The sequence below is a fragment of the Lycium barbarum genome, chromosome 7 (genome assembly GCF_019175385.1).
Source record: "Lycium barbarum isolate Lr01 chromosome 7, ASM1917538v2, whole genome shotgun sequence".
Lineage (NCBI taxonomy): Eukaryota > Viridiplantae > Streptophyta > Magnoliopsida > Solanales > Solanaceae > Lycium > Lycium barbarum.
Window position 1 is genome coordinate 11,437,719 of NC_083343.1, and position 60,948 is coordinate 11,498,666.

Sequence of the window (60,948 nt, forward strand, 5' to 3'; positions counted from 1 at the left end):
CTACGCAGTGTTCGGTAAAATGGTCCTAACTTCTTGTACAGAGATTTTTTTGGGCTCCACGATATATCGTTGGAAAGCTATTTCAAAGGGCTACAACTTTCATGTTTTAAGTTTCCTTCAATTCCCAATGGATTTTCACGAAATTTGACTGGAAGGCAGACGTATCGAAAACTTAGCCGATTCTATAGAATTTTAAGTGCCTTACTATTAGCCATATTGAGACGATCATATATCCTTGCTCCGATCTCTGCTTGGCTTGGTCCTTATATCGTTAGAAAGGTATTTCTACGTACTACAACTTTCATTAAGGGTACTTTCCCAAATTCCCAACTAATCAAGGATTTACGGCTGCCCGAAATAGGCCTATCAACCATTTTCGCAAAACCTTCAAATCTTCAGTTTTTCTACTAAAACTCTAATGTTATGAGTCTAAACTTAGTTCCAAGATACGGGGTGTTACACTCGCCCCACTATGGCGGACTCGCTACAGCGGTCTTACACCCGCTGCAGCGGTCGCATCTGACCAGTGAGCTCTGGTTTTTCACCCAAAATCCCAACATCAATCCGAGGCCCTACAAACACAAACCAAACATGCACATCAATGTAAAAACATGCTACGGACTCACCCGTGGCCTCAGAATTCCCATTGGAGGTCAAATTTACCAAGTCACCCCCCAACGAAAATGAAATAAGTTTTTAAACAATGCATAACATACACACAAGATAAAATCGAGGCCTCAATTTTTAGACTTCTAACTCTTTGAGTTTCCATTAAGCTCATTCTTAGTCTCGAAAGGGTACATGTAGGGGTAAAATGGTCAAAGCTCCCATAATGACCTAGCGGGTCGTTACATAACTAAAGTTTGTCATATATGCACCTCATTTTTAAAAATTTGTCAAAATAGAAGTTTGTCAATTCTATTTGATCTACCATCGTCAACATGTCATTTGTCCGGAGCATCAAATTGAGGACATAATACTTGGATGAATATTTTAACCAAAAACTTTATTAAAATATTTGGAAAAAATATCTATTGCTGGCGTGGATGAGGTAGAACAAATCTTTGTTTTTGATAACTTGAGTACATGAGCATATTCGGATCACTCGCAAATGGATAATCAACTTGTCCACCTAATGTGAACAATAAAAAACAAATATAGTTGAGATATTAGTATAATTATATATAGCCTTTTCTACTTGGAAAAGGTCGCAATGATAAGACTATCCTACTTGCTTAAGGTAACAATGATTACTTGCTTAAGGTAGCAATGATAACTATGCTATTTGTTTAAGCTACCACACACATTACGGAAGGTTGTCTGACATGGCTCATGCAAGAATTTAAAAAAAGAAGAGAAGATGAAAAGTTTTATTATGTGTCTCACACAACCAACATTAGTTGTGTGAGAATCCCTTTTGTGAGATAAAAAATTAGACCCACATCTTATACTTATGGGTCCACAAATTTTAGCTTCATTTTTTTCTCTCACAAAATGAAGTCTCACACGGCTAATTAGTTGTGTGAGGCACATATTAAAAATTTTCAGAGAAGATTATCTGTCAAATATAAATATTACTTGGACCAACCTATACTAAAAATAATTATACAAAAATATTACTAGGTGATTTGTTCCATTAGTTCAAGTCTTGAGTGACAGTTCTGAGTTACTCGGTACTTTGTGAAAAATAGGTCAGGTATGCGTAAGTTGGCCCTAGCACCATAGTTAAAATAATAATAGTAATAATAATAATATATGAGTCCGTTGTTGTTTTTTTTTTTTTTTTGCACCCCTAATGTATGCCATCTTTTGTGATTTGCACCCTATCCTTTTTTTTTTTTTTTTTTTTTATGATTTACACCCTAACCTCTTTATTTTCTTGCAAAATAGTGAAACTACTCTTTTTTTAAAATTTATACGAGGGTAAAATTGGAATACTAATACTAATAATAATAATAATAATAATAATAATAATAATAATAATAATAATAAATGACACAAAATTAAAAAAGAGCTCAATAAAAATATGATGGTCTCTTTCCAATATATATAACTTAAACTCATTTTTTATCTAAAATTTTGACATATTTATAGGAAATTTCCAATAATTACAATAATTTGAGAATGGTAGATAATTCTCCATCTAATAGAGTTTTTTTTTTCAATCAAATAGTAAAACTATTGCTATATTTCGACAACCAACTCGCAAAATTGATATAGTCCAATACTAGTATATTAGACACAATTGCCTACACTAATTTAGTGAAATTCGAAAATATCAACATCTCCACCTTAACTAAAGTTTGTCACATATGCACCTCATTTTCAGACGTTTGTCAATGTAGAAGTTTGTCAATTCTGTTTGATTTACCATCGTCAACATGTCATTCGTCCGGAGCATCAAATTGAGGACATAATACTTAGACAAATATTTTAACCAAAAACTTTATTAAAATATTTGGAAAAAATATCTATTGCTGGCGTGGATGAGGTAGAACAAATCTTTGCTTTTGATAACTTGAGTACATGAGCATATTTGGATCACTCGCAAGTGGATAATCAACTTGTCTACCCAATGTGAACAATAAAAAACAAATATAGTTGAGATATTAGTATAATTATTTATATATAGCCTTTTCTACTTGGAAAAGGCAGCAATGATATGATTATCGTACTTGCTTAAGGTAGCAATGACAACTATGCTATTTGTTTAAGATACCACACACAGTACGAAAGGTTGCCTGACATGGCTCATGCAAGAATTTAAAAAAAGAAGAGAAGATTATCTGTCAAACATAAATATTACTTGGACCAACCTATACTAAAAATAATAATACAAAAATATGACTAGGTGATTTGTTCCATTAGTTCAAGTCTTGAGTGACAGTTCTGAGTTACTCAATACTTTGTGAAAAATAGGTCAGGTGTAAATTGACCCTAGCACTATAGTTAAAATAATAATAGTAATAACAATAATATCTTTATTAATAATTTTTATTTATAAAACTACTTCTTATCATCATACACCCAGTGGCAGAGCCAGAAATTTTGGTAAGGTTATTCAAATGTTGACGAGTATATAATTTTTTTTCCAATAAATGAGTGCAACGAATTTTTTTTAACATCATCACTGCACACCCCCCCCCCCCCCCTAAAAATTTATGGTCCATTTGATTTCGCAAGTTATTCTTGATAAACTTCATTGCTAGAAAACTCTTACAGTGATTACAGTATCAAATGACAGCAACAACAAACAACAAGATACCTAGTGTATCTCACAAGTGGAGAACAGCAAGGGACATTCCGAGAATGTTACAAAGCGAGAGATAACGATTAATTAATTTTCTTTGAAAAAAAAAAAAAAAAAGAGAACAAAGTTGGATAATTAAAATGTTCACATAAGCAATTAAAAAAAAAAAGAACAAAATAAGTGGTAGCTAACTTGCTATTAGATCTCGTTGTCTTCTTTTTAACAATACGTCTTCTTCTTTTCTAGGAAATAGGAAGGAAAGAAGAAAGACTAAAGGAGCTTCAACAAATGAGTCCAACGTAACTCCAAACCAACATAGGAATAAACCAAATACAAATCATAAACTCAACTACAAATAAATTTAGTCGGAGCATGGAAGAAAAGAAGTGCAAATACAAATCAACCAAGTAGCTTCAGACGTTGTTGGTATGTTTTCTTTTAAAGAAAGAAGATGACCAGCGTTTGACGTAAGCTTTAAACCGTGACTTTTAGGTAAAATTGAACACCCTTTACCTCTAAGCTATCTATCTCAATTATTTTAAAGGCGTTCAAAATTTAATTTATATCCAGTTAATTATAATATCTAATTCATCTAATAGTATAATTTTTCAGTCAAGGTTGTGCAGGTGACCACCCTTGGCCATGAGTGGCTCCGCCACTGCATACACCATTGCCTTAACGCCTTTAGGTTTTAACTAACACTACTTAACACTAGCCATAGATTCAAATAATGCCTAAATCTTGACTTCATCATGATATGTACCACAACAAATAGGTCCAAATTGCTTATTAATTCAAAAAAGGAAATCAACCACTAGAACGTTATCCTTTCTTTTCTTTATCATAATTTTTCTCCATTATGTCCCCAAAATATATCATATATATACCTCAAATCAAAGGTGGAGACAAGATATGAAGCTTATGGGTTAGGAATTCTAGTTCTTTTAAGTTATTGAAGCCTAAATTAATAATTTATACATATTCAACAAATTTCTTAAGACAAATAAAAAGGTTGGATCAAAGTTATTGGATTAGCTAAACCCTAACCAAGACATTAGCTCCACCCGCCGCAAACAAAATAAAATTTCTCGTATTAATTTATTAGTCTTTGATACAAATGACCATTGGTGTTGAGAAGAAAAACCTAGATGGTCATATGATGAATATCAAATTTATAAAGCTGATTGTGACCATCATAATTTTAAATTTGAGAAGGCAAAATCTGCTTGCTGTACCATATATAATGGACAAGTTGATTTGTCATTTGAAGTTTACTTTGTTAACAATTAATAGAAAAATATAAAAGTTGACTGGATTATAGTGATCAAGCTAAGAAATTTTATTGAGTTCTTACGCGTGACATTAAAAATTTAAATTGTAGCTTCTTGGCTTTATGTTATTTCCTTGTGACTCAGTGAAGTTATTGAACTTATCTTTTTTGACAACTTCTAACTCCCTTTATATAATTTTTTTCCACATGAAATTAAAATATAAATAAGTTTGGGATGGAAGCTGGTAGGGGACCAAAATCACTGTCGGTTTCGGGATTAGCTAACCTTGTCTCCTTTCAAAGACCCAAAAGAAAAAAAAAAAAAAAGATGGGCAAAGAGAAGAAGAATTATGTCTTGTACCAATGTTTTTATTTAGGGTTAATAACATTTTGGTCCCTCAATTATTACTAAATTTTAATTTTAATCCTTGTAATATCCAGCTAAATATATTTAATCTTTAATTAATTAAAATGTGAACTTTTGATTCTTTTGCTCGTAAACATTCACAAATTTATCATAATTATTGACCATTCGCCACTTAATTACCCGTATTTTGTGTTAAGTTTGTATTGTTACTCCATATATATCGGTAATATAGCTTTAAAAAAATGTCTAAATATAATATACTTCCTACATAAACGGACTTAAAACACATTGTTTCAAGTAATTGAAGATTAAATAAGCTTTGTTGAATATTAAAATGACTAAAATAAGAATTATCAATAATTGAGGGACTAAAAAGGCTATTCCCTTTTATTTAACTACATCCGTTAATTTACTTACCCAATTAACTCAGTTTCATAATTTTTAAGGGAAAGCGCAAAATTTTTCATTTTTCAGAATAGAAACCTTAGACTTCAAGTTAAGGGTAAGAGACATCTCATAATGATGTCTTGTCCCAATGATTGTTTATTATTTAATAGATATTATTATGCAAAAGAAATGGCCATATGTGACTCTGAAACAACAACACACAGAAAGCGAAGTAGACTTCATTCTAATAAAAAAATTGAACTAGAGGCTGAATTAGTCAATAATACACAAAGTAAGTCCACCAAGGAGTTACCACTATTCTCTCTTTTTTTTCTTAAAGAAATAAATTGTATTTTAAGATATTCATACATATCTAGTGTTTAATTAGATATCTATCTGCTGATCATATGGAGTGCAGTCGTAAATGTTGACATTATTATACCTTTTTATTAGTAATGCAAAGACGAAAAATTCCTTATGGGTTTCTTTTTTCACCAATTTCTTTGTTTTATATGAAAGAAAAGTCCCATATAAAAGATTGAGATATTTTGAACACTTTATTTACAAATTTCTTCCTCTTATGAGATTAGTTGAGTTCCCTTCTTACTTGTTGAGTTAAGATTTGTCAACCACGCGCGCCGCTATTCGTCTGGCTCAGCTCATGACACGTGCCTGTTGTCACAAATAAAATCTATAACAGCTCCAGAATAACTTTGGTAACAGCTCTTCCATTTTTTTTTTCAAATTTTGTAATGGCTTATTAAATCCTCTTTGTAATTGCTCCAGCTTGGCGTATATAAGAAACTCTCATTGTTCTTCTCATTCTTTTTTGGGAAGTTATATTCCTGCAAATGCCAAACTTTCAATTTTAAGTGTATGTCTTTGAAAATGTTGTGAAATCTTGGGGAGCGATCGGTCTATACGATTTGCATATTAGTCGGACCAAAATCGTTTTCAAAATAATGACTCACCACGACACGATGCGTTAATTGGTAAGTTCTTTTCAGCTATTCAATTTGTTCATTATCAATAGTATAGTAGTATTTTCCCAACAGTAAACTAGGACGTGACGGGCAATACATAACACAAATTAGAAGAGAGTAAACTAATCCAAAGAAAAGCAAAAAAGAATAAAGGCTTAATGCATATGCAGTCCCCTGAACTTGTCATTTTTTTTCATTTTAGCACCTCACTAAGTGTTGTTCCTATTGAACCCCTAAACTTGGTCTTAATTGTGTTTATCAAACACAATCCAATTTACATAGTAACATATATGGTGAGTTTCATTTTCTTTAGCCTTGCTCGTGAATGTCAATCGCATCCTAGCACCCATTTTAATTATACACATCAGATAGGAAGAAGTGTTCTACTGTGTGAAACAAGTGAAGAAGCACCACTTAAACCAATCAAATAACAAAACTAAAAAAATTAGAAATCAAAATTGGAAACTAAGACTGAAAACTAAAAACTGAAAAATAAGAAACCAAAACTGGAAAATAAGAAGCCAAAAATATTAAGCAACACCAGATCCTATTATGTTATTCCAGAATCCCAAAAAAAGCTTCAAAATCAATCTCAAAAGGCTGGTCTTTAATTCTTGGTTGGCTGAATTGCTTGGTTCTTGAAAAAAAGGTCGTTATACACATATTTTAATGATGGAATTTTTCACATAGGATAAGATTTACGTTCACGCGCAAGGCTAAAGAAAATAAAACTCACCATATATGTTATGTAAGTTGGATTGTGTTTGATCGGCACACTTGAGGCCAAGTTTAAAAGTTCAATGGGAATAACACTTAGTTAAGGTATCAAAATGAAAAAAAGAGACAAATTTAGGGGGCTGCATATGCATTAAGCCAAGAATAAATAAAGAAACCCATCATGATGTAGCAATTATCATTTGTGGGAGTCCCACAAACTTTTCTTTTCACCCTTTGACGATTCTAAGGATCATACCGAATATTCAATCAAAAGGAAAAATCTTTAGTGAAGCTAATTTATACATTTGATTTTCCTTGTCATTGTCAAGTAATGTTAGAATTGAAATTATTTCATCGAATTTGTAATCTCCTTAATAAAGATACTTGGCTAAAGAATATTACAACCTCACCTTGCTTTGGTTAAAAAAAGAAAGAGAAAATAAAAGCTGACTTTGATGGAGTATCTTTTTGGATACGCAAAGTCCAGTATCCAGACAATAATAACAAATAAATTACTACTCCATCTCTCCCATAATAAGTGTCACTTTAACCAAATTTTTTTATCCCATAATAAGTGTCACCTTAGGATACCAATGCATATATTAACTAGTTTTTTCCATCTTTGCCCTTGGAAAAAAATGGCAAGTTTCTTTATTCAAGGCCAAAAGTTGGATTCACAATGTCAAATTTTGGGTTTCACGTGAAAATAAAAGTTTTGGCCTATGGAAGATAGAATTAGTAAGAGACAAAAGAAGTAGAATTAGTAAGAGACAAAAGAAGTAGTAGTACTCTAAATGATGATGGTTGGATTTCCAATGTCAAAAGATGAACTGCTTGTGCATACTCTAATCATTAAGAGGAATTTGTTTTTATATAAGGGTAATTTGGTAAACTTTACACTTCATCATTGATTTCTTAATATGCGTGTTTCTAGCTGAGGTGACACTTATTACGGACGGAGGGAGTAATGTATTAAATTATTAAATAAGGGTAACCTTGTAACTTGTGTTGTATGATTGAGTAATTTGTACAAAAAAAAAAAAAAAAAAAAGGAAAGTATGATTGAGTAATGATGCCTCGAGCGACGACCACACGTGGTTGTAAACTTGTAATAAGAGTGTATATGCGTTATGTATTTTAATTTGATATAAATACAGTGTGAGAGTAATTATGTTAAAGCATATCTTCGATGGATTTAGCTGAATCCTACATCTTCATCACCGAACAAAAATATGTTTATAAAAAATTATATTAAAATTTTAATAAATACTTGCTCTGTCCCAAATTTTGAAGACACTCAAGAGTAAAAGTGTCAAAACACGCAATTTTAACTAGGAATCTAGATATAGATTCTTTAAATATTCAAAATAAAATTTATCTATTCGAAAACTTCACGAGAAGTACAATAAGTCAGCATAACTAATTATTCAAAATGTTAAAGAACTTTTGAGAAAATCATAGTTAAAGAAAAATCTATTTCACTCTCCAAATAGTATTACATACCTTCACATAAAATGGAACATAAGAAATAAGAAAGTTGAACTTATAACTTTAATAATACAATGAGTTTAGTTATAAAAGTATTCGAAGTTCGAAATAAATCTTAATTGTGCTCTGACGTTGAAAAACATTTAAACCATCAACTCATAGTCCAATTGTCTCCATAGTCCATCTTAATCAATCATAGTTCACCGGCTAATGATCTTTTGTCACGCCCCGAACCATGGCCTGAGCGTAACACGACACTCGGTGCCTTGCTGCATGTGATCGAGCGAACCACATGACTTGCTGAGTCTACCTGGGACATGAACTGATGCGGAATATAAAGTAAACATGCATGAATTGTGAAAACATGGAATTCAATAATCATAAGTCTGAAAATATTATTATTATTATTATTATTATTATTATTATTATTATTATTATTATTATTATTATTATTATTATTATTATTATTATTATTATTATTATATCATGAATGCGGAATTATAGTAATGTAGCCATTAAGGCCAACTCAACTGAACATGACAACTGACTAGTCTATGAAACCTCTGACACGAATCTGTCTGCTAAACTGTTCATCGGGACAAGGCCCTCGGCATACCTTAAATGCATAACTGATATAAATAGAAGTAAAGACACAACCCCGAATGAGATGGGGCTCACCAAAAGCTGATACGAGCAATGTCCTAACGAGCAAATCTGCTGTCCTGTCAATCAATACCTGCATGGTGAAATGCAGGCCCCCGGGAAATAGAAAGGGGACGTCAGCACATTGAATGTACTGGTATGTAAAGCAACCGAAAGAAATAACATGGGACTTGGAATAACATGATAAGAACTGAAACTGAAAACCTGGACATGAACATGAGCATGATCATGAGTACATATATATATATAACATAAGTAAAACATGATAAGTAGGGAGAGCATTTCATAAACCGACATGTGATATCCCCACGTGGGTACGTGGAGTCTAGTACCTCGCCGGACCAGCAGAGCCCCCATACCTTGCCAGGGTATGAGGTGGTATCGTGCCTGATGGATCCATTCAGTGTAAAATTAAGGTATCGTCCTAACTGGGCGGAGCGATCCTTGTCCTATGGTGGCCACATAGTTTCAAGCTATCTGAGCCTTCTCGGTAATTCGTGCAACTCCTAAAAACATGAACATAATATAGTTGGCTAAGAAGCCCATGATTTTCGTGAATTAACTTGTACTTGTCTTGTAATCATGATTTCATGAAATAACTTGTAAACATGGTTTCATGAAATAACTTGTAAACATGGTTTCATGAAATAACTTGCATTTAGTATGTATGTATCTTGTATCATAGCATGAAAGTAATTATATAATATAGTTACATGAAAACTTGTAAACATGTAGGATATTCATGAAATAATCATTTTTATTTAAAAACATGCATGCTAGAACCCATGAAATACGAGATATGGGTTTTTCATGGATTACGGACTGATTCTCAATAATCATATGGAGTTATTAAGAACACAATGATATAATCATAGCAATACATACATAATATAATCATGGACATGGACCTAGGGTTATCATGAGCATAGTATAGAATAGAAACCCTAGTTTTGTAAAGTTTCATACTTTATTGGTTAGGAGGCGTGGGGAAGAACAATGATGTTCCCACACATATATAGTAACTCTACATAACTTAATCGCTCCAAAACTTGAACAAAAGTCTGAATCGTTGAAGAAGAATTCCAGAAGCTTTGAATTTGGAAACCTTGAGAGGATTTTCACTGATTTTCGAAGCTACTGTTCGTGGCTCAAAGGGTACTGCTTCAGACCTCCGAATCCAATCTCCACCATTCATATTTTAGACTTATGTGTTAGGAATACTAGGTTAAAATTTGGGCTTGATCCAACGGTTAGATTATCGGAAAACACTACATTAATATGGCTGGTCGGAATAAAACTCAACAGAAAAATACTAGAGTTTTCTCCAATTTTTTACAACTCTTGATTTTTATAGGGTAACGGGATGGATGGATTTATTCTAGTCTTTATAAATGATAAATATTGTAGAATACAAAGGTTCTTGATTAAAATATTTACCTTGGAGGAAACCTTAGGAAATTAGATTGCCAAACCAAATTCTTGAAGGTTTCTTGATTTTTCTTGATTGCAAGAATGAGTTTCTTGCAAGATTGAAGTGTCTAGGTTCTTTAGGGATGGAGGTAGAGAGAAAAAGAATAGTCTATTAGGGTTTAGAATAGTGTTAGGGACGTTTTTACTTCATACAATAATAAAATAAGGAGTCCCAATTCGAGTAGGAAAAGGCTAAAAACGTAACCCAAAACCTGAAAATTCTGCTTCAACCAGTGATGTAAAACAGGCATAATTCTTAGCACAGATCTCCGTTTGAGCTCCATAAGATAGCGTTGGAAAGATATTCCAAAGGGCTACAACTTTCATGTTTGACGTTTTCCCAAATTATCAACTAATCAAGGATTACGGGTGCCCGAAGTAGGATGGTCAACCACTTTCGTAATACGTACAAACTTTCAAATTTTTCTCTAAAACCCTAACGTTACGAGTCTAACATGAGTTCTAAGACACGAGGCGTTACAATATCTCCCCTTGGGATCATTCGTCCTCAAATGATGGGTCTTTGTTAGGTATGGGATTGGACATGGCATGAATACATGAACGTGATGAAAATGACATGAAACATAAGAGCCTGACATGATTACATGAAAATATGGTCATGGATCATGAGAACTGAATACGTGATTACATATAAACATGTACATGGGAACATGAAACTGAGTAGCACCTACATAAACTAGAATCATGAAACCATTGTCCTCGGTTGATAAATAATGATTAAGAGTTACTACTAACTCTGGAATTTATGAAAATTATGGCAGGACTTCCTTCGTAATTCAGACTCTCATGATATTTCTCAAACGCTTGTCAGCTAACTAAAGTATCAACATAAACCTCACAGGGTATCTTAATACGTATGATGTGGCATAATCTTAATTACTGAATCTTGAATGTAGCTAACATGAATACTGAGCTGGCCTGAACACATGATTATTGGCTGAATGATTACATGATTACTATACATGGGGTTTGGAAGAGAATTTGCAGGCATGAATGACATGAGTACTGGAAAATAGGCACGAACATGACATGATTACCTGGTCGTGAGGAGCGTGATGTGGGACATAAATACAAGAAGACTGGCTGGCATGAGAACATGAGTGCTAAACTTTTATAAGATGCAAACACGTGTAAACATGGACATCAACATGAAATATGAATGTCGAAAACATGATTGTTACAACATGAGGGTTGAATACTGAGCGCAGGTAGGATCTGAACACTTAGAGACTTGATCATAGATGTTCATGTGTTACCAGGATAGACATACGAGATAAGAGTACGACTTAGGCTCTGAATGTAAGTGCAACTCCGTGCGAATGAGATAGAGTTGAGTCATATACTAGGAATATGATTCTAACATAGGTATTCATAAAGCTCTAACGTAGGCATGACATAATACATCAAATCTGAGTAGAATATTTTTGAGATAATTAGTACCATAGAATACCTGAAGAGATCTCACTATGAACTTGGAACATACCTTAATTCGAACCTTACCTTGTTCGCTCTGAAATATAGATATGAATATCTTGGCTTACCTTGCTTATTATTGTAAGTGGATCATTAAGGAGTGAGAGAAAGGGATCATTCATACGAATCAGACACTTCATCTTCGAAGATAGACGTGGCATGGTTACATCAGACTGAAGAACATAACATGGAACATGTATACATGGAAATGGGACTAATATGGCATAAGAAATGAATACATGAGTAGCATGGCATGGGGCATGAGAGACACGACGTTTACATAAGTACTTCGGAGCTACATACCCTGACATTTTGACATAGGTCATGAATATTGAAGTGTGAATAAGACATAAGTGTGACTCAAAGGGAGTATAAGTCGTAGGTTTCACTCTTGAGTACTTAGAGACAAAGGGATGGATAAGATATCACTTTTGGAACTTAGCTATACTTACAGAATGGGACATGGTTCAACATAGTTTACTCTTATTACTGTAAGTCGACACCCTTATTATAAAATAAGACTCGTGAAGGAAAGGATCATAGGCATGAATACTTCATTCGTCAAGCACCTAAGGCATAAGTAAAAAGTCACCTTGAACTTAAACAGAGCATAGGCACTTCGAAAAAGAAAATGGCATCCTTTGTGCCAAGCTACGAGCTCCTTTAAAATAGTAGCCAGAGGAGCATAAGCATGAGTTACGTAGAATCGTGGGTAGGACATCCATCTTGACTTACTCTTATCATTACCTACCAACCCCACTGTTATGCTATTTCTATATGTGGATGCTCAAAGAAGTCGATCGTGTGCACGAGTACGTGAGAACGTAGGTAGCATATCTTTGGAGTTGAAATAAATCATTTACCTAAGGCATTTTTCCCTTGTTCAAGGACCAGGTGGGCATTCCATATGATTCTCAGTCTTTAAAATATTGTGTTACCTTCTCCTCAATCATTATCAAAATCAACATCATATTCGAAAAGCACTTAGAAGCTAGAACGTGGTCATGGGTATAAAAGCACGATAGATACGTGAGACATGAATGCGGTCTTTAACCTTAGACATGAGTACAACCTGATGTGAGAAACATGAAAGAACATTTCCTTGCATAGCTTACTATCGTATGGAGTCTTAATTCTTGTATCTTAAACATGGAGTGTAAAGCTTTAACAATGGCATAAGATAGGTATGCTATGCATGTGTAGAGTACATTTGGGCATTGGTACTACATAGTGCATGAATTATTCTGGAATTGGAAACGTTACACACTTAAAACCCGCTATTCTATCTAGAACTTTATCTCATAACATAAGTACCTAGTACTTGATCTCAACGGGCATAACAAAAATCGTCTTCTACGCACCTTATCTTGGCTACATGAAACTGTGATCTTCTGACATTATCCTCTGATGCCTATCAACTTACGAAACACAACATCTATATTGACACCTTATCATATTATCTCCCCCTTAGTGCCTGTGGATCCCTTAAGTTAGCGATAAGTGGTCATCTAGTGGTTCCGCTAATTTCCTCTAAAATACTGACGACTCATTTATTTTGCTTACTTCAAGCAAGTCTTACTTAGTGGGAAAATTGTATTACTTAAATATATGGGTTTCTAATGTACATAACTGGCATAACCTGGCTTTGTCAGTCTTGGGGAAAACGCTTTTTTGATAATTCTTAAAGGTTCTTCTTCGGTAGCTTGCTCTCTTACTGCTTAGATGGTTTTCTTCTTTCACCCATGTCTATACCTCAAATTTAACTTAAAACCTTTGGGTTCTAACGTGCCTTCGGTGTATTTAGACGATTACCCACTCACTAGTATTAATTTCACTAAGTAACTCAAATCTTACTTCTACTAACTCTGCTGAAATTTTCTAATTCACCGTATCTACTCAAACTTAATTACTAAGCTTCTGTTACCACTTGCTAGTATCATATTCTCTAATTCTTCTCTGAGTACTAAAGTGAAACATAAGGTTATTTCTAACTTTTCCTTCTCATCTGACTCTATTCTTGGATTGTATACTATCTTTCTGAACTATAGATATAGATTACACTTAGGGAAATTTCATCTGTCTCAAACGAGAAATTGGAACAACTAACCCCACTTTCAAAATTATACCATACTATACACATCAGGGATAAAATACTTAATAACATAACCCTAAGAGGGAATTGTCATATCTTTTTATCTCATAGAATATTTTCTTCTTGTAGTAACTTACTAACGTCATACTCTCTAGGTCTGATTTGAATAAGCTTAAATAATCTAAAACTATCCCTAGAAATTTAATATCATCTGCTCGTGGTTAACTTCATAACATGTTACCTTGTAGGGTCTTAAATCTGAACTATCATCCTTATACTATAGCTCCATGTTCAAAGAACCCAAATAAACTTACTATGTAAGGTAAATAGCCTACATATACTACCATACTGAAACTTGTCAAAAAAAAAATGGTGTTACCATCTGTTAAACACACCAGGCCCATTTGGCGAGTCTTGGTCTTAAATTTCCTTCTCATCGCTTACACATTCGATACGCCTAGAATTCAATAGAAAAAGAATGTCACTTATTGCTCTAAGTTTCATGGCACGAGTTAGAATAATTCCCGATGACTTCATCTAAAATCAACATACCGATAATGATTAGATTTACATCTTCCTCATTCGTTGAGACAAGGCGTATTCGGTAGAATGGGGAACAATGCATGAGTTCAATTGATTTCTGATAACATAGCTCTATTGCACGATCTAGAGTTGAAAGAAGTGAGACAATCTTAAATGTCTTGGTGGTCAACTGTTTATATGTGTGGCGCACACACACATATAAAAGTGACCCCACTGGACACGATTTCATAGACTCCTTAAGACACTTGAACCTAGGCTCTGATACCAAGCTTTGTAACGCCCCGAACCATGGCCTGAGCGTAACACGGCACTCGGTGCCTTGCTGCATGTGACCGAGCGAACCACATGACTTGCTGAGTCTACTTGGGACATGAACTGATGCGGAATATAAAGTAAACATGCATGAATTGTGAAAACATGGAATTCAATAATCATAAGTCTGAAAATATTATTATTATTATTATTATTATTATCGTCTCTATGAAACCTCTGACACGAATCTGTCTGCTAAACTGTTCACCGGGACAAGGCCCTCGGCATACCTTAAATGCATAACTGACATAAATAGAAGTAAAGACACAACCCCGAATGAGATGGGGCTCACCAAAAGCTGATACGAGCAGTGTCCTAACGAGCAAATCTGCTGTCCTGTCAATCAATACCTGCATCGTGAAATGCAGGCCCCCGGGCAATAGAAAGGGGACGTCAACACATTGAATGTACTGGTACGTAAAGAAACCGAAAGAAATAACATTAGACCTGGAATAACATGATAAGAACTGAAACTGAAAACCTGGACATGAACATGAGCATGATCATGAGTACATATATATATATAACATAAGTAAAACATGATAAGTAGGGAGATCATTTCATAAACCGACATGTGATATCACCACATGGGTACGTGGAGTCTGGTACCTCGCCGGACCAGCAGAGCCCCCATACCTTGCCAGGGTATGAGGTGGTATCGTGCCTGATGGATCCATTCAGTGTAAAATTAAGGTATCGTCCTAACTAGGCGGAGCGATCCTTGTCCTATGGTGGCTACATAGTTTCAGGCTATCTGAGCCTTTTCGGTAATTCGTGCAACTCCCAAAAACATGAGCATAATATAGTTGGCTAAGAAGCCCATGATTTTCGTGAATTAACTTGTACTTGTCTTGTAATCATGATTTCACGAAATAACTTGTAAACATGGTTTCATGAAATAACTTGTAAACATGGTTTCATGAAATAACTTGTATTTAGTATGTATGTATCTTGTATCATAGCATGAAAGTAATTATATAATATAGTTGCATGAAAACTTGTAGACATGTAGGATAGTCATGAAATAATCATTTTTATTTAAAAACATGCATGCTAGAACCCATGGAATACGAGATATGGATTTTTCATGGATTACGGACTGATTCTCAATAATCATATGGAGTTATTAAGAACACAATGATATAATCATAGCAATACATACATAATATAATCATGGACATGGACCTAGGGTTATCATGAGCATAGTATAGAATAGAAACCCTAGTGTTGTAAAGTTTCATACTTTATTGGTTAGGAGGCGTGGGGAAGAACAATGATGTTCCCACACATAGATAGTAACTCTACATACCTTAATCGCTCCAAAACTTGAACAAAAGTCTGAATCTTTGAAGAAGAATTCCAGAAGCTTTGAATTTGGAAACCTTGAGAGGATTTTCACTGATTTTCGAAGCTACTGTTCGTGGCTCAAAGGGTACTGCTTCAGACCTCCGAATCCAATCTCCACCATTCATATTTTAGACTTATGTGTTAGGAATACTAGGTTAAAATTTGGGCTTGATCCAACGGTTAGATTATCGGAAAACACTAAATTAATATGGCTGGTCGGAATGAAACTCAACAGAAAAATACTAGAGTTTTCTCCATTTTTTTACAACTCTTGATTTTTATAGGGTAACGGGATGGATGGATTTATTCTAGTCTTTATAAATGATAAATATTGTAGAATACAAAGGTTCTTGATTAAAATATTTACCTTGGAGGAAACCTTAGGAAATTAGATTGCCAAACCAAATTCTTGAAGGTTTCTTGATTTTTCTTGATTGCAAGAATGAGTTTCTTGCAAGATTGAAGTGTCTAGGTTCTTTAGGGATGGAGGTAGAGAGAAAAAGAATAGTCTCTTAGGGTTTAGAATAGTGTTAGAGACGTTTTTACTTCATACAATAATAAAATAAGGAGTCCCAATTCGAGTAGGAAAAGGCTAAAAACGTAACCCAAAACCTGAAAATTCTGCTCCAACCAGTGATAGTAAAACAGGAATAATTATTAGCACAGAGTTCCGTTTGAGCTCCATAAGATACCGTTGGAAAGCTATTCCAAAGGGCTACAACTTTCATGTTTGACGTTTACCCAAATTATCAACTAATCAAGGAGTTACGGGTGCCCGAAGTAGGCTGGTCAACCACTTTCGTAATATGTACAAACTTTCAAATTTTTCTCTAAAACTCTAACGTTACGAGTCTAACATGAGTTCTAAGACACGAGGCGTTACATCTTCCCTTTAAATACATGAATATATATCATATACACTTTTTCTTTTGGATTGCATTGTTTATAGTAGGGGTTTGACCACGGGCGGATTTAGAGGGTGGGGAGGTGTTCACCCGAACACCCTCGGCAACAAATTACATTGTATATATAGGGTAGATTTTCTGTGTTTATGTACATATATTAACTTTTGAATATCTTGAACAAATGCAAAAGGTTAGCTCAAGCAGTCTAGGGTATTCAAAATTGTCTCTAGCGTCCTAGGTTTGATTCCAGTGGTAACATAATTTTTTATATTTAGCTTTTGTTGTTTTTCGGGAAACTCCTTGAGTGAAAATCCTGAATCCGCCACTGTACTTGACAATTATTGGATCAACAACAACATACCTAGTATAATTCTATCATGTGGGGTCTGGGAGTTTACGCAGATTCTACCCTTACCTTTTATACTTATTGGATCATATAACACTAAAATATCAAAACATTAAGGGGTTGTTTTGTATGCTGCACAAGCATTAACGGTCTTGGGATAAAAATTTAGTATTGTATTATCCCTTGTTTGGTTATTAATCCTGGGATAAGTTATACCAGAATTAGAAATAGTACTATTGGGATAAGTTATCCCTGCCAGATGGTGGAATAATGGTTTTAGGATTAATTAGCACCGGGTAAAATAATGAAAATAACAAAAAATACCCCTGAGGTCCCTCAAACCCTTTTTATACTAAATAAGGTGGAGGATATTCTTGTAAATAAGCAATCTCTTCTTAGAAATTATGCAACGCATATTGTTTTTAATAAAACAAACCAAACAATTAATAAGAAATAATACCAAGATAACTAATCCAATATAAATAATCCCAACATAACTTGTTTTCAAACCAAATGACCCCTAACGTTATTAGTGAACTAGTGAACTTTTCTTCTCTTCGCACAGTTATAACGACCTAACTAATCTTTTACTAATATAATTAAAAATATTTAACTATTCAAATTCTAACACGTTAAATTTCAAATTTGATTTTTTAATTATTATTAACACACTTAATTTTGATATTTTTCTTCATCACTTGAGCATTTTTTTTTTTCGTCTTCTAAGATACTTGACCTTTTTTTTATAACCTTACGGGGTGAAACAATATCTTGATCGATCTCTTTTACCTTTTCTGTTTCACTTCCTTTTCTCTTTAAATTTGATTCGTACTTGCCGATTTGTTCATTTTTAAACATGTGTTTTGCTTCTTTTTCTCTAATATCAAAGTTATGATATATAGGTAAATAACTAAAAAGACGCAAAGGCATATAGGTAGGTAAGCAAAGAGGCCGGATTAAATCTACTTCATCCGTCCCCAAATAACATTAGCGACAGATTGCTAACTTTTCTTTTATTTCTTGTTATGGATATACAAAAAGCAATTTATATGAGCTAAAAATAGTGCAATGCAAAAATTACAGGATCCTTTGTCCCTTCACCAACTACATTATAATTTTTCAGTAAACGAAAAACACACACTTCAAATATTCCAAAAAAGAAGGCTTCAATGACTCTCAGTTATCACAATTCAATTACACACAAATATAAGAACTGAAAATTAGTGAATAAGAATCTTACTGTTGGCTTTAAAGCTTTAGGACACTGATACAATATAATCTGTTGCTATAAACAATATCACAGTACTTGGGAAATCATTTGCAAATCTCTGGAGAGATTTCAATTGGGACTTCATGCACTCCATTTCTGTGGAGCACAAGAAAGGATGGGAAGAAAATCTAACATGTAGAGACATTTTATAATCAGATTGCTCCAAAATACACATCAAAGGTAGTATTTTAAAAACCCATGCACGTTTTCCCTTAATAGATACACAGTGAACACGTCTCTTAAGCATGATCTATGCATTATGATGGTGACAACAAATGGTTAAGACGTCTTTTGTAACTGAAGTAATTATAATGAGACCCAATAAATAGGATGGGGGAAACAGCTTTAGGCTTTAATCCAAATAGAATCGATTTACCAGTAGTCTTATTTGCTACTACCGTGGTATATGGGCTGAGTAGACAAACAGTTACTACAGTTACTGGGCTTAATTTCAAGGAAAATTTACATGTCATAACTACTTCTAAGAGCTATTTATGGATTATAACTATCTTTTGCAATAATTACATTTCGTAGGTACATTTTACATTTTGTAGCTACTATACATGAGGCGCGCTGTAGTTGGAGTGGTCATTGGGCATGTGCTTTGCCCTTGCGCGCCCAGGTTGGAATCCCGCTGGCCACATTCTTTTTCTGAGAAATTGCAATTTCGGCTGTATTTCCGTGTTTTTAAATACAGCAAAATACATGTATCATAAAAACAGAGTGGATTAAATCCTTTAAATACACGAGGGAGTTGTGTATTTTATTGTATTTATATACTGATAATCCTTTTGTTTTGGCTGTATTTAAATGTGCAAGTTTCTACTGTATATAAATACAATCAAATACACATGTAGCTTGTATTAGCAAACTTGGGTTGCATCACATTCACGTCATATGTATTTGATGTATTTCGAATAGCAACCTAACATTTTGCTGTATTGGACTGTATTTCAGTGTATTTGGTCAGACGTATGTCACATGTCTTTGGTGTATTCAGCTGTATTTCAGATAGCAACCTTACAGCTGTATTTAAAAACACGGAAATACACGGAAATATAGCCAAAATTGCAAAGGTAGCTACGGTTTGTAAATTGCAAACTTGTAGTTATATATTGTTAGGAGCTTATAAAAGGTAACTGTTTATGTAAATTGCCCTAATTTATATAGCTACGTGGGCTTAAATTAATTAATTTTAGTAGAATATTGTGTGTATTTTTTATATAGAGATGGAGGGGAAAATGTCAAAAAAAGGAGAAAAAAATATAAATAGAAATGGTGGCCATAGAGAGGTGCCACATCACCTTGTCTATGTCTAGCTTTATATTATACTCCCTCCGTTTCAATTTATGTGAACCTTTTCGGAGTACGAGAGTCAAAATTTATAACTTTGACCTTTAATTTTGACATAGATTTTTCAAGTATGTAAAAATAATTTATACATTTAGAAACTACATTAAAAGTACTATAATTCATGATAATTTATAATTCAAATAATTTTAGAAAAAATGTGAGGAAAACGTGGTCAGAGAACCACCTCGTAGCCTCCCCAAATAGTAAAGGGTTCACATAAATTGAAATAGAGGGAGTATATAGATTGGAGATTTGGAGCACCATCCAATTCTTCAGTTTCTACTTTATACTTGAACGTAGTAGTAACTCAAACGAATCGCATTTACAAACAAAGCTCATAAACGAAACTTCCTCATTCAGGAAATTTTCGTCTTTTTATCACAGAATTGCAACTAAGCAATTTCACAATGTGTGGAGAAGTTTGATAGCAATCTGTATTACGAAAATACTTAAAACAACAACTATGGAGAATTTCCAAAAACAATAAAGTTTGAAGAATATTTTCAAAATCAGAAAACTTAAAACCAGTAAACAGAAGAGAATCTGAAAATGATCAGAAACAGTATCGAAAATATTTTTTAAGGAAGAAAATCGAGTCCACTGAATGCAAAGTGTGTCAGCGAACCACTCAACAGTAGTAAATTACACTAGAATTTATTTGTGCAGAAGAAGAAGAAGTTTGGAAGTTCAGAAAATTTGTAAGGGAAATCTGAGGAATCAAACGAATTTATAGCCATGGAAGTACTGTTTCTGAAGGTTTGCAACCCTTCAAACAGTCACTTTAAAACGGGCGGGAATTTTAAATAAAATCCGGGAAAGAAAGTGAACCGGGTCGCGCGCGGATCCAGTTCGGGTTGGATATTTGGATAATTTAATTAATAATTAAATAATTAAAGAAAATTTTGTCCAAAAAGATTAATCAATCGATCGATCTTTGACTGAATCTGAATTCGAATCCGAGCTGAGCGAGCGACGATGACGGCGCGAGGCTTGCTTATTTCCTCAACCCTTTTAACAACAAGTAAAAGTGTTTCCTTATTTAAACACTTGAACTTCTCTTTCCACTACCAATGTGGGAGAAATGCTTTTCACCAAAGCATAAGGGAACATTTCCCTTCATATTTCTTCCCTCCATTTCCCATTTAATCTATACTAGACCCAACAATCCCCCACATGAATGGGGAATGGCTATAACATAAAGGAATGCACGGACGAGTGTGTGATTTACAAGCAAGGATTAATTGCATCTGGATAAGTAGGTTTCCCTTTGAACTTTCTGTAGTGAACATATGTCGGATATACTCGGTCAATCGGTAGATTTGATATCTTTGAACCTTCGAACTTTGGTGTATACCTAGACAACCACATGTCACACAATCAACCCTTTACCGTCTATGGTTCTTACGATTGTGTTCATTTCAGCCATGAACACCTCCTGATTTCATGAGTATATAGAGAATGGGCTTTTGATAATCATCCTCTTTGAAGCGGCTTACACTTCACACTCACATAGGTGATTCCTAAACGTGTTATCCCGCAGATACACTATTTGGTCAAACCTGCCAAACTTAGAAATCATTAAAAAACTTAAGCTTTATTAACTTGTTAAAAAGCCTTAATGTTTTATTCTTGTTCCTGAACATTGCCTTCATCATGAGAATGGATTGAGTTACTTGACAATGCCGAACCGTCAGTCACAACTTTGTTTGATCTCCTTGAACCTAGCTCTTGGGATCTCCAGTCTGCTAGGTAGAGTTACCGCCATGATGACTTGTCCTAAGCCTTAAACCCATTCCCTTATATAATCTTTCAACCGCCTCTCTAGTTAGGTCTTTTGTAAGTGGATCCGACACATTATCTCTGGACTTTACATAGTCAATAGTGATAATTCCACTAAAGAGTAATTGTCTCATGGTATTATGTCTCCATCGTATGTGATGAGATTTTTCATCGTACATAACGCTCCCTGCCCTCCCTATTGCTGCTTGACTATCATAATGTATGCATATAGGTCCCAAAGGTTTGGGCCAGAATGAAATATCTTCTAAGAAATTTCGGAGCCATTCAGCTTCTTCACCGCCTTGTCTAAAGCTATAAATTTAGATTCCATCGTAGAACAGGCAATGCACGTCTGTTTGGATGATTTCCAAGACACTTCTTCACCCCCAATTGTGAAAATATATCCACTCATGGATTTAACTTCAGATAATCTGGTGATCCAATTTGCATCACTATATCCCTCAATCACGGAGGGATATTTGTTATAATGCAAAGCATAGTCTTGGGTATGTTTCAGATACCCAAAACTCGTCTCATTGCCATCTAGTGAGTTTGATTGGGATTACTTGTGAACCAACTCAATTTGCTAATAGCACATGCTATATCTGGTCACATACAATTCATGATATACATCAAACTTCTCGACACTCTTGCATAATCCAATTGTGAGTCACTTTCACCTTCATTCTTCTGAAATGTATAACTCACGTCAATTGGAGTCTTGGCAACATTGAAATCCAAATACTTGAACTTGTCAAGTACTTTTTCAATATAATGAGACTGCGATATTACTAGACCTTGTGGAGTTTTATGAATTCTGATTCCTAAGTCCTTCATATCAAATTTGCTAGCCAACATGCGCTTAGTAGCATTTATATCGGCAATATCTTTACTGATTATCAACATGTCATCAACATATAAACAAACAATGACTTCATGATTTGGAGTGTTTTTAATGTAAACACATTTGTCACACTTGTTGGTCTTAAATCCGTTTGCCAACATTATTTGGTCAAATTTAGCATGCCATTGTTTAGGTGCTTGTTTTAGTCCATAAAGTGACTTAACAAGTTTGCACACTTTCCCTTCTTTACCAGGAATCACAAATCCCTCAGGTTGTTCTATGTAAATTTCTTTCTCCAACTCTCCATTTAAGAAAGCTGTCTTAACATCCATTTGATGGATTTCAAGAGCATGTACGGCCGCCAGTGCCACTGACACCCGAATAGATGATATCCTTGTTACCGGTGAGTATGTGTCAAAGTAATCAAGGCCTTCTTTTTGTCTATAACCTTTGACCACAAGTCTTGCCTTATATTTGTCAATAGTGCCATCAGCTTTCATTTTCCTTTTAAAGATCCATTTTGATCCTAAAGGTTTATTTCTAGGAGGAAGATCAACCAATTCCCATGTATGGTTGTTCAAAATTGATTCAATCTCACTATTGACTGCCTCTTTCCAAAATGCTGAATCAGAAGAAGACATCGCTGCTTTAAATGTTTGAGGCTCATTTTCAAGCACGAATGTCACAAAATCTGGTCCAAAGGAAGTAGATATCCTTTGACGTTTGCTACGCCTTGGATCCTCTTCACTTGGTGTACTTTCCTTTGGTTCTTCCCGCGGCCGTTTAGATCTTTCACTTGACGACTCACATTCAGTTTTATATGGATAAATGTTTTCAAAGAATTCAGCATTATCTGATTCAATTACCCTATTAACATGAATTTCGGGATTGTTGGATTTGTGAACCAAAAATTGACAAGCTTTGCTGTTTGTAGCATATCCAATAAAAACACAATCCACAGTTTTTGGTCCTATTTTTACCCGTTTGGGTAAAGGAACTTGTACCTTTGCTAAACACCCCATACTTTAAAATATTTCAAGTTGGATTTTCTTCCTTTCCATAGTTCATATGGAATAGATTGTGTTTTGTTGTGGGACACCCTGTTGAGTATTCAGTTAGCTGTAAGGATAGCTTCCCCCCACAAGCTCTGCGGTAAACTGGAACTTATTAATAAAGCATTCATCATTTCCTTTAATGTTCATTTTTCCTTTCCGCAATTCCATTTGATTGTGGTGTGTAGGGGGCAGTAGTTTGATAAATAATTCCATATTCTAAACATATCTCTGCAAAAGGAGATTCGTGTTCTCCACCCCTATCACTTCTAATCATTTTTATCTTTTTATTCAATTGATTTTCCACTTCGTTCTTGTATTGCTTAAATGCGTCAATTGCTTCATCCTTATTATTAAGCAAATATACATAACAATATCGAGTGCAATCGTCAATAAAAGTTATAAAATACATTTTCCCACCGCGAGATGGTATTGACTTCATATAACATATATATGTGTGGATTAAGTCTAAAGGATCTGAACTCCTATCAATAGACTTATATGGATGTTTAACAAACGTAGATTCAACACAGATTTCACATTTTGATTTATTACACTCGAATTTAGGCAATACCTCTAAATTAATCAATTTTCGCAAGGTTTTGTAGTTGACATGTCCTAAACGAACATGCCATAAATCATTTGACTCCAATAAGTAAGACGAAGCTGAATTCTTATTAATACTGTCAACAACCATTACATTTAGTTTGAAAAGGCCCTCAGTGAGGTAGCCCTTTCCTATGAACATCTCATTCTTACTTATTACAACTTTCTCACTAACAAGCGCGCACTTAAACTCATTTTTGACGAGTAGTGCGGCTGAAACTAAATTCTTCCTAATTGTAAGAACGTGCAGAACGTTGTTGAGAGTCAGCACCTTGCCGGAAGTCATCTTCAGAAGTATCTTCTCATATCCTTCAACCTTGGCTATTGCAGTATTTCCCATAAAAAGCTTCTCTTCGGGTCCCGCGGGAGCGTAGGTTGCAAATGCTTCTTTTGCAGAGTAAACATGTCGAGTGGTGCCAAAATCAAGCCACCACTCCTTTGGGTTTCCAACCAAATCGCACTCCGATAGCATTGAACACAGATCATCAATGTCATCATTCTTCTCCACTATGTTGGCTTGTCCCTTTTTCTTGTCCTTTTTCAGGAGACGACAATCTGGGGCTTTGTGGCCAGCTTTCCCACAATTATAGCAGTTGCCCTTGGACTTTTTCTTGGCTTGCTCCTTGTTTTGTCCAGTGGACTTCTTTCTTTTCTTACTTTTTGGAGCAGCCTCTTCAACGATATTCGCTCCCATAACCGTTGAATTCCCACGCAACTTCTTCTTGGCTATTTGGTTATCTTTCTCAATCTTGAGACAAATCACAAGATCTTCCAACTTCATTTATTTGCGCTTGTGCTTTAGATAATTTTTGAAATCTCTCCACGAAGGAGGCAACTTTTCAATAATTGCAGCCACTTGAAATGCTTCGTTAACTACCATGCCTTAAGCAATAAGGTCATGAAAAATTAGTTGAAGCTCTTGAACTTAGGTTCCAACGGTTCTGCTGTCTATCATTTTATAGTCTAGAAACTTGGCAACCACAAATTTTTCAAGCATGCGTCTTCAGTCTTCTACTTCTTCTCAAGTGCATCCCACAATTCTTTCGAAGTATCCATGGCACTGTAGACGTTGTACAAATCATCCTCGAAAGCACTTAGGATGTAGCCCTTGCATAGAAAATCTGCCTGTTTCCACGCCTCAGCAATGATAAATGTTTCATTGTCCGACATATCGGCGGCAGGCACTGGAGGGTCTTCGTTGGTAAACTTCTGCATACCAAGAGTGGTAAGCCAAAAGAACACCCTTTGCTGCCATCCTTTGAAGTTAGCTCCAAAGAATTTCCCTGGTTTTTACGCCTGTGGCACAGCAGTTCGGCTTGTTGCCGCAACAGTCGCAGAAGTAGTAGCACTTTTAATTACCATCTCTTTTCACTGCCAAAATTGACAAACTGTTTTAAAAATCAGAATAGAAAACTTTTCACAACAACAACGACAAAGTTTTTATGTTCTTCAAATCGTTGTACAAGTATGAACTTTAATATTCCAATGAAGTTTTTATATCTTCAAGTCAGAACACGAAATTTCATACAGAGTAGAAAACCACACAGGTTTTAGTCTCCAAAACAGAATACAGATTAATATATAAAAAATATTTTCCTTAAGATTGTTAGCAATCTGTATTACGAAAATACTTAAAACAACAACTTTGGAGAATTTCCAGAAACAATAAAGTTTGAAGAATATTTTCAAAACCAGAAAACTTAAAACCAGTAAACAGAAGAGAATCTGAATATGATCAGAAACAGTATCGAAAATATTTTTTAAGGAAGAAAATCGAGCCCACTGAATGCACAGTGTGTCAGCGAACCACTCAACGGTAGTAAATTACACTAGAATTTATTTGTGCAGAAGAAGAAGTTTGGAAGTTCAGAAAATTCGTAAGGGAAATCTGAGGAATCAAACAAATTTATAGCCATGGAAGTACTGTTTCTAAAGGTTTGCAACCCTTCAGAACAGTCACCTTAAAACAGGCGGGAATTTTAAATAAAATCCGGGAAAGAAAGTGAACCGGGTCGCGCGCGGATCCGGTTCGGGTTGGATATTTGGCTAATTTAATTAATAATTAAATAATTAATTAATTAATTAATTAAAGAAAATTTTGTCCAAAAAGATTAATCAATCAATCCGAAGCCGAGCGAGCGATGACGACGGTATGAGGCTTGCTTATTTCCTCAACCCTTTTAACAACAAGTAAAAGTGTTTCCTTATTTAAACACTTGAACTTCTTTTTCCACTACCAATGTGGGAGAAATGCTTTTCACCAAAGCATAAGGGAACAACTCATGCTCCCTCCTTATTTCTTCCCTCCAATTCCCATTTAATCTATACTAGACCCAACAAAGTTCACCTATGTTCAACATAATTCTGGAGGACAAAAAGGAAAAAGTTGACCATAAGAAGACTTGATTATCACACCAGGTCTTTGTTTGTGCAGGATAGTTCCAGGCTTCCACCTGAGTCCAATCACTCCCTCTATTCTTGTTTACTTGTCTAACAATGGATTTGATGCACTCCCCCTAGGAAATTGAAATAAATGAACTGTATATTTTACTATAATACTCAAATTAATTGGTTTATAGTTTCAAATCACAGTAGACTTGAGACATGATTTGAGGAATGAACAATCAATATTAAGGGTAAAACGAAAGTAAGAAACTTATTTTTTTTCTTGATATGCTAAAGTGAATACAAATAAAAAGTGAAAATTTATTTTTAATATAGCGGACAAGTAAAAAAGTGCACAGAGAAAGTGAAAGATTATGGATCTATGTAATGATATTCTAAAAATAGTTTAAATATAATATATTTCATAATATAAAGGGACAAAACACATATTTTATTTGGTTGGAGATTAATAGCCTGTCCAAGCTTTTGGCAGACAAAAATGCTTATTTTTTCTTCTAAAAGTGCGTATTTTTAAAAAAGTGAAGTGTTTGGCTAAGTTATTGGAAGAAAATAAGTGCTTCTAAAGGATAGTGGAAGCTGTTTTTTAAAAGCTAAAAAGTAGCTTTTCCCCAAAAATACTTTTTAGAAAATACACTTAGAAACACTTTTTTAAAACTTGGTCAAATACGAAGTGTTTTTTAAAATTAATTGGCCAAACGCAAATTGCTTTTTGCCAATTTTTTTTTTAAAATGCTTTTGGAAAAAGTACTTTTCAAAATAAGTTGATTTTAGAAGTTTGGCCAAACATACTATAAATATGCTTAACCAAATATTACAACAATTAAAATCAGAATACATCAATAACCGAGACACTAAAAATGTAATGGAATAATAAATAAATAAATAAATAGGCCCTCAAATTTGGCCTAATTTTTTAAATATGCCCTCCAACTTTGGGTGTGCACAAGTAGACACCTCAATTTGTAAGAAGTTGAACACATAAACATAAATGCTGACATGACACATAAATTTTGGAGGTGTCTAGATGATCATTTTACAAGTTAAAGTGTTCAATTGATAAAGCGGAGACAAATTGAAGTGCCTACTTGTATACACCCAAAGTTGAAAGGCATACCTAAAAAATGAGACCAAATTTGAGGACCTATTTATGTATTATGCAATTATCTCCAAACTTTATATTTTGTTGGTTCCAACTAAATATGGTCCAAAGTGGAGACAAATATATAGTAGTAATCTTTCTGGAAACTCAAATATTCAATCCTATAACTCCATCTCCATCTCCTTCTCCACTTTCTTCTTCTTCTTCTTCTTCTTCTTCTTCTTCTTCTTCTTCTTCTTCTTCAATATGTAACTGTCATCAAATACTAGCTTATTTCATGCTCTCTATCTAAACGCCCTACCCCTACCAATCCCTACCTATGTCCATACTAATCTCCAGCACTTTAAGTTCCTCATTTATCGATAATTTCTGATTTTAGTTCTTATAGTTTTTTAATTTAACATATTTAACCTTCAATCATTTGATATGTGCATTTTTATCCCTCTAACATTGAATCATCAAAAAAATAACAAGTTATTAAAAGTTAAATCATTCATTTTATAATGTATCGTGTTATTTGTACTGTTACTCTGAATTATTATGTCACGTTCCAAAACCCACCCTAGACGTGACCGGCATCCGACGTCATGAACAACATCGGAAGAACCTTTTAAATCAATAACGTCAAGATTTTTTTTTTTTTTTTTTATAATCTTTCATTATTTAATTAAACAAGTTATAAATAACTAAATAAATCGTGATCACAATTAGAAATAAAATCAACGGAAGTCTAACATAAATAAATTAGTCGTAAACGTGGCAAACGCCTCAATAAGTCATACGCGACTTCGACAATCTACCCACAATTTTGACAACTAGCTATGGAGCTTCTAAGAGACATAACATTATTCTAACTTCGGGACGCAGCTCGGAAACTAAAACAATAACTTTAAATAAAGGGGTGTCCCACGAACAAACATGTGGGCTCGCCAATAAGTCTGGAGAGAAGCAAGTTCTCCTACTCCATACGCGAATCACGAACTTGCACTTCTTCGTTACCTAACATACCATAAAAAACAACAATGGTATGCCTGAGTACTGGGTACTCAGTGAGTGTCTCAGGGACAATAAGTAATATAGAAAATAGTACAGTAATGATTAGTGAAAATAGTTCCAATAGAATAATCTGAAATCAAAGACGAGATCAATCGTACAACTCAAAATCATCAATAGAAAACCATCATGATAAGTATATATATCTTTTCCGATTCAGTATACCATTTATTACCATTTGAGTCTTTTCCATTCGAGACCAATATCATCAACAAGCCACTCACAGGTGAACAAGTTCATTATCATCAATAAGCCGCTCACAGGCAACCAAGATACGAAATAAGCCACTCACAGGCAAGCAAAATACGAAACAAGCCACTCACAGGAAACCAAGATACAAAACAAGCCACTTACAGGCAAATCAATCAATCGATACTCCGGGCTAGGAAGCCACAGAGGCTACTCATCCTCTGGAGTAGCACAACAATAGATACTCCGGGCTAGGAAGCAACGGAGGCTAATTGTCCTCTGGACAAGCACAACCATAGATACTCCAGTCTAGGAAGAAACGAAGGTTAATCGTCCTATGGACTAGCACAGCCATAGATGCACCGAGCTATATGCCTCGGAGGTCAATCGTCCTCTAGACTAACACAGCAATACTCGTATCGATATGTTAGGATCTATAACGGCTAATCGTCCTATGGACTAGCACAGCTTGACCATACAGTCCCAAACACAAACAAGATACAAATTATAGCATATTAGCCGAATCATCAATCATGGCATAGAAGCCGAATCTCAAATCATAGCATGGAAGCTGAATCACAAGTCATATCATGATAGTAAGATTACTCACTATGGATTATGTTCATCATCCCATTATAGGGGTATATCAATTCATTCAATTTTAGAAACTGAATTCACTTCTTTAAACAAGTTCCAAGTTCCAAGTTCCAAGTTCAACACAATTTATTATAGAGCATTCCCATGAGATAGGCAAGCTTTCTAATTATCAAGTTTAAACATCCCTTATGGGGTAATTCGAATTCAAACACCAAGCTTTATATCTCAATTTTTCAATCCTCCTTTAGAGAGGAATACAATCATGAATATGTATATATAATATAGTATAAACAAGGTTTAATGTGGGCTTGTCCCTCACGCACACAAACCACAACCAAACTCACACAAATCGTTTAAAAGAGTATATTCGAAAAGAGACATACAAATCACCTTTATAGTGAAAAAGGATTTTTAAAAGAGACATAAGTCCAAAAAAGGTTTTCAAAAAAGACATACCTCAAATCCCGCTAAAAGCTAGCAAAACGGAATTTCGAAGGTTCAACAATCAATCTGCAAGGGATTTAGATGAGAAAAATTAAAGCTTTATTTGTTTCTACGAACTCTCTTTATGTTTCGAAAAACTAGGGATTTTCTTAGCCTATAAACGTATTCTTGAACCCTTTCATGAATCACCAGCGGATTCTAATCTTGTAGAACTTTCTACTCTAACCCAAACTTAACAATAAACTCAGGAAACTTAGAAGTCTTACCTTTTAGACGAATTCCGCAGTCCTCTCTTCTTCCTCTTCTTGAATTTTCAAGAACCTAGGGTTTGGAGAGATGATTTATGATCAAGAAGAGATGAACTTTGGTGTATGATTGATGGAGATTGAGTCTAGACTCACCTTAGGGTTAGAGAGACTTCTTTGGTATTCTTTTCCTCAAAAAAATTAGTTTAAAATGAAGTGGGAATGAATATAACGAAGTTAGGGTTTTAAAACGTCGTTTTCGGTGGGCGGCCGCGCAGCTGGAGGCCCACTTCGTGCAGACTACGTAACATCTAGTCAAATGGGCATAACGTCTAGCACAGATCTCCGTTTGAGCTTTATACTATATGGTTGGAAAGGTATTTCAAAGACCTACAACTTGCATGTTTTGAGTTTTCTGAAATTCCTAACATAAATACTCGAAAACTGGCCATAAGTACAAACTGTCTCAAACTTAGACGAATTTAGAAGGCCTTAAGAACTTCACTTTTTTTTTGTTTGACTTCAAAACGACTGTTTATCACCCGAATTCATCCCGAATGGATTCATATGGATAAAATATCAACTTAATAGTGGTTTTCATACATTCACACCTAACTCGGATTTACGGGATGTTACATTATCCCCCCCCCCCCCCCCCCCCTTAGGATCATTTGTCCCCGAATGAAAGTCATGGCCTAGGATGCTTTACTGAACCTTAAATTTTAGAATTTCATTAGCAAGCTAAGTCATCCTTAGAGATAACATACGATTACCCCCATAATGAATGCATCATTCAAGCCTAAACACAATAGTGGGGATTCATACTCCACTCTAAACTTTCACAGGGAAACATAACCGAAAGATTCAACACATACCTGTAGCAGGGAACAAATAAATATAATACGACCTGAGTGTCATTAACGGCAACTAGATGGCAACTACACCCCTTCGAGTTCATCCTGTAATTCTTAAGATACGACATAAGTCTACTCCAAGGTTTTAGAAATATTACTTTTCCACTCTACAACGAGTCCATCAGCAAGATTCAAGCCTAATTATTTCTGATTGTCAATATGAAATTTCATAATACTAGGAAAACTGGTCTATCCCAAAATCACATCAAATTTCGCTAATTCTAATTTGAACACATTAGTCATAGCCTCACGACCCTTAACTACAACTACACAGTCTCTATCAACTTTAGAAACAATAATAAGCGCTAGCCGGGGTATTCGTAGAGAAGATTTCTAGCAATTATTCGGGTCCCACACAAAACGAATCTAGGGAAAGGTAAGGAGTCACACAAGAAAGATTTGAACCTGGATCGATCAGCGAATACGCATCAAGAGAGAAATAGTGAGATTACCTGTGACTACAACATTTGAGGCTTCAGCTGCCTCCCTAGAGCTAAACAACCAAACACCTACTACATAGTTCCAAGCGACTTTATACCATCCATAAAATTATACATCATAACCAATGTGCACCCCAAAGCACCACTATTCACTAGGTTAGAAATTGCAGCACGATTTAGGTCAATCTCATCAAAGCACGAGTAACAAACACGTTAGAACGATCCTAAAGAAAGTTCAAGCTCTATAGCACAATCTAGAATCAAGATGAGAAACACTTAGCATGTCTTGGTAGCATCAAGTTCATACATGTGGGCGCCTACACAAGTACGAAGAGGACTCCACTAGACACAGCTCCACAGACAATCCTAGGACACTTAAACCTAGGCTCTGATACTAAGTTTGTCATGCCCCAAAACCCACCCTAGACGTGACCGTCATTCGACGTCATGAACAAAATCGGAAGAACCTTATAAATCAATAACGTCAAGCCCTTTTTCGATAATCTTTCATTATTTAATTAAACAAGTTATAAATAACTAGGTAAATCGTGATCACAATTAGAAATAAAATCAGCGGAAGTCTAACATAAATAAATTAGTCGTAAACGTGGCAAACGCCTCAATAAGTCATACGCGACTTTGACAATCTACCCATAATTTTGACAACTAGCTATAGAGCTTCAAAGAGACATAAAATTATTGTAACTTCGGGACGCAGCCCAGAAACTAAAACAATTAACTTTAAATAAAGGGGTGTCCCACAAATAAACATGTGGGATCACCAATAAGTCTGGAGAGAAGCCAGTTCTCCTACTCCGTACGCGTATCACGAACCTGCTTTTCTTCGTTACCTAACATACCATAAAAAATAACAATGGTATGCTTGAGTACTGGGTACTCAGTGAGTGTCCCGGGGACAATAAATAATATAGCAAAATAGTACAATAATGATTAGTGAAAACAGTTCCAATAGAATAATCTGAAATCAAAGATGAGATCAATCGTACAACTCAAAATCATCAATAGAGAACCATCAAGACAAGTATATATATATATATATATATATATATATATATATATATATATATATATATATATATATATATTCTTTCTAATTTAGTGTACCATTTATTACCATTTGAGCCTTTTCCATTCGAGACCAATATCATCAACAAGCCACTCACAGGTGAACAAGTTCATTATCATCAATAATCCACTCACAGGCAACCAAGATACAAAATAAGCCACTCACAGGCAACCAAGATATGAAACAAGCCACTCACAGGAAAATCAATCAATCGATAATTTGGGCTAGGAAACCACGGAGGCTAATCTTCCTCTGGACTAGCACAATAATAGATACTCTAGGCTAGGAAGCAATGGAGGCTAGTCATCCTCTGGACTAGCACAACTATAGATACTCCGGTCTAGGAAGCAATGGAGGCTAATCGTCCTCTGGACTAGCACAGCCATAGATGCACCGAGCTATAGACCTCGGAGGTCAATCATCCTCTGAACTGACACAGCAATACTCGTATCGCTACGTTAAGATCCATAACGGTTAATCGTCCTATGGACTAACACAGCTTGCCCATACAGGTCCAAACACAAACAAGATACAAATCATAGAATATTAGCCGAATCATCAATCATGGCACAAAATTTGAATCTCAAATCATGGCATGGAAGCCAAATCACAAGTCATATCATGATAGTTGAATTACTCACTATGGATTATGTTCATCATCTCATTATAGGGGTACATCAAGTTATTCAATTTTAGAAACCGAATTCACTTCTTTAGACGAATTCAACTATCTTACCTTTTAGAACTTTCTACTCTAACCCAAACTTAACAATAAACTCAGGAAGCTTAGAAGTCTTACCTTTTAGACGAATTCCATAAGCCTCTCTTCTTCCTCTTCTTGAATTTTCAAGAACCTAGGGTTTGGAGAGATGATTTATCATCAAGAAAAGATGAACTTTTGTGTATGATTAATGGATATTGAGTATAGACTCACCGTAGGGTTAGAGAGATTTCTTTGGTGTTCTTTTCCTCAGAAAAATTAGTTTAAAACGAAGTGGGAATGAATATAACGAAGATAGGGTTTTAAAATGTCATTTTCGGTGTGTGGCCGTGCAGCTAGAGGCCCACTTCACGTAGCTGATTGAGCAGCGAAGGCAGTAGCACTGCCTCTGGTGCGGGATCGCGCACCTGAAGGGCACTTCGCGCAACACTTCGCGTAGACTGCGTAGCGTCTAGTAAAATGGCCATAACTTCTAGCAAAGAGCTCCGTTTGAGCTCTATAATATATGGTTGGAAAGGTATTTCAAAGTCCTACAACTTTCATGTTTTTAGTTTTCTCAAATTCCTAACATAAATAGCCGAAAACTGGCCATAAGTACATACTGTCTCAGACTTAAACAAATTTAGAAAGCCTTAAGAACATCACTTTTTTTTTGTTTGACTTCAAAACGACTGTTTATCAACCGAATTCATCCCGAATGGATTCATATGGCTAAAATATCAACTTAATACTGATTTTCATGCATTCACACCTAACTCAGATTTACGGAATGTTACATATTAAGAGTTAAATAATTCAATTGTCAATATATCATGTTCAATTTGTAATGTTACTCCATATGTGAGGACAAAACACACAATTTTTAGTTAATTGAAAGTTTAATATGCTTAGCCAAATATTGTAGAAACAATGAAAATCAAAATACATCAATAATTGACACACCAAAAGTGCAATTATCTCTAACTTTATAAATTTTTGGGTTTCAACTAAATACAACTACCTTCGTTCATTAACATATCAAGGGAAAACATATTTCTTTCATGTTTTATGCTTAACATTAATTATTTATTCCCCAAATCATTTGTAACAACCCAACGGGTCGTTATTGTGTTCCCGACCCTTTTAATCCCTTTCCGAGCTTTATTAGCTCATATTGGACCAGAGGGGGCCGTTGACATGCTTCCCGATGTCATCGGACTTGATTAGGGTAAGTTTTGGGGAATTTCGCTTTTAAGTGAAAACCATTTGACTCATAGTTGACTTTTGGATAAACAGACCTTTTTCAGAAATCCATCAATCCCGAGAGGTCCGGTTGGTCATTTAGAACTTGTGTGCATATCTGGTTCGGTTCCCAATACACTCGGGTGCATTTTGGAACTTGGGTTGGGAAGTTGAAATTGAGGTATCGAGTGTTAACTCGGTCAACGAGACCTCCGTTAGGAATTCTGAGGCCACGAGTGCGTTCGTAGCGTGTTTTTATGTATGTCTGCATATCCAGCATGTGAGCAGATGGCCTCACGAGTTAGTTAGAAATTCGGGTTGAAAGTGTGAAGCTTAGGACTATTCTGGTGTCTGGTGCCTGCTTTGGCGGCACCATCACCGCGGCAGCGGTACCGCTATAGCGGTCACCCTGCCGTTAGAGCGGCCAATTCTGGCTTGACTGCTATAGCGGTCAAGTGACCGCCAAAGCGGCCTAATGGTCGCGGAAGTTGTGTCGGGTAGTTATTTCATTAAATGAAGTGTTAAAAGCCCTAAGTCCTTCATTTATTTCTATTCCGAAATCTGGGCTATTGGGAGCAATTCTAGGATATTCTTTGAGGAAATTCTTGGTGGTAAGTTCTTCATATCCCTTTACTATTCCATTGTTCTTAATCACCTTAGAATCCCTTGATCTTGATAGTTCATTAAGTGATTGAAGATTAGAAGTGGGTTCAAAGGGTTATTCCTTCTAGGCTTCTAAATCATGATTTGTTGGTTGGATTAAATTCTTTGAGCATTGAATTGATGATTAGAATCCTATATTTCATAATTTCTTCCTAATTAGTGGCAAATTTATGAAATTGGAAGTTAGGATTTATACCCAAATTTGGGGGTTTTGCCTAGAATTCGAATTTGAGTAAATTGTAGGTTATTCTAGCTTGATAATGATGGGAATAGATCACCTAGAGCTTTAATTTCATGTTGGAACCTTTAGATTCCTAATTTCACCCTTCTAGTTCACAAACCTTATTCCATAGGTTGGGGATTTGGTTCTTGGATAGAAGTAAGTTTCATTTGATGGTCTTCTTGATTCGAATATGACTAGACTTGCTTTATCTTGAGGCTCAAAGGAAAGGGGAGTCTAAGGAGTGATTGTTGGTGATATTGTTATTTGGCCTTCCAGGTAGGTTACGGTTTACCCTATGGTGAGACTTCACTTAGTGAAACATATATTTAGACGATATTATTGGAGAAAGCATGTAAACCTTCGGGTATGAAGTTGGGTTAGATATTGTCTTTGGTTGGGCCATGTTGTGTGATTGGGGTTAGCCACCCCGTTGTGTTTTGACTTAACTTGTTCTATTGTTGTTGGTTCGATGCCACGTGGGGATAGTAGATATTGGGGACTATTGATATATCTCGATTATGATTTTGTAGTATCTTACTTGTTGTCGTTTGAGATGAGGATAGTGATTTTATTATGGCTTATTATGTAGCCTTATCATTGATATTACTTGCGTACCATGTGTGGTACTGTTGAGATTGATTTGATTATTGACATTGAATTCATATATTGCACGCATTCTCATCCTTCATGATATATTGTTGATACATTAATGATACATGAGGAAATACGGTACGAGCTGGGCTCAGTTGGATGAGAGTGACGTGAGGATCGATGTTCGATGGTTTTTCCAGAATCGAGGTTGTGCTTAGCGATTGCTGAGGTTGTTGCCGAAATCGTGAGGTAGTGGTTATTGAGGTTGTTGCTGGAACCCTGAGGTACATGGACTTCGCGGGTCCCCCATGGCTTGTGCAGCCGAGATGTGATGTTTCATCATCAGAGTACTTGTGTATCAGTGCGTATGCATGGTGGCGATTGCCGAGGTCTTTGTCGGAATCGTGAGGTTTCGATACATGGACTTCGGGGGTCCTCCTGGGTTTTTCTACCGAGATGTGTTGTTCCATCATGGGATTACATGTGTACACTGCATATGCATTGCATTCACACTTCATACATTACTGCACTGTATTGGATCATTTGGCTTCCCATGATATTCCTGTGACAGTCCTGTGATGGTGTGATACTTTATGATACACAGATTCAGTGTTGATTATACTGAGACTTGGTATAGTTGGTGTTACATCTCGTGTTTTCGTATGTTAAGATAAGTCATAAGTACTATCTATGCTCAGAGAGAATTATTATTCTTAAGGTTGTAAGTGTTTAAAACCATGTTTGGCATGTGTTGGAAAGATTAGAAGTTAAGCTAAATATTTTTGGACCATTATTAATGTGATCAGTAGCAACATGGGATAGTTCCACATAAGGACGCATACATGCAATGAAAGTAATAATTTTTTTGTTTCGCTGGAGACTTCGAGTGTGCAAGCTGGCACACATATTCAAAACCAAATGACAATCCTTACATTTCATACATGTGTATTACTTGGTCATAAAAGGGAATTATGAGATCAACTTTTATCATTTAGTAGAAAGCCACTTTACTTTAACTTGTATTAAAGAAAACAAAGGCCATTTCATGTGTCAAAGTCCTCATTTTTTTTAAGACACAGACAAAACAAAGGACTAGGTGACAATAGTTGAGAGGGATCAAAACCAGACCCATTTCCAATTTATCCGAGCCTTGAGGATTTGCTCATATTAAGTATGGGGATCAACAGATCAATGTGTAAAAGGAATGACGTCCCAAAATTATTTAAGACTCGAAAGTGGAATGATGGTGATTGAAAATAATATTTGGTGTGTGTATAAAGAGGCTATGGACTATGTTTTACTACATGATTATGATAATGAGTGTAGGAAGTGTGCTAAAATTATTGTTATTTAAATAAATTGTGATTAAGAATTTATCTTGGATTGTGGAGTAAATAATATAAATAGGGTGCATGCGTGATGGACAAGTGCCAGTAATGTATTTAATTGCATGACACATAAGGATGTTGTTGCTTGGTATTAGTGATAAACTTTGCATGAGTAATTATGATGAGTTACAAGTGCCTAGGGGGAGTATTATTAAAGGTATCTACTTTTTATTTTCTTTGTCCCTTTCTTATAAAATATGGGCTGCTACACATGTTCTACGTTGGGGACCTTCCCTTTAAGGTTGTAAAGCAAAACCAATATACAACAGCCTCTCAATTGAGTTCTTACAACATTCAAAAAAAAAAAAAAAAAGACACATGAGAATAACGCATATCTCCCTCTCGGAATGCCCGTGATGCTAGTTAGCTTGATTATCTCATTGTGATTGTAAAGTAGAAGTTGCTCAAAGGGGAAGGAGGATTTGGAAGGGCCGGCTCTGGTTATCAAAGGTAATATTTTTATTTTCCATTATGTGGTTAAGCTTATCTGAGTCATGGCCATATTTTGGATGGAAACTTACGGGGTGACAATTGGGAGTTGTTAAATTAATTGTTGTTGTTGTTTATTATCGTGTGGGCTATTTTGGAAGTAATTTAAGAATGGATTTAATTATAGTTTGATATGGAATTATTGGTATTGTTGTTGTTGGTATTTTTATTGATGTTTGGCTAAGTTGGAATTTCGAGGATTGTTAAGTTTATAGGGGAAATGCTGCCCGAATTTTGTTAAGTTTCATTCGTACTTGGATTGGTTAGTAAGTGATGTGGATAATCTAACTATGGCCTATGTTATCTTAATTTTAGACCTGCGAGCTCGAGAAGTAGACGTTGGACATTAAATAGAGTTCAAGGTATGTGAGGCTAGTCCTTTCTTTCTATGGCATGAATCTTATACCTTGACTCTCTTTTTATCCATGAGTTCCCTTAAGTTCCGGAAAATATGAGTCTATGTCCATAATTAGCCACACAAGGTAATGAGTAAAGTATAGAAATCCCAATACTCATGTTGTGATGATCCTATGATTTTAATGATGCTATTTATTGCTTACACTCACCTTATATGCTAATTCCTTCAAGGTGAGGCAGGATGTCAATGAATGTTCCATAATGACGTCGGAAGCCACCGACCTTACGTCACTCCGATATAGTTATGGCTTTTTATTGAGCTCTTGTGCATGCTTTATATATATATGTATGTATTTTCTCACACCGCGCCGCACTATAGTCGGCCGGGCAGGCACGTAGATGTGCACACCACTATAGTGGGCAGCTTATACCCCGGACGCGGGAGGCCTGGACGCAAGCTATGATTATTACACCGCTCCTACATGGACGGGCAGCTTACACATTAACACACCGTACCTATATGGACGGGCAGCTTATATATGTATACATACATGACATGATAATGATTATGAGTAAGTCAGCAGCATTATTTCATTTATATTTTACAGCCAGTACAAATTGCTCTTTCTTGTTGCCTCCTTATTTCATTGATGCCTTCCTATTTTATTGATATATTGTTATTGTTTATGCCTCTCATACTCAGTACAATTTTCGTACTGACGTCCGTTTTCTTCGGACGCTGTGTTCATGCCCACAGGTAGACAGAGAGGTGAGCTTGATCCAGATTCTTAGTAGCTGTCAGCTGATTGAGAGCACTCCATTGTTCGGAGGTGCTTATGTTTATTCTTTTGGTTCATATATGTATTTCGTGCACGACGGAGTCTTGCTCCGTCTATATGTATAATATGTCAGTAGAGGCTCGTAGACGCGCAGTGTGGGTTAGATGGTCTCACAAGATTACTATGTTATATTTGTATATGTTATTTTGATAGCCTAAGGGGCACATGTATATAAAATCATTTGTTTTTTTTATGAAAAATGGTTGTCTTATGGTTATGAGATTATGAATGATAAAGAAATGTAAAATGGTTATGACGAGTGAGGAAACGAGCGGTGCTCGGTGGTTAGCCCCGTGTACCCGTCGTGGCCCTAGTCGGGTCGTGACAGAAGTGGTATCAGAGCAGTTCAGTCCTAGGAAGTGTCTACGAGCCGTGTCTAGTAGAGTCTTGTTTATCGGTTTGTTGTGCACCACATCTATAAACAAGAAGCTACAGGATATTTAGGATGTTGCTTTTCCTTCCTACTCTAGATCGTGCGATAGAGCCAAGAGATAGGAAATGATATATTCCTTATATACTGACCTTTGATTTCAGCAGGAGAATGGTGTCGACAAGAGAAGGTAAATAATGCTACTGGAGTTACCGAGGTAAGATATTTCATTGAGGTTATGTTATCAGAAATTGTATATACAGAACGACAAACTGGCCATCATCAGGATAAGTTATTGAAGTATAGTAAGAAAATGGATTGAATGTATATATATCGTTGATGAGTTCAATTATAAGGTGTGAACAGAAGGAACTGAAGGAATCAGTAACGGTAAGCAGAATATAAATAGAAAATGATATAAGTACACCCTAAAGGGGGGAAGCGGGTGTGAGAAAAGCAAGTGTAAAATGGAAATTCAATAATAACTGATATCAGGTGGAGAACGGTATTAAGTTACGCAAGGAGAGGCATAGCATGATAGAAGAATAATTGATTTGTCATAAGATCACCATAATCAGTATACTTATATAAGACTAGTTTAACATTTGAGGACGAATGTTCTAAAGGGGGGAAGGATGTTACATCTCGTGTTTTCGTATGTTAAGATAAGTCATAAGTACTATCTATGCTCAGAGAGAATTATTATTCTTAAGGTTGTAAGTGTTTAAAACCATGTTTGGTATGTGTTGGAAAGATTAGAAGTTAAGCTAAATATTTTTGGACCATTATTAATGTGATCAGTAGCAACATGGGATAGTTCCACATAAGGACGCATACATGCAATGAAAGTAATAATTTTTTTGTTTCGCTGGAGACTTCGAGTGTGCAAGCTGGCACACATATTCAAAACCAAATGACAATCCTTACATTTCATACATGTGTATTACTTGGTCATAAAAGGGAATTATGAGATCAACTTTTATCATTTAGTAGAAAGCCACTTTACTTTAACTTGTATTAAAGAAAACAAAGGCCATTTCATGTGTCAAAGTCCTCATTTTTTTTAAGACACAGACAAAACAAAGGACTAGGTGACAATAGTTGAGAGGGATCACGACCAGACCCATTTCCAATTTATCCGAGCCTTGAGGATTTGGTCATATTAAGCATGGGGATCAACAGATCAATGTGTAAAAGGAATGACGTCCCAAAATTATTTAAGACTCGAAAGTGAAATGATGGTGATTGAAAATAATATTTGGTGTGTGTATAAAGAGGCTATGGACTATGTTTTACTACATGATTATGATAATGAGTGTAGGAAGTGTGCTAAAATTATTGTTATTTAAATAAATTGTGATTAAGAATTTATCTTGGATTGTGGAGTAAATAATATAAATAGGGTGCATGCGTGATGGACAAGTGCCAGCAATGTATTTAATTGCATGACACATAAGGATGTTGTTGCTTGGTATTAGTGATAAACTTTGCATGAGTAATTATGATGAGTTACAAGTGCCTAGGGGGAGTATTATTAAAGGTATCTACTTTTTATTTTCTTTGTCCCTTTCTTATAAAATATGGGCTGCTACACATGTTCTACGTTGGGGACCTTCCCTTTAAGGTTGCAAAGCAAAACCAATATACAACAGCCTCTCAATTGAGTTCTTACAACATTCAAAAAAAAAAAAAAGACACATGAGAATAACGCATATCTCCCTCTCGGAATGCCCGTGATGCTAGTTAGCTTGATTATCTCATTGTGATTGTAAAGTAGAAGTTGCTCAAAGGGGAAGGAGGATTTGGAAGGGCCGGCTCTGGTTATCAAAGGTAATATTTTTATTTTCCATTATGTGGTTAAGCTTATCTGAGTCATGGCCATATTTTGGATGGAAACTTACGGGGTGACAATTGGGAGTTGTTAAATTAATTGTTGTTGTTGTTTATTATCGTGTGGGCTATTTTGGAAGTAATTTAAGAATGGATTTAATTATAGTTTGATATGGAATTATTGGTATTGTTGTTGTTGGTATTTTTATTGATGTTTGGCTAAGTTGGAATTTCGAGGATTGTTAAGTTTATAGGGGAAATGCTGCCCGAATTTTGTTAAGTTTCATTCGTACTTGGATTGGTTAGTAAGTGATGTGGATAATCTAACTATGGCCTATGTTATCTTAATTTTAGACCTGCGAGCTCGAGAAGTAGACGTTGGACATTAAATAGAGTTCAAGGTATGTGAGGCTAGTCCTTTCTTTCTATGGCATGAATCTTATAGCTTGACTCTCTTTTTATCCATGAGTTCCCTTAAGTTCCGGAAAATATGAGTCTATGTCCATAATTAGCCACACAAGGTAATGAGTAAAGTATAAAAATCCCAATACTCATGTTGTGATGATCCTATGATTTTAATGATGCTATTTATTGCTTACACTCACCTTATATGTTAATTCCTTCAAGGTGAGGCAGGATGTCAATGAATGTTCCATAATGACGTCGGAAGCCACCGACCTTACGTCACTCCGATATAGTTATGGCTTTTTATTGAGCTCTTGTGCATGCTTTATATATATATATATGTATGTATTTTCTCACACCGCGCCGCGCTATAGTCGGCCGGGCAGGCACGTAGATGTGCACACCACTATAGTGGGCAGCTTATACCCCGGACGCGGGAGGCCTGGACGCAAGCTATGATTATTACACCGCTCCTACATGGACGGACAGCTTATACATTATCACAGCGTACCTATATGGACGGGCAGCTTATATATGTATACATACATGACATGATAATGATTTTGAGTAAGTCAGCAGCATTATTTCATTTATATTTGACAGCCAGTACAAATTGCTCTTTCTTGTTGCCTCCTTATTTCATTGATGCCTTCCTATTTCATTGATATATTGTTATTGTTTATGCCTCTCATACACAGTACAATTTTCGTACTGACGTCCGTTTTCTTCGGACGCTGTGTTCATGCCCACAGGTAGACAGGGAGGTGAGCTTGATCCAAATTCTTAGTAGCTGTCAGCTGATTGAGAGCACTCCATTGTTCGGAGGTGCTTATGTTTATTCTTTTGGTTCATATATGTATTTCGCGCACGACGGAGTCTTGCTCCGTCTATATGTATAATATGTCAGTAGAGGCTCGTAGACGTGCAGTGTGGGTTAGATGGTCTCACAAGATTACTATGTTATATTTGTATATGTCATTTTGATAGCCTAAGGGGTACATGTATATAAAATCATTTGTTTTTTTTTTTTATGAAAAATGGTTGTCTTATGGTTATGAGATTATGAATGATAAAGAAATGTAAAATGGTTATGACGAGTGAGGAAACGAGCGGTGCTCGGTAGTTAGCCCCGTGTACCCGTCGCGGCCCTAGTCGGGTCGTGACAGTTGGGCTTAGATGCTATAACATAGGCTATGACTTGTTATGATACCATTGTGATGTAGTGGTTGGGATTGATTATACTGAGACTTGGCACAGTTGGGTTTAGATGCTATAACATAGGTGATGACTTGTACTTGGATTCTGGCTCATGTTTGACTTATACCTTGTTGATTTACCTGTTTATCTTACTTTATTGACTTGATATGTGTTAGCTAAACTTAGTCGGCCTATGATACCTACCAGTACTTGTTATTTTTATTGACCTGCACTTGTTGCATTCTTTATGACTGCAGAGTTCCAGGTGGGATCTACCTCTGCTTCTCGTATCTGATAGTGATACGAGAGTTGCTGTTTAGAGTCTTATATGGTGAGCACGAGGACGTCCGCTGCCTTAAAGATTCTTCCTTTATCTTATGCCTTATTTGATATTTCGAGACATATTCAGACTATTGATGTATGATTGTTATTTCTAGACTTGTAGTATTTAGTTAGATGCTCTCTTATGACCCGACCAGATACTGGGGTGTATTTTTATTATTTCCGCTTTCTTATATTATATTTGTGAGGCTTTTCGCTATTTTACTTCTTTTGCTATTTTTCTATTAACTGTGAATGTGGAGTTAAGGGTTCGCCTACCGAGGTGGGAAAGGAAGGTACTCGCACAACTTAGTGAAATTAGGTCGTGACAAGTTGGTATCAGAGCCCTAGGTTACTCGGTCTATAATACAAGAGCATGTCTAGTAGAGTCTTGTGGATCGGTACGATGTGCTCCGTATCCATCCACGAAAGTCTATAGGACATTTAGGAAACTTCATTTTCTTTCATTCTTTTGTGCTACTTTATTCAAATTGGTATCAAGTTAATTTCAAGTGGTATCTGAACTTTCTTATCTTAATCACCCACGGAGGGTGGAAACTTGTGCTTAATTCTTATGCGAATGGTTGATCTATGATATGTCATGGTACGGTACGAGATGTATTTTTTTGAGTCGGTCACATGATCTTGTTCAGTCTCTAGTTATGGCCTAAGGATTCGATGGTGTGGAGTCACGATTAGACTCGGTGATTGTGTGGAGTCGCGATTAGACTCGGTTAATGTGTGGAGTGGCGATTAGACTCAGTTGTTATGTGGAGTCGTGATTAGGCTCGTTTATTGCCAGCGTTCGTGAGGAATGGGAGGATAGTTCAGAGGGTTCATGATCTACATGTTCAGTTTGGGTTGCTCGGAAGTGACAAGTGCATTGATGGCTTAACAGTAGTGGGTTGCTCGGTGATATGATTAGTTTACTTCGGCTTCGTCAAGGCTTTATGATGGTGCGCATGACAGTGGTGAACCAATGACATGTCAATAATTCAGCAACGGTAGAGTATTAGACTTTGGTATGTGAGAACAAGTGTAAGTTCGGTGATGGCCATCGAATGTGGGAAAATGTATTGTGATCGCGGGTAATAAAGAAAAGAAGTTGACAATAAGGACATGAAAGAAGACTTTTGTGGAAAGCGCGTAGCGAAGTGAGACTTCATAGGATATCTTAGACATGAGTACTTTTCGTGAGATTGGGAAGGGAAAAATTAGTATCTGACATGGTTGTCATGATAAGGTTGCGACTGGTGCTAAAATTTATTCTTGATATAAGCTCATTGATGTTAAAGGACTACTCAGTTATTAAGTGGATGCTATGGGCACATCGTTTGACTGGTAAATTGACTGGGTTGTAGACTTCTGAGGAGTTAGTAATCGACTAATAGAAATGACTTCAATTATGGGCGTATGCGATGCGTTAATGACTAGGGAAGTAACTGGTTGTTTCACTTAGATTTGAGGAGAAATATGGATATTGCTTAGTGGTTCATTTGGCTTAGATGGATGATTAGTTTAGAGGATCGAGTGGATTTGTTGGTTGGTAGTGATAAGACATTTGAAATGAAATATGGGAACGGAAGGATTGCGATGAGGCATCTTGCTATCGGGTTCAGGGAATTAAGGTTCGTAAGACTTGAGGTGAGGTAACATGGGTACTTGAAATGGTAGATCAATGAGGGGTTAATTGAGTTAAGTTCGGAATAACAATTCGGAAGGTGAGTAAGGAAATTCGGGCAAGGATGCTTCTGTGGGAAACATGAGGATATTAGTAATACTGTTATGTGATACGCCGGATTTAGCAAGTGTTCAGTTCAGAGTGGTAAGCGTTAAGGAAATGCTAATGTGCAGAGTGTGCAGTACGATCCTATCTCCAGGTGTGGTTCAGCTAGTGTGCGAGACTTATGGTTATTTGATAGACTACTGAGTGGGATTCGAGTAATGGTCAGACGATGGCAGTATAAGCGAACTGATAGCAATTAAGGAATTGAAGAGTCAAGAAAAGGTATAGTTGATCGAGAGTCGGCAAGAATGAGGTACATCTTGGGATTACTGAAGTCTATTTAGATTGTGTTATCGTGGTCTTGCATATTCAGAGGAGGTGTGATTGTTGTGTGAGCTTAAGGAAGGAAGTCTACAGACATGGACTAAGTGATATGAGAAAAATTCCGAGAGATTCGTGATTGGCAGCTAGTGATAAGCATATTTCAGTAAACCGACATGTTGAGATTTATAAGAGACGGCTTGGTGGTACACCGTTGAAAGGTTTATAACATTTTACAGTGGATGAGTTAGCGTGCGTTAATAGAAAGGACTGTGGAATTCCTATCATGTGAGGCTCGATTTATATTTTCGGGGTGGGACCCTACTTGTGGTAATATAGTGTGATTGCAAGTAATATTGATTGGACAGTTTGGGTAAGCGCTTTTGGATACTAAGGACTTGGGAGTAATTGCGTGAGATTTAGAGCGGCAGTTGTAAGATTGGATACTTTATGGCATATCGAGCTGATACAATGAGAGGTTCGATGGTTAAATAATTATTGTATTATATGAGGCTTCGGGTTTTGTGTCGAAAAGTTTAGGGTTGTATCAGATTTGTGTGTCAGGTGAAGGTTGAGAAGCATGAAGATTGGAATCATAAGGTATAGCTTTTCGGTACAAAGTTGATAACTTGGATAGGACTCAACTTGTGAAGTCGAGGGTGACCGACAGGATTTGTTATGCATGGTATGACTGTGATTGGTTTCGAAATTCGGAGTCAGTTCTAATGACTATTCGTGATATTCGAGAGTTGTGAGGGTCAGCATTGTTTGAGTAAGCTTAAAGGTCTATGATTATATTTCCAGGAAGATATCTAAGGTATCAAAGCGTTCGACTCAGATTTGAGGTATACAAATTTACCGAGCTTGGTCAGAATTTCTAGTGGATTTGATGACATTCTCTGAGAACAGTTACTTGGGTAGGATAATGGTATAAAATGAGCTTAGTACATATTTGAGGAGGAACTGTTGTGCGAGAGGTCTTTATAGTGATCAGTTGGGTTCCGACGGACTCGGTTCGACGAGATATTCAGTAGTATGGCTCCGGTATTGTGATCTGAAGGTTTAAGAAGACTTAGAACTAGCCAAGTTGGCTGTCAGTAAGATCAGTTTTGATGGAATTGCGTAGGGATCTTAGATGAATCAAGGATTCTTTCTGGCGAGAGTAAGTTATGATTTCAGAATTTTGGTATGTGTGTTCATATGTTTCTAAGAAATCGCGGTGCGAGTAATGGCTTTAAAGATGTGGGAGAAGGAGTTAGCGGAATCAGAGTATTTGTGGGGCCTATTGATCGCTTTAGAGTTGCGATTTTATCCAATCAGAGAATTCGAGTAAAGCTATTCGTTTATTCGAGGATCAGTTGCGAGGGAAATTCGAATATGGAGATATAAGAATTGGAGCTCAACCTAGGTTTAGAGAGTTATGACTGGTAAGTGGGCCCGAAGTGGATTGGCTTGTTTGAGATTATCCGTTGTATTGATCTTGTGTTTTGTGAGTTAGTTGTTCACTAGGTCTGTCAGGTGTTCGTCTGATCTTTCATGTCTCTACGTTGAGGAAGTACCATTCTGATAGTCCTATATCATTCGCTGGGATCCAGTTTTGTTCGATGAGAATCATCCCTCTAAGGAAAAGTCCGACCTGCGTAGTCGATATCCTCAGTTATTGTCGATTCAGGTACTTCCCGTCCTCTCTTCCTTGTCACTCGAGGACGAGCGATTGTTTAATTGGTATTTGATGTAACGACTTGCGTTCCCGACCCTTTTGATCCCTTTTTGAGCTTTATAATTCATATTTGACTAGCGGGGACTGTTGGCACGCTTTCTGAGGTCATCGAACTTGATTAGGGTAAGTTTTGGGGAATTTGGATTTTAAGTGAAAATCATTTGACTCATGGTTGACGTTTGGGTAAACAGACCTTTTTCAAAAATTCATCGATCCGGAGAGGTCCGGATGGTCATTTACAACTTGTGTGCATATCTGGTTTGGTTCTCAATGCACTCGGGTGCATTTCGGGACTTGGGTTAGAAAGTTAAAATTGAGGTATCGGGCGTTGACTCGGTCAACGAGACCTCCGTTGGGATTCTGAGGCCACGAGTGCGTTCGTAGCGCATTTTTATGTATGTCTGCATATCTGGCATGTGAGCAGATGGCCTCGGGAGTTAGTCGGAAATTCGGGTTGAAAGTGTGAAGCTTAGAATTATTTTGGTGTCTGGTGCCTGCTTTGGCGGAACTATCACCGTGGCAGCGATACCACTATAGCGGTCACCCTGCCGCTGGAGAGGCCTGTACAATTCTGGCTTGACCGCTATAGCGGTCAAGTGACGGCCGAAGCGGCCTGATGGTCGCGGAAGCGGTGTCGGGTAGTTATTTCATTAACTGAAGTGTTAAATGCCCTAAGTCCCTCATTTATTTATATTCCGAAATCTGGGCTATTGGGAGCAATTCTAGGATATTCTTGGTGGTAAGTTCTTCTAATCCCTTTATTATTCCATTGTCCATAATCAACTTAGAATCCCTTTATCTTGATAGTTCATTAAGTGATTGAAGATTAAAAGTGGGTTCAAAGAGTTATTCCTTCTAGGCTTCTAAATCATGATTTGTTGGTTGGATTAACTTCTTTGAGCATTGAATTGATGATTAGAATCCTTTATTTCATAATTTCTTCCTAATTAGTGGCTAATTTATGAAATTGGAAGTTAAGGTTTATACCCAAATTTGGGGTTTTTGCCTAGAATTCGAATTTGAGTAAAGTGCTGGTTATTCTAGCTTGATAATGATGGGAATGGATCACCTAGAGCTTTAATCTCATGTTGGAACCTTTAGATTCCTAATTTCACCCTTCTAGTTCATAAACCCTATTCCATAGGTTGGGGATTTGGGTCTTGGATAGAAGTAAGTTTCGTTTGATGTTCTTCTTGATTTGAATGTGCCTAGACTTTCTTTATCTCGAGGCTCAAAGGAAAGGGAAGTCTAAGGAGTGATTGTTTGTGATATTTTTGTTCGGCCTTTCAGGTAGGTTACAATTTACCCTATGGTGAGACTTCATTTAGCGAAGCATATATTTAGACGATATTGTCGGAGAAAGCATGTAAGCCTTCGAGTATTAAATTGGGTTGGATATTGTCTTAGGTTGGGCCCTGTTGTGTGATTAGGGTTAGCCGCCCCGTTGTGTTGTGACTTATCTTGTTCTATTGTTATTGGTTCGATGCCATGCGGGGATAGTAAATATTGGGGACTATTGATATATCTCGATTATGATATTGTAGTATCTTACTTGTTGTCGTTTGAGACGAGGATAGTGATTCTATTATGGCTTATTATGTAGCCTTATCATTGATATTACTTGCGTGACATGTGTGGTACTGTTGAGATTGATTTGATTATTGACATTGAACTCATACAGTGCACACATTCTCATCCTTCATGATATACTGTTGATACATTAATAATACTTGAGGAAATATGTACGAGCTGGGCTCAGTTGGATGAGAGTGACGTGAGGACAGATGTCCGATAGTTGTCCCGAAATCGAGGTTGTGCGTAACGATTGCCGAGGTTGTTTCCGGAATGGTGAGGTAGCGGTTGTCGAGGTTGTTGCCGGAACTGTGAGGTACATGGACTTCGCGGGTCCCCCATGGCTTGTGCTGCCGAGATGTGTATCGATGCGTATGCACAGTAGCGATTGCTGAGGTCTTTGCGGAATCATGAGGTTTCGATGCATGGACTTCGCAGGTCTTCCTGGGTTGTGCTACCGAGATGTGATATTCCATCATCGGAGTACATGTGTACACTGCATATTCATTGCATTCACACTTCATGCATTACTGCATTGCATTGGATCATTTGGCTTCCCGTGATATTCATGTGATAGTCCTGTGATGGTGTGATACCTTGTGATACACGGATTCAGTGTTGATTATACTAAGACTTGGCACAGTTGGGCTTAGATGCTATAACATAGGCAATGACTTGTTGTGATACCATTGTGATGTACTGGTTAGGATTGATTATACTGAGACTTGACATAGTTGGGTTTAGATGTTATAACATAGGTGATGACTTGTACTTGGATTCTAGCTCGTGTTTGACTTATACCTTGTTAATTTACCTGTTTATCTTACTTTATTGACTTGATATGTGTTAGCTAAACTTAGTCGGCCTATGATACCTACCAGTACTTGTTGTTTGTATTGACCTGCACTTGCTGCATTCTTTTATGAATGCAGTGTTCCAAGTGGGATCTACCTCTGCTTCTCGTAGCTGATAGTGATACGAGAGTTGTGGTTTAGTGTCTTACTGGGTGAGCACGAGGACGTCCGCCGCCTTGAAGATTCTTCCTTTATCTTATGTCTTATTTGATATTCCGAGACATATTCAGACTATTGATGTATGATTGTCATTTACAGACTTGTAGTATTTAGTCAGATGCTCTTGTATGACCAAACCAAATACTGGGGGTGTATTTCTATTGTTTCTGCTTTCTTATATTACATTTGTGAGACTTTCGCTATTTTACTTATTCCGCTATTTTTCTATTAACTGTGAATGTGGAGTTAAGGGTTTGCCTACCGAGGTGGGAAAGGTAGGTGACCGCTCGACTTAGTGAAATTGGGTCGTGACATCATTTCTCAAGACCTATGACTAAACATTAGTAATAGGGTTAAGGGTCAAAAACACACCTCAAGTATCTTTTATTTTTAGTTTCCTACCTGAACTATCAGGTATGAGAGTTTCCTACCTAAACTATTACCAACTAGTTTGCAAAACACATCTCAACTATCAGTTGTTCACTTTTCCTACCTGAACCATCACCAACTAATTTGCAAAACACAACTAAACTACCAGTTTTTAGGTGTGTTTTGCAGACTAGTTGATGATAGTTTAGGTAGGAAAAGTGAACAACTGATAGTTGAGATGTGTTTTGCAAACTAATTGCTGATAGTTTAGGTACGGAACTCTCACATCTGATAGTTCAGGTAGGAAACTAAAAAAAATGTGATACTTGAGGTGTGTTTTTGACCATTATCTCTTAGTAATATGAGTATTGTGATAAAATACCTATATCAGTTACTCTCTCTATCCCAATTTATGTGATATACTTTTTTTTTAATGTCCCAAAAAGAATGATACATTTCTGTATTTAGAAATACTTTAACTTAAAACTTCTCCTTTTACCCTTAATGTAATGACTTACAGCCACACAAGTATCTCTGACTTGTTTTAGACCACAAGTTTCAGAAGTCTTCTTTTCTTTCTTAAATTGCGTACCTAATCCAACTATATCACATAAATTGAGACGGAGAAGTATTATTTCTTAGAAAATAAAAGTGAAGAGAGTGAGTATTATGCAAATTGTACTAGATACAAATATATACAATAAAGTCTTTTTGGGAACTCAAATATTCAATCTCTTCATCTTCTTCTATATGTAACTGCCATCAAATACCAGCTTCTTTCATGCTCTCTATTTGAACCACCCACCCCCTACCCCTACCCTACCCTACCCTAACCCTACCAATGTCCGTACTATCTCTTCAGCTCTTCCCAATGAGACAGAGATCGACGAGGAGTCACTTATATTTTTTGGGTTTCAATTGAATACTACTCTTTCCGATTCAAATTAAGCGTCTATTTTGCTTTTTTAACACATTCTTGGTAAATAGCTAATTCCTAGAAAAAACAGATATTTTGACTAGATTAACTTTAATTAAATACTGTATAATTAATATAGTTTCTTGATTACATAAAAATTCATTTATCTAAATAATGGATAAATTTAAAAGAACGTAATTAAATCCTTGTTGATCACGTAAGTGAACACTTATTTGAAAAAAAGTAAAAAGACTAAATCAACACCAAGTATTCTCTAAATTGTACTAGGAGACAAATATAATAATATAATATATATAATATTACTAGTGTTTTTGGAACTAAAATATTCAATCCTATAACTATCTTTTCATCTTCTTCTTCTATATATGTAACTGCCATCTTTCAGCCAAAAAATAAAAAAACTGCCATCAAATACCAGCTCTCTATCTGACCCCCCTACTACGCCTATCCCTAACCCCTACAAAATGTCCGTACTAATATCTCTAACTCTTCCTAACGGCTCTTCTCCACCAGCGACGGAGAAGGCAGATGAGGAGCCAGTGACTATTCCATTGCTGCGTCGATCAGCATCCAATAATACTTCTCAGGTTGCCATTGTTGGCTCCAGTGTCTGCCCTATTGAAAGCCTCGACTACGAGTATGTCTAATTACTAATTACCTCTCTCTCTCCCTGTGTATCTGTATATACTCTGTTGTAATGTATGTGTAATTTGCAAATAGCACAACGAAGTATGTCCGTTCATTTCCTTCATTCGTGTGTCTTCATTCATGAAATTAGTTCATGTACTGTTGAAAGCCTCGACTACAAGTATGTGTAATTACCTCTCTCTCTCTCTCTCTCTCTCTCTCTCTCTCTCTCTGTGTATCTGTATGAGTGTGTTTATATGTTGTAATGTATGTGTAATTACCTCTCTCTCTCTCTCTCTCTGTGTATCTGTATAAGTGTGTTTATATGTTGTAATGTATGTGTAATTTACAAATAGCATAACGAAGTATGTTTGTTCATTTCCTTCATTCCTGAAATTATTTGTTTTTAAAACTCCTTCATGTTAAAATTACATCTCTATCTATATATCTATCTATCAATATGTATATATATATGTGTGTGTGTATATGTTGTGATATATGTGTAATTTGCAATAACATACACGAAGTTTGTTCGTGAGTGAATTTAGTTTGCTTTAAAACTATTTTCTGTTAAAAAAAGAAGAATGAAAAAGAAGAAGAAGATATATAGTTGGCGTTTGGACATAAGAATTGTGAAATTTGAAAAAAAAGTATATTTGTTTTCAGGTTGAAAATGGTATTTGAAAATTGGAGTTATATTTGGACATGAATAATTAGCTCCTGTTTGGTCATAAATTTTAAAGTTGAAACCTGAAAATTTGAATTTTTGAAGTTGTGTTTGGACATGCATTTTACTTGGAAAAGAATATGAAGTTTTGTGAGTGGAAGTGAAATTTCTCCCAAAAACTAGTTTGAGCCATTTTGTGGAACTTGAAAATAATTTGAAGACACATTTTCAAAATCTGATCAAATTTCATGGCCATACAGATATTTGAAGATAAATTTTCAAAATCTGATACAAAATCTATGGCCAAATGCTAGCTGAAGTTGTTTTTTGGATTTTTGTGAGTAATTTGGAGTGAGAATTGTGAAAACAGCTTCTTGGGGTTTTTCGAATTCCGGAAAATTGAAACAATTCTATGTCCAAACAGTTTTCCGGAACAATATTCCCGGAAGAAGTGAAAACGATCCATGGCCAAACTGGACCATCAATTAATAATAAAGGAGTTTAGGGTGAGATGTTGAAGTCCGTAAGTATTTGGTCTCAATTATGGAATTTTTTAAGAATAATCTAAGGAAGAATTTAATTGTTTCTATATAGAAGCATATAACTTGTGATAGTAGCTGTTTTACTATGTCTATATCTACAGTGCTACTGACAACATTGTTCAAAGTTCAGTTATTTAGGGGTTGAGAGTTCTGTGCTTCGTCCATTGGAGTTTTGTGATGTTTTTAGGATTTTGGAGAGAATGTGGGAGATAGGAAAGAATACTTAGAGAATTCACAAAAAAGAGAAAAAAGCATCATTTTTTTACCCCCAATAAGTCCATGAATTAGCTGAAGACTCATCCATGCTCTTTGGTAAGTCTAAGTCTAGTAGGAAAAATTAAATCAGAAGTTTGATCTTTTTGTGATTATTGTTGTATTCTTGCAAATTTATCAGAGGGACTACATTAAAGTATTGTGGGATAAAGCAAAAAGGAAATTGGATATGGTAGGTAGAAATGCTTGGAGCTTAACATGATAGGGAGTGTTTCCAATTCCATTTTCTTTCTATTTTTGAAGTTACTGGAAGAAGATTTTTTGTTTTGAGCTGAGTACATATTTTGGTGGAAAATGTTTCCTTTTTCTTTCCCTTTCTCTGAATAGATTGGCAAATAAACTAAGCCTGACTATGGTGCTTGTCTGGTTGAAGAATCATGGAGAATGATTATTCCAAGCAAGATTGGAGGCGTGGAGAAAAGATTCAAATATTGCAGTACTTATCCATGAAATGGATGGTGTGCTTTTTCATTGGATTGCTTGTCGGCCTTGTTGGTTTCTGTAACAATTTTGCTGTTGCGAACATTGCTGGAATGAAATTTGTGGTGACCTCTGATATGATGCTTGCGAGAAGGTATACGCTTCTCTTTCATTCATAACTTTTCATGTAATACCCACATACGGCTTTGATTGTTATGTTCACATTACCTGAGATTATATATTACAAACTGATATCTGCTGCTGTTTCAGCTAATTTTGGTCTGAAGTTCTTATACTTAAAAGATATAATCAATTGTGTGCATAATCCTGATATTAACCATAATTCTTTTAGGTGATTGACTGGAATGTTATGGTCATATAAATGCATGTATATGTTATGTATGTGTGTCTGAGGGAACTGAATTATGGCATATGGAAATAACCCTGTTATGCGCTCTAAGTTTGTGGAGGGGAATATTTATAATTTCTTTTATTCATAAATAGAAAGTATTTGATTTACTTGTATAAGTATGTTTTTGAGGTGATTGATTTGTGACATAATGCAACAGGTATACAACGGCTTTTCTTGTATTTGTATCTTCCAATTTCGGACTGACATTATTTGCTGGTCTAATTACGGCTTTTATCGCACCAGAGGCTGCTGGTTCAGGTATACCTGAAGTTAAGGCTTACTTGAATGGCGTCGATGCACCAGCAATATTTTCTCTCAGAACTCTCTTTGTCAAGGTAAAGCGACCTTGAATTGCCTTTTCATTTGGATGCCTTATTTTCTTTATCCAATTTTACATTTTATTTACTAATGTTCAATTCTAGTGTTGGAGGTGGATTATGTGTTTGGGAATGATTGCATGAATTCAGGATTATGTAATTGCGTGGTTGATCAATTAATGTGATATGTGGATTTCCTTTCATCCTGCATAAGTGAGCTCATACAGGATTTGAGGGGGGCGGGATATACTTTTATTTTGAATATTCACTGACTAATGCTGGGCATCAGATTGATCTCCAAAATCTCGTCCATTCATTGTCCATAACAGACTGCAGCTAACTGTGTGGTTTTAAACTGTTCATAACCATTTGGGAGGTGTTCTGCAGTCTATAGCCTTGCACTGGCAAAGTTGTAATATATGAACTTTTAAATCTGCAAAGTCAATCAAAGGGCAGCCCGCTGCACAAAGCATCCCGCTTTAGTAGCGTCCGGGGAAGGGCCGTACCCTAAAGGGTGTGATGTACACAGCCTAACCTAATGCAAGCATTAGTGGCTGCTTCCACGCCTCCATGGGCTTATCTACAGTTTGTGCAAAGTCAATCAACAACAACAACATACCCAGTTTAATCCCAGTTTGTGCAAAGTCAATCATTCAATTATTTGTTTCCTATAGAAGACACTTTCTTTTCAATTTAACCATGGGCTTATCTACAGTTTGTGCATGGATATTTGTATCTTCCATAGTGTTTATGATTATCTTATATTACATCATGTGACTAGTTGATAAATAATTTTTGAGTTTTGCGTCATGTTTTCTGTCTGTCTTTCCTCTATTCCATTGTTTTGAAGCCTTAGTGCAACATGTTATATAGAGTAAGAGGCCTTACTTGAAACTTTGATGAACAGATTGCTGGCAGCATTTCTGCCGTATCAGGATCTCTTGTAATTGGAAAAGCAGGTCCCATGGTTCATACTGGTGCTTGCATTGCAGCACTGATGGGTCAAGGCGGGTCAAAGAAGTATGGATTAACTTGGAAATGGCTGAAGTATTTTAAAAACGATAGAGATCGACGAGATCTTGTAACATGTGGATCAGCTGCTGGGATGGCTGCTGCTTTCCGAGCTCCTGTTGGTGGTCTGTTGTTTGCTCTTGAAGAAATGGCATCTTGGTATATATAAAAAAAATGAACATGCTTTACGCTGATTCTTGGTAAACCAACAGGTTTCTGGGACATAATAGTCCTTATCTCTATATTTGTGTGAGAAAGATTATAGTAGGATGTTCTCTCTCTTTTAGATGGTTGATATTACGCACAACATGATACTGAAATTGACTTCACTGTCCAAGGACTTTTTAGATTGCCTTAGAGTTGGTGGCTTTGCACTTTCTCTTTTAGTTATAATTTGCATCTAAAGGATGGACTACCTAAGGCAGTTATTGTAGCCCTTCATCAAAAGATGTGGTCATGGACTTTTGAATTGTCAAGTTGGCTCCTTCAGAATATAAACGTTAAGGTTGCTTCCGGTACTTGAAATATGCCCCTTTTAGTTATATTTAATTTATGTTTTCCTTCATCTTTTGTGGCTTTAGATACTTGGGTAACAAGTATTACCTTAAATCCAAGGCCAAAAACATAGTTGAAGTGATTTATACTGTCAACAACAACAGTGTAGTCCCACAAGTGGGGTCTGGGGAGGGTAGAGTGTACGCAGACCTTACCCCCTACCTTGAGAGGTAGAGAGGCATTTTCCGATAGACCCTCGGCTCAAGAAAAGCAACTCAAAAGAAATAACGGAAGTGACATCGAACATTATGAAAAAAGTGATTTATACTGTCATTGAATGTATTTTGTCAATAGGTTGTGATAGTTTTTTATTCAGCTCCCAATTGGAGAGACTATCAATGACCTGTGAAAGATGATTAGCCAATGGGGATGGTCCAAACTTGCTTTCGATTTTCTTGAATAGTATTTTGTTCAGCATACTTAGAGGGGATAGTTTTGCCTGAGCTGATTTTGCTGGACATGAACTTTCTGTAAAGTTGAGTTTTCATGGGTAAAGGAAAGGTCAACATGGAAACGTTCATTCTTAAGTAGTTATCTGTGGACTTAAGTGAGTAAAGTTTTTATTCATGCAGCCATGTCAAGTCAGCTTTTTGAGAGTCATTAAACAATCTGAAAGTTCTCTTTATTAGGTCTCTCATCTCTTATATGCACGTACAAATAATAGATTGATTTGATGGATACTGAAAAATGGATGTTGATATTTGGTGTGATTAGATTAAAAAGGATGCTGTAGTTTTCCCTTTTGTTCTGACATTGTAAGCACTTCCTTTGTAACACAGGTGGAGAAGTGCTTTATTGTGGAGAGCCTTTTTCACTACGGCTGTGGTTGCAATTGTGCTTCGGGCTTTGATTGATGTTTGTTTGAGTGGAAAATGTGGACTCTTTGGTAAAGGAGGTCTCATAATGTTCGATGTCACGTCAGCTAATAGCGCATATCAGATCCAGGATGTGCCTCCTGTTCTTTTCCTAGCATTTATTGGAGGCATATTGGGAAGTTTGTACAACTTTTTACAGGATAAGGTTCTGCGGATTTATAACCGAATTAACGAGTATGACCTTACATGGATTTCAGATTTTCAGATCTGTTTTTTTTTTTCAAGGCATGATAAAGTTAGAAATATTTATGCGGCTCCTTTTTCTTTTTTCTGTTTTTCAGGGGAGGAGCTGCTTACAAAATAGTTCTGGCTCTTACGGTCTCCATTTTCACATCTTGTCTTCTTTTTGGACTACCATGGTTGGCATCTTGCCGACCTTGCCCTTCGGATTCATCAGAACCTTGCCCCTCAATTGGACGGAATGGTAACTTTAAGAAGTTTCAATGTCCTCCAGGCCACTACAATGATCTTGCCAGTTTATTTTTCAACATGAATGATGATGCAATTAAAAACCTTTTCAGCAAGGACACTGATAACGAGTTTCACCATCTCTCAATGCTAATTTTCTTTACCACCTGTTTTTTCCTGAGCATCTTTAGTTATGGGATAGTCGTACCAGCAGGTCTCTTTGTGCCTGTCATTGTGACAGGTGCGGCTTATGGTCGATTTGTTGGGATGTTGTTTGGTTCACACTCGACTCTTAACCATGGCCTTTTTGCTGTATTAGGTTCAGCTTCCCTTCTTGGGGGTTCTATGAGAATGACAGTTTCCTTATGCGTAATTGTCCTAGAATTGACTAATGACCTCCTCTTGCTACCTCTAATGATGCTAGTTCTTCTTATCTCCAAAACTGTTGCTGATGCATTTAATGGGAATATATATGACCTCATAATGAGGGCGAAGGGTTTTCCTTACTTGGAAGGTCATGCTGAACCTTACTTGAGACAACTGGCAGTGAGTGATGTGGTCCCAGGTCCACTCCAGCTCTTCAACGGCTTTGAGAAAGTTAGTAACATAGTTCATGTCCTCAAAACCACAGGGCATAATGGCTTTCCAGTGGTGGATGAGCCCCCAGTTTCCGAAGCACCAATTCTATTTGGTTTGATACTCCGCGCACATCTTGTTACATTGCTAAAGAAGAAACCATTTCTTCAAAATCCCGTACCTGCTGGATATGATGCCTTTAACCAGATTTCAGCTGATGAGTTTGCAAAGAAGGGTTTAGACCATGGAGACAGAGTGGAAAATATACAACTGACAGATGAAGAGATGGATATGTTTATAGATCTACATCCTTTTTGTAACACTTCACCTTACACTGTCGTAGAGACTATGTCCTTGGCGAAGGCTCTGGTGCTCTTCCGAGAAGTTGGTTTAAGGCATTTGCTGGTAATACCCAAGGTTTCTGGGGTAAGCGCTGTTTCCTCATCTTTTCTGTTGCGAATGCTTTATCAATGATCTTCTCATCTTTTCTGTTGCGAATTCTTTATCAATAATCTTCTTGGAAGCTTTATTGTATCCCTAAAAGTAATTCAACAGTCAGTAAAAGATACATTAGCATAACCTGAAGGATAGATTTCCCAGCTTCCTGCATGCATGCTTTTGTGCATTAGTTTATAACTTTGCTAACTGTTTATATTCGTTCATGAATGCATAATCTTTCACCGAAATCTCGTTCTTTTTTAGGTATTTGATGGGAAACACTTACGATCTTTGAGTTCCCGTTGTCTTGTTTATTTCTACATTTTGATTATCTTCCTGATTGCATCAACTGATCAACATTCCCATCGTCCTCTGATGGGATTAAGTATGAAGTGTTCTCTCACTGTTAAATTTTATTTTGCTCTCCCTATTTCATCCAGCGCGTTGATTATGAAACTGTTGCTGTTTGAACCAAGTACATTCTTTTTTCAGAAGTCGGAAAAAAATGCATTTTGTTATCTTATAATTCTTATTCATTTATGTTGAACATGCTTTTCATTTGTTTTTTTTTTTCTTCAAATGAAAGCTTCTTCAACTACATTTAGAAATTGATGTTCTCTTGTTTGCAGAGGATACCTGTTGTGGGGATAATGACAAGGCATGATTTCATGCCAGAGCATGTGCTAAGCTTGCATCCATCATTGGATAAGAGCAAGTGGAAAAGATAAAGGTTCCAATTACCTCGCGGGGTTAAAATCTTTCAGAGACTACATCGACGTTCTAAAATAGTCCACTGAGGTATGTGAATAGAGCTTGCAATATTGCTGCAGTATGTGATGTTAGGCGTATTTATATGCTTAACCGCCGTATTTTGCCTATAGTTTACTTTGTTTAGAGGACGAATTAAGCTAAATACCCTAACTAATCATTAATCTTGCATTATGAACTAATACGTGTGTGTTTGTTGCAATTAGGTACTTTGCGAAGAAAACGTGGTGATGTTCGGCCAAAATTGCATATATTTACACATAGGACTAAAGCGATGTGAACTGAAGAAAACTAAAGCAGATGTGATTTGAAAAGAGTATAAAGTGTACGAAAAAAGAAAGACAAGAACAAGTGGCTAATGATTGGGACATGATGGAGCAATGATTAGAAAAGGGTACAATTGAAAGTGAAATTGAATTGAGAATGAAAACACGTACTGGCAGCAGCCTCGCCCAGCGAAGTTTACAGCGAGCACTGAGCTCGCTTTCAAGGTCGCTCAGCGAGCTTAGTATTGTCGGAATTAAAAATTCTCCCAAATTATTTTGGACTCGGTTATTTTGTTTGGGCTTTTTACTACATCTATAAATAATTCGTAAGACACAGTTTTTAGAGAACTTTTTGACCTAGAGAGAGCTCGGAGCCGCAGTGGAGGCCGGAGATTATCGGGTTCTACCTTTTCTTCTCCATACTACTAGTTTTTATATTTTCTTTAGATGATTTGTTGTTTTTCCTCCATGTCTATGTGGAGCTAAACTTCTCGTTCTAGGGTTGTGGTAAAGCATGAATAATGATGTTTGATGATTATTTCTTATCTTAATACGAGTTGTTGAGTTTGATTGTTTCTTTAATTTTGTTCATAATTGCTTGATTGTTTGGCCAACAGTTAGGTTCTATCGACTATCTAATATTCATGCTTGGGAAAGATGTTGTTAGATTAGAAAAGGATTAAAGAGGGCGTGATCTGATTATCCCTACAGTTCGGCTAGGATAGGAATATACCTAGGCGCCGCGTTCAATTAAATACCGTAAACAAATTACGTTCTTAACAAGTCAATTCCATAGGAATATAGGCAGCAAACTGTTTTGAATAGGCGAGTAGTACGTAGTTCGGGAGAATACTACGAGAGTTAATAATCCGGTTAATTAGCAATCATCGATCATTCGGATTAAGGAGAAATAGTCCAAGAACTCAATAGGATTGGTGAACCAACCGCAACCCTGAAACATTCATCTCATTGATAATATAAAAACCCGCTCTTTCTTTGTTGAAGTTCACTATTTGTTTTCTTTTATTTTCAATTAGTTTATAATCATAATCTTCATATATCATCTCTTGTGTATATAATTAGGATCGTTTAATTTAGTTGACGGTTAATCATAAGTCCCTGTGGGTTCGACATCCGATTTCTAAAATTACTATATTACTTGTGCGACCACGTATACTTGTGTGTGCGTTTAGGAGCAACAATATGCTGCATACTAGTAAGATTATTCTTCCCTAGTTTCCTCATCAAATTCAAAGATCCTAATGGTCTTCTTGAGATGGATTTTGTATTTGTTTTGCCTCAATTAATTTTCTTATCAATAAGTTTCGTCATTTTCACCATTCTCTTTCTCCTTTTGGTGCGCAATTTTGCAAACGAAGCTGTAAAGTTCCAAAATTTGAGTTTTGATGTTACCGTATTTTTCTTTGCACTTGCCCGGATGGCAGATTTAACAGTTTGTTGAAAATAGAGAAAAATGCTAAGTAGAGCAGGGGCAGGGCGAATAAATT

The 60,948-nt window shown here is 36.1% G+C and overlaps 1 protein-coding gene across 1 annotated transcript; it reads left to right on the top strand.

The window, feature by feature from the left end:
• The first annotated feature begins 51,704 nt into the window (after nt 1-51,704).
• On the top strand, nt 51,705-60,017 carry LOC132603119 (putative chloride channel-like protein CLC-g). Its single transcript, XM_060316019.1, has 8 exons — nt 51,705-51,922; nt 53,768-53,968; nt 54,384-54,561; nt 55,451-55,713; nt 56,889-57,158; nt 57,266-58,394; nt 59,036-59,204; nt 59,381-60,017. The coding sequence occupies exons 1-7, from the start codon at nt 51,750-51,752 to the stop codon at nt 59,132-59,134; spliced, it is 2,313 nt and encodes a 770-aa protein (XP_060172002.1). The 5' UTR covers nt 51,705-51,749; the 3' UTR covers nt 59,135-59,204; nt 59,381-60,017.
• The last annotated feature ends 931 nt before the right edge of the window (nt 60,018-60,948 follow it).

Bases quoted from the DNA above. Each gene is read 5' to 3' on its own strand.
- LOC132603119 (XM_060316019.1), top strand. From the start codon at position 51,750: ATGTCCGTACTAATATCTCTAACTCTTCCTAACGGCTCTTCTCCACCA. The intron at 53,969-54,383 runs GTATACGCTTCT...ATAATGCAACAG, and splicing joins GATATGATGCTTGCGAGAAG to GTATACAACGGCTTTTCTTG. The intron at 55,714-56,888 runs GTATATATAAAA...TTTGTAACACAG, and splicing joins CTTGAAGAAATGGCATCTTG to GTGGAGAAGTGCTTTATTGT.